At 38.9% G+C, this 56406-nt stretch overlaps 3 protein-coding genes and 1 long non-coding RNA gene across 4 annotated transcripts; all 4 read left to right on the top strand.

Moving 5' to 3' along the window:
* Nucleotides 1-4329: 4329 nt before the first annotated feature.
* On the top strand, nucleotides 4330-20272 carry LOC591208 (NACHT domain- and WD repeat-containing protein 1). Its single transcript, XM_011662515.2, has 14 exons — nucleotides 4330-4455; nucleotides 6265-6396; nucleotides 6853-7055; nucleotides 7700-8060; nucleotides 8554-8701; nucleotides 9105-9422; nucleotides 9865-10099; nucleotides 10539-12732; nucleotides 13202-13464; nucleotides 13802-14198; nucleotides 14664-14837; nucleotides 15318-15528; nucleotides 16259-16528; nucleotides 18289-20272. Exons 2-14 carry the CDS (start codon nucleotides 6267-6269, stop codon nucleotides 18479-18481), a joined length of 5097 nt encoding a protein of 1698 aa, XP_011660817.2. The 5' UTR covers nucleotides 4330-4455; nucleotides 6265-6266; the 3' UTR covers nucleotides 18482-20272.
* A 10499-nt stretch (nucleotides 20273-30771) lies between these two features.
* LOC115919771 (NACHT domain- and WD repeat-containing protein 1-like) lies at nucleotides 30772-51229 on the top strand. Its single transcript, XM_030973939.1, has 5 exons — nucleotides 30772-31666; nucleotides 45447-45594; nucleotides 46207-46524; nucleotides 47932-48166; nucleotides 48998-51229. The coding sequence occupies exons 1-5, from the start codon at nucleotides 31378-31380 to the stop codon at nucleotides 51227-51229; spliced, it is 3222 nt and encodes a 1073-aa protein (XP_030829799.1). The 5' UTR covers nucleotides 30772-31377.
* On the top strand, nucleotides 35982-39225 carry LOC115920039. Its single transcript, XR_004062136.1, has 4 exons — nucleotides 35982-36158; nucleotides 37667-37760; nucleotides 38203-38341; nucleotides 38899-39225. It is a non-coding gene; the product is annotated as an uncharacterized LOC115920039 (long non-coding RNA).
* A 395-nt stretch (nucleotides 51230-51624) lies between the features above and the next one.
* Nucleotides 51625-55629, top strand: LOC580917 (uncharacterized WD repeat-containing protein alr3466-like). The gene is made up of 6 exons (XM_030973796.1): nucleotides 51625-51887; nucleotides 52218-52614; nucleotides 52947-53120; nucleotides 53579-53789; nucleotides 54269-54538; nucleotides 54903-55629. Exons 1-6 carry the CDS (start codon nucleotides 51636-51638, stop codon nucleotides 55138-55140), a joined length of 1542 nt encoding a protein of 513 aa, XP_030829656.1. The 5' UTR covers nucleotides 51625-51635; the 3' UTR covers nucleotides 55141-55629.
* Nucleotides 55630-56406: the final 777 nt, after the last annotated feature.

Genomic DNA, 56406 nt, shown 5'->3' with positions numbered 1-56406 from the left:
TTAACTGAATGTATGCTGATAGATCTTCTGTTATAATGTACATGTTCTGTTAATTTGGCATATATTATATTTTTGATATAATTTGCTTGTATATTGATAGTTTTCTCAATCTTGTGGTGGGCTTCCATTTAAAGTAGTCATCCGAAAAAAATTCATGACAACTGATAATTATGGACAAATTTTATATGGATGGAAAGATTTATAGATATCATGGAAAAGCGTAAAATGCAATATTGCAGCTAGCTATGTCTTGCATGTGACATCACAAATCTTGACGCTCTACAGAAGACCGCTGAGGGCGGGAAATCTGGATCTCAAAATTAACATTTTTGAGGGATGATTACTGCGGGCCCCAAACATATTTTGAAGAGGGATATTTGATCAGTAAGACTTCCCCTTTGCAATGATATGAATTTTGCATCAATTCAAAACACTTTTTATTTTTGGGGTGACTACTTTAAAGTCACCTTGTAAATTGGCTGTTTAACATACCGTCCTTGTTTTCACGAAGTGACGGTAGTGAGGAAAATCGTAACGCAAAGGGAATGCAATTTTTTTTCACTACCGTCACTTCGTGAAAACAGCGACGATACAGCATTCTGGGCGTGTAAGCTGTTCACTGGTAGAATGGGTAAAGACTCCAGGCAAAGTTTGTTGCACTAAACTGCCTGCTACCACATGGGTATAGAGACCGACTTAACAGTAATGAGTCATTATGATAATTATAGTTCTTATCCATAAATAGTTTTGATTTTCCATGCATGGTCATGATGTTGTGAGGACATTTTAAGCTGCAAGTTATCTAGGGACTAAGTGGTATATGGGTAGCTGTAGTGATAGATGGTTTAAAGTGACTTTATGTATGTACATAAACTGACAAACTATAGTTTCAACTGTTAACTGATACCTGGTTGGGATGGGTGTAGTTTAAACAAATATATCTAAAGGGAACATTTTGTTGTAGATTTGTTGTTTTGTGGAAAATTGTGTCTTTCTTACCCTGCCTTTGAAATTGTGAGCTGCTTTTCCACATTTGTGATCGTTCTATTTTTCTTGCATTCCCATATATATCATGTACCAATGCACAGATTTATATCTCACCATGTATTGACAGTTAGAAAGATAAAAGACAAACTGGCAAGACAGTGCTGATTTACATGATGCCTTTTTATTTTTCATACATATATATTTCTATTTGGGATCTTTCATGAACGTAGTGATATAACTTATGGAAATATAAAATATCACTATTTCCCTACAGAGAATATTTGGTTGCTCACAATAAGGTGTGACTAATCATATCGCATGCTTTATCATGACAGAAAAACTGCCAAATTGCAGTATATATTTTTTAAAGAGCTATATTTGTACTAAAAATTAAACATGCATATTTTGTACTTTTGTGATTTTTTAATGACTTTCTGCATTGATATTGAAGTAAATAATGAATAAAGAGAAATAAAAGAATTACTATTCTTTATTGTGATTTAAAATATATAAGAATTTTGGTTGTATTGGCCTGTTTGGTATTTTATTATCAAGTGTACAAGAAATTGATCAAATGATCAGTAGAGTAGAGAAATTGATGAAAGGGTAGGGAGAGAGAGGTGGGGGAGGGGTAGTGAGAGGGCCGGGAGAGAGAGAGAGAGAGAGAGAGAGGGGAGAGATCGAAATCGGGTGAGTTAGGAGGTGAAGATGATGAAGGGGATTTGTGTTTGTGTGCATGTGTGCCGTTCATGTGTAATATGTTTTACTTTTATTCTTTAAAAACTTACAAGACAAGAGCAAGATATATTCATAATGGTGGTAATGGTTTTATTAAAAAAAAAAAAAAATTTGCAGCCAGATGGCTGAATTGCAGAATTTTGTACATTGTAAAAACATAAATATTTATACAAACATAAAACGTATTAAGACACATCACACAGTGAATGAATTTTCTAAATAAATCATAGTACACACATATATATATATATATATACAAATTAATAAACAGCTAACAGTTGCTTTATTATATTCCGCAATCATCATAGGGCTGGAGGGAAATATAGAAGAGAGGTAGGGAGGATAGTAGTGCAGACAGCACAGGAGATTCAGGAAAAGTGTGAGATAGAGAAAGACAGAGGGAGAGAGAAAGAGAGACAAAGCGAGAGATAGAGAGATATATAAAAGATAATGCTGAGGATGAGAGTGTATATCAGACATATCGAAAATAAGGTAAAAAGTACAATTTCGACAGAGAGAATACTGGTTATAAAAATTAATAAATTACATTTTACATTTTCGTTGGTGAGTTATGGATAACATATATTGTAAATTGATAGGTATATGCAATCAGATGAAAGACATGAAATATGATAATTTTGAGATTTTTCTTGTAATAAGCATGTGGTAAGTATGTTTCAATCATTACAAAAGTTAACCATGGTAATCTTAATTTACTTTAATACTTTCATGTGCGTAAAGAGACGGTAGTATATAAAGAACAAATATATGCATAATTATGACTGATATTTGGGCAAGTCCAAGCTATTCAGTCTCATATGTTACCGGCCACGTTTCAGGACAATCACCCCCCGGAAAACTACCACCAAGAACGATTACCACCCCTTGAAAATTACCCCTAGTACAACCGCCCCCCCCCCTCCCCAAGGTCAAGCAAGTCCGAGGACAATCACCCCACCCCCTCCGCCTGTTCATTAAAAGGGATGTCTACCCTAATAAAAGGTTTTACAAAAGCAGATTTTTTTTTTTTTTTTTTTTTTGGGGGGGGGCTAATTTTCCGAGGGATAATTATCCGCGGGAGTAATTGTCCCGACAATTGGCCGGGGTGATTGTCCAGGGGGTAATTATAATTATCCTATAGAGCCACCAAAATATGGCGAGAAAACTGAAATAACTGGTATTCTTCAACTGCATTTTATATATACATGTACAACTTTCCGAACCTCTCTCAATTTGACTTCACTTCCCTCTTTTACAGAAAATAATATAACAATGATTCACCCTCCCACGTGATATTTTCATTACGCATCATGTTTCTATTAATTTTGTCAATAATCCCTCGTCAAGACCTTGACCTTTTCATGTGAACGGAAACAGACAATTTTAGCCCTATCGGCACACAACTGAATATGATACGAAATAATCATTGAAAAAGCCTTTTAGACCTAGGCCTCCGCCATTGTTGAAGTGATCATTTTTCACCGCATACATTACTTTTTTGTACGCTGATTTAAGTTTATCTAGGCAGGATCAGGACACAGCATCAATAAGTTTTAGAGTAAAATTTGACAAAATGTTGTGAAGTTGGGAACTGCTTGGTTATTTAGGAAATGATTTTTTTTTCCTGAGTAATAGCTGAGGCCCGAGCTGAGGTAAGCATGGTCATCATTAAATTATCTCAAAGAATAAAAAAGAGATGAAACTTGTTCGAATTTATATCGAAAGAAGAAGAAGAAGAAGAAAATGACGAAGGGAAAAAAAGAAGAAAGAAGAAGTATAAAGGAAGAAAAAGAAGAAGAAGAAGAAGAAGAAGAAGAAGAAGAAGAAGAAGAAGAAGAAGAAGAAGAAGAAGAAGAAGAAGAAGAAGAAGAAGAAGAAGAAGAAGAAGAAGAAGAAGAAGAAGAAGAAGAAGAAGAAGAAGAAGAAGAAGAAGAAGAAGAAGAAGAAGAAGAAGAAGAAGAAGAAGAAGAAGAAGAAGAAGAAGAAGAAGAAGAAGAAGAAGAAGAAGAAGAAGAAGAAGAAGAAGAAGAAGAAGAAGAAGAAGAAGAAGAAGAAGAAGAAGAAGAAGAAGAAGAAGAAGAAGAAGAAGAAGAAGAAGAAGAAGAAGAAGAAGAAGAAGAAGAAGAAGAAGAAGAAGAAGAAGAAGAAGAAGAAGAAGAAGAAGAAGAAGAAGAAGAAGAAGAAGAAGAAGAAGAAGAAGAAGAAGAAGAGATCAATAAAATAGCATGAGGGGCCGGTGGCGGGGGCCTGACCGTCTCTTGAACACAAATTTGTTTTAAGTTGTAATTAACATTTTACCATAAATTTAGAAATCTATGAAATCAATACACAGGCAGTAATTTATACGAGTATTTTTGACATTATGTTGTTATTATATATTATTGTTTTCATTATTATAATTATTATTGCTAAAGGTCACAATTTAGCTGTTTGAGTGCAACTTTGAAAAGCGCCTATACTCCCGACGAAATACGAATAACTACGTACTCTGCTTTTCGATAAACTGTGTTTATGGATAAACACTGTGTTTACCGGCGATATGCAGTGTTTATCTGAATTATTGGGCAAATGGCGCGCCATAAATGTAGCCCAAAGATGTAGCCGCATCATCCTGCGCTGCGTAATTAATTGCTATGGACACAGACCAAGCCAAATCGGGTCGCAGTTTGTATGACGATGGCGTCTAATTAAGATTAATGCACACATTTGATACTGCGAAAACGAAGAGTTGTAAGTATGATGTGATACTTATGTAAATGATAATTCAATTGATGGGTCTAAATAATACTTCAATTTGCCATGATTAGAGGTCAGAAATATTTGAAATATTTGAAATTGTGCGCAGGGCCAGGGAGCTCCAAATTCCAAGCGAGGTACCGGTACCGTAATACTCATGGACCCCGACGCCTAAGGCTTCGGCGCGGCGTCGGAGCTCCTTTGGCTGCTTTGGCTGCTTTGGCCGTCTCTATGTTTATTAGACCGAAATTTCTGTCTCTTTCGTTTGTTAGTCTCTGATTTGGGTAGGGTCGGCTCCTCTCTTTAGAGACAGCCTAGGCGCTCCTGTACCTGTACCTGTACCACCAAACTTATGCCCAAATATTATATTTTACCGGATGCATATCCAACCTGTATCCGATGCATTTAATTTTGAATATTACTATAGGCCTAGGCCCTAGGCTATTATATATCGGTTCCACTTACCATGCAACTTGACTGATAAATCTGTTTAATGGTCCCTTTTCAGGAAATTATGGGTCAAAATCGACATCCATGTTGAAAAATAGCTTGCAGTAACTCTTGCTGCGCATGACGTCATCTAAATCTCGTCCTTTCTTGTCTACGTGCAAGGCAAAATTATTATGAAGGAAAAACTGTACACGAGTTACGAGTTCGTAATGACGTTATCACAGTTTTTCCTTCATCATTTTGCCTTGCGAAGATATAATTTAATAAACCTTGAATTGTATGGAATATTGAGTTGAATAGTTTCAAGATTTAAGTTTTATTAATTTATTTCCACTGACATGAAAATGATATATTCATGAACAGTAACAACAAGTTCATCGTCAACAAGAATTTATTGTTCAAGAATAAATTCATGAACAATAAAAGTTATAAAGACAATTATGTGGAAAAGAGGTGGTCTGTTAAAAAAGCACAGCTTGTTAAACACAGCTCACCTTTACAGGAACAGCAACAAAAAAGATCAAAAAAGAAGTAGACCTAGAGGTCTACAGTGCAGTGAAAAAAATACACGGGGGCTCGGGGCGAATTAGCCCCCGAAATGCCTAAAAGAGCCCCCGAAAATCAGAAAAGAGCCCCAGTAAATTTGCATAGAGTTCAATGCAAAACAAATTTTAGAATGTTATTTTCATGCAGGCAAGGTTGAAAAGTAGCCCCCGAAAAATAAATATTATTTTTTTCCCTGCTACAGTGTATATTAATAATAAGATTAATAAGAATAAGAATAGAATAGAAATGGAAATGGGGAAGGTGAATAAATATACAATACAGGGGGTGGGGGGACTAACGATACTATATACTGAATATTAATAAACATCAGATCTATCACTAATTTATAGTTTGTTATTTGATGCATGATTTTTTGGTAACTCCAAAGACATACATGTAGGTGACAGGTTTATATTCAAAATGGCTTGTAAGCATGTTCTCAAGAATAGTCTGCCCCCAAATCTGAAAAGTAAGAAAAAATAATTGTCTCTCTTTTTCACTTGTAACGTATCTTTGCCAGGGACTTTACTAAAGGTTTTCACTCCGGAATACAAGGGCAGGTCCAGGAATTGGTGCTGGGAAAAAAATTGGGGGGGGGGGGGGTGGTGGGAAACAATTTAGAATATGACACAATTAATTGGCACTATTCTGTTGTGTACAGCAAGTATGCCAATTTGATTTCTTTAGAAGGGAAGGGGGGCCATGCCATGGGTATAATTGATGCTGAAATACTATACCACTTCCAAGGACTATGACTTTATCTAAAGACACAGCATTTTTTCTTTTCTTGTTCTGTCATTTATTCAGAGATGTCCAGTATGGCAGCTGTGGTGAACAGTGATCCAGATGGGTTCCAGGACCTGGTCTTGGGTGAGACTGAGACCCTTCCTGAGCAAGAGTCCAACACAGTGAGGATCTTTCTCAGCTCTACATTCACAGGTAAAAACATTACAATATTAACCCTTTGTTCGCTTCCTTCGCATCTGTGCACAGTCACTCTTTTGCCACGTGCAATTTTGCACAAAAACTAGGCACCAATCGATGGAAGGATTTATTTTGGCAAAACAATGGCTTTGCAAAAATACCTATTTTGGGTCTTGATTAGTTCCATGACGAAACTTTAGCTGGTAATCTTGCAATAGGAACAGTTAAATATTCTTGAGGTTTTGGTATTCTATTCAGTCATAAATACAATGTGGCAAAGGATGATTTTTTTTGGTGGCTTGTAAAGAAACTCATTCAGACGTGAAGCTTTACGCAGTGGCATATTAAAATGAGATAAGCAGACTGCGCTTCCTGCTTTCTTTTTTTCAATAAGTATGCAAAGGGGACCTGTGGACAGCCATGTTTTTTATCTCCACAACAATAAGAGTTGATTTGTTTTTCTCCTTGTAGACATGAAGGAGGAGCGGAACAAGCTGATCAGGGAGGTGTTTCCAGAGCTCAGTCGCTACTGCCTTGAAAAGAGGCTAGAGTTTGAAGTAGTCGATATGAGGTGGGGTGTAAGGGACAGTGCTACGGCTGATCATCTGACAGCTTTCTTGTGCCTCAATGAAATTGATAAATGTAAACGGATGTCTCAGGGACCTTACTTTGTGGTAAGACTAAGATTTGGAAACAAATAACAAAGTTCAATACTTACATGTATGTCAGAAATACGCATATTTTACTTGGGTTTTGGCTGAGATAAAATACTTAGCAAACTTTGGTATTCAGTTCAGTTGGCTAAGTATTTTAACCTCAGCCAATTATTTGGAGGCCTAGATTACCAGGCATTAGGTTTTCATGCACAGTCCTTATAAGCTGTGCACAATTGTACATGTATTAGCCTGCATTTAATTTGGATCAGCTTAAAGTGACATCACAATGGCCATCATTAAATTTAAGTACATATATGATATTGCCTTAAAATTGGCTTACTAAAGTAAAATACTAAATTTTAAGTGAAATACTAACATGATGAAAGCGTACAATTAATTAGAGGCCCAATTATTTGTTGAGACCACCCTTTTTATTTTCCCTTCCATCATGTGTCCCATTAAAGGGAACATGTTGATAAAGGGCTCCTTCTACAAACATGTAGATCATTTTTCTTGTTTGTATTTTGTGATCTTTATATGCAGTCCTTATTGTTATTTAGCTACACATACATGCATTTTGATGATGATGAATTATGGCTATAGAACTAAAACTTTGCATACTTGCTGCAAAGACATAATGTATATAATCACTTTATTTGTAGGGTTTCCTAGGCGATAAGTATGGCTACCGTCCACTCAATGCCACCATTTCCTCAGACATTTTTGAAAAACTCATGGATACCGTCTCAAGAGATGAAACCGCGAGCAAGGAGGATGAGGATCTCATCAGGAAGTGGTATGTGGAGGACACCAATGCCATCCCGCCAGTCTACGTTCTCCAGCCAATCACTGTCCACCTTCCTAACTACTATGACTCCAGTGATTCCCAGAAGCAGAATGCGACGAGGCAGAAGTGGTGGGAGGTCTTTGAAAGGATGAGGAAGGCGTTTGATTCGGCTGCTAAACTGGCAAGACAGGAGGGTGTTTTCACTGCAGACGAAATGCATGAACTTATAATGTCTGGTAAGTCATATTTCACTTCTGCATAATAGTCATATGTATCAATTGAATTGTTTTGGAGGAGATGTGAGAGGGAAACCCAAACATTGATAGCACGTTACTGTGAAGGAGATGTCCAGTAAATCAGAAAAACAATCAAAGAAATGGATCGTGACATTTTGAACCACATCAAATGATTGATGAAAAAGTTGTATATTGTTTAATTTTGAAAGGACAACTTTGCCATTTGCTCCCACACACACATTACAGAATGTTATTTGTGAATAGATTTTAATGGAGGTGCACTCAGCACTGAAAAAACTTTAACTTTTTTTTTATTGAGGTAAGAAGTATTTACAACAGAAATGGAGGAACATTTTTAGTATAGAAAATATTGAGAGTTGTCCCAAGTAACATCAGACAAATTCATTGACTATTTTGCCAATGTTGGAGTCACATAGACGTGTAGGCCTTGTTATAGTGTGAATGAAACTATTTCCTTATATGATTTCTACAGTGACCGAAGAGGAGATTCGTCATGGTTTGAAAGACAACGCCAACATTGGTGATACTTGTATATTCTTTACAAGGGACTTTACGGGTATGGAGCCATCTTTTAAGCAGAAAGCAACTTTGTCCAAGTTCACTGACATTCAGACTGATGAGTAAGTACTTCTTCTTGTAATGAGGTTAAATATCATCTAACCCATGGTCTAGATTATGGTTTATATTTCCAAATAAATATAAATATATAAATGTATTATAGCCCTCTTGTTGGACGTGAGGACAAAAAATGTTCTAACTTTAAATCATGAGTTAAGATGAAAGCTTTTTATTACTATCATGATTTTCATTTTCTCCTTGATTCTGACATTTGCTCATGTCATAAATTTAGTGGACCCTAAGATTTGTGGTTCTTAACATGCTGGACGGACTGAACATTTTTTCTATTTTTTGGAGGGGGTGGGAGGAGCAAATTGAACAGAGTGAGTTTGCCCCCCCCCTCCTGTATCAGCCAGAAGACATTTCTCTCATATGTTATGGTATACTTCCCCTTTCACTTTGCAGTGACAATGAAACCCTTGAGTTTGTGGAGCATTCCCAGACCTTGCTCACAAGACTGAAGAAGGAATACATACCCAGTCTGGTGCCAGCCCAAGCACTCAATACCTTCACTGTACCTTGGTGCGATAAGGGCATTGACCCCATCGGTTGCCCGGAGCACGCAGAATACCTGGGACAGATGTGTGAGATATTTGAGCGTAGGATGAAGGCCATGATAGATAAGAAGCTGGAAGGTCAAAGGTCAAAGGTTGTAGATCCAGTGAAAATTTGCTTGCAGAGAGAGCTCCTTCATCATGCATCCTTTTGTAAAACAAAATGCAGGTATGTGATCTGATAATATATTTACAAAAATTAGAATTTCGTAATGTACTTACATATTAGGCAGAGGTAAGGTAGATATAAAAGTATTTATGATACAATCTTCTGTATGCACGATTAGATGTGAGAATGCCAAATTTAGTAAACGTAGTTTTTAACATTCTCATGTCTTGAAAATGATTGAGATGTTTATATAGTGTATTTGGCTTCACAATGGAAAGGAAAACATCCCCAAAAGTTGTGTGCAAGATGGTCAATTTGGTGAGAGAAAACTTGATGTTCATTTCTTTGAAAAATAAAATAATTCTGTTCATCATATGGTATATATAACGGTAACATTATAGATTCTCATAACCACAGTGTAACATATGGTCATCTTTATAGATGACATCCAATCTTTTCCTTTATCTTACCCCATTTGCTCTTTACTTATCATATTATACAGTGCCTTTCAAGGAAGAGATGATATCCTAACGTCCATTAGGTCTTACCTATCTTCAGACCTGTCCAAGCCCCTGGTCGTCCATGGTATATCAGGATCCGGCAAGACGTCTGTCATGGCCATGGTTGCAAGGCACTCAAGAAAGTGGATAGAAGGATGTGTCACTGTCCTAAGATTCCTTGGGACATCAGGCAACAGTTCAACCATCCATGCCACATTGAAAAGCATGTGTCAACAGGTACGGACAGGTTGTGTTACATCCACTATCAAGATGTGTACTATCTAGAAGTGTCGTAGTCGAGTGGTTTAAGCACTTGATTTGAAATTCAAAAGTTGTGGGTTCGATCCCCGACAGGGTACCAATGTCCTTTGGCAAGGCATTAATCTACATTTGCCACTCAATACCCAAGAAAGAAACAGGGACCCGGTAGGATGACAAAAGCACTTGTGTTAGTAATTGCCTATGCCCTTACTGTGACCATATGGTAGGAATACTCCCCAGAAAATATTTGTACAATATTTTCATGCATCTTATAAAGTTTCAGAGTAGGTGTGTAGCGGGTTTGAAGTGTCTGGAAAAATATATTGTATGTTATCAATCAGAGAAAGAAGTTATTAGTAAAGATTGTGTTGCCTCACAGTGACCTTCTTATGCTCATACTTGTTGTTTCCAACAGATTTGCTTTGCTTACGGTGCCCCGCAACCCTCATCCGATCATTCAGGAGACTTTTCAGAACTGGTGCAGCTTTTCAATAGCTTGATCGAAACACTTCCAACCAAAGATAAACCTCTCCTGCTGATTTTCGACAGTATTGACCAGCTCAGTTCTAACAACAATGCACACAAGATGAACTGGCTTTCAAAGTCTTTACCAGAAAATGTCCATGTTGTGGTGTCCATGCTGCCTCAGGAACACAACATTCTAGACAACATCAAGAAGACCCTGACAGACCCCAGATGCTACATTGGAATGGAAGTTGTTGGTGAAGAGAATGGTATTGCTATCATGGATGGCTGGTTGAAGGAAAGAAAACGAAGTCTGAACGAGGAACAAGTGAAAGTGGTGAGGGAGGCTTTCAGTAAGTGTCCTCAGCCACTCTTTCTGAAGCTACTCTTTGAGGAATTTGTAACATGGCCATCGTACAAGACAGTAGCAGATGTAAAGCTCCCTAGCACTGTGGTGGATGCTATCAACAACCTGTTTCAAGAACTAGAAGAGCATCATGGGCTTATCTTTGTAGCACATGCGCTCGGTTACCTGACTGCAGGAAAGAGTGGTCTTACAGAAGCAGAGATAGAGGATGTCCTTTCTTGTGATGACAAAGTCCTCAATGATGTCTATCAGTACTGGGATCCTCCAGTGGAAGGGGTTGTTCGCATTCCACCATCAGTCTGGAAGAGGTTGCATCAAGACATCGGGGAGTTCATCACGGAAAGGCAGGCTGGTGGCAAAACAGTGATTGCTTGGTACCATAGGCAGTTCATTGAAACAGCTGAAAGGCGTTACCTTGGTGATCCAGAGACCAAAATGGCCAGACACAAAGTTCTTGCAGATATGTTCCTTGGAGAATACAGCAGAGGTAAAATCAGGCCAATTCGACTTGAGAGACGCAATAAGGATTTCCCTAATGCAGACCGTCTTGTTTCACCTCAACCCCTCATGTTTGGAGAGAGTGTCTTCAATCTCAGAAAGCTGCATGAGCTTCCTTTCCACTTGATGCGATGTGAGATGATGGATGGAGTCCCTGAGGGTATGGTGCAGCATATCATGTACAACTTTGAGTGGATTCTGACCAAGTTAAGAGCCTTCAACTTTCTGGAACTTGTCAATGACTTTTCAAAATTTGATGAAGAAAGTGGCATCCTTCTTGAGGCCTTGTACTTGTCTGGAAGTAATCTGAAAGAAGACCCTTTCTGCTTAGCAGGCCAACTTCTTGGGAGGATGTATGATCTGATGGACAATTACTCTAACATTAGACAATTGCTTGGAGAAGCCAAGGCATGGGTGAGGACTACCCATCAATCTTTGATCATTCCTAGAGGAGCATGTCTGATCCCTCCAGGAGGACAGTTGAAGACATCGTTGGCCGGTCACCCATCCAGAGTAGAGGCTATTGCTTGCACTGGCAAAGGAGATGTCATTGTAACAGTCTGCAAAGACTCCAATGGCTACCCCATGGCTAATGTTTGGGATGAAGAAAATACAGAGCTCATACACACTCTACAAGTCAAAGCAGGAAGCAAAGCATCTGGGGCACTATCCCTTGCCATCAGTCATGATGATACGTTTGTCATCTTCGGCTGTCAGGTGTTGGGAATGTTTGAACTCACCAGTGGTGAGTGCATCTGGAAACTTGAGACTGGTGAAAACCATGCTATCAGCTCTCTTCAGATCCATGAAAATGGAGCCTTGGCCATTGGTGGATCAGGGAAAGGGTCAAATGTCTGTATCTGGGACCTCAATCTTGGACAGCTTCTCGCCAAGCTAGATCATCCCAAAATTGCTAACTTTGCATTCTTTGAAGGTGATGCTGAGGTATTAACTGGTTGCCAGGATGGTTTCTTCAGGCAATGGTCCATTACATCCAAAGAATGCCTTCTTTCATTCCAAGCTCACAAGGAAAATGACATGAAAGTAGTTGCCCATGCCAGGTCCATCCAAACCCTTGTATCAGGTGACAGCAATGGATCCATCAGGATCTCAAGGTATGCAGACAAACCAAGTGCCCCGAGCAAGGTCCTCGAAGGTCACAGGAAGGCTGTCACTTGTCTTCTAGTCTTATCTGATCATTTACTTGCATCTGGGTCAGCAGATTTTACTGTTCGTGTCTGGAACATGACAGAGGGCACAGCTGTCTTGAACTGTAAAGGTATGTCTAAAATGTGTATTGATCAAATGATTATATGATAGGATGATTGTATGAAATATGCTCAAGCAACATTTGCTCCATGGAAAATTTCTCATACTGATAAAAAAAAACTATGACCCCAAACCTTTCTGAAAACCTTAACCAAACCTATAACCCCTATCCATCAAATGCTTAAGAAATGAAGCTTTTAGAAGATGTGGAATGTGGAATTGCTAATATACATACAGAACCAAAACAATTATGAAAGATACACACATGTGCATTTTCTGTGTGTTTTAAGAAACAATGAATGAACTTTAAATAACTCCTGTTTGATATTTGATATTTGATATTTGTCGAGGTCAAAAGCCAATGAACACTTTGAGAAAAAAAGAGATGACACCGAATTGAAAAATACCTATCAGTGCCATCATCCCCATAAAATGGAAATATCTGCAGCAGTTATTGATGGCATGTTTGTAATTTACAGGGCATGATGGCATGGTCACTTGCCTTTGGCATTGCCCGGCAGACCCCAACGAAAGCGATTCCAAGTCCATCCTGGTATCAGGTTCTAAAGATGACTTCCTGAAGGTTTGGGACCTGGACCCTAAGGATGTTCGGTGTCCTCTCATCACAACCCTGGAAGGACATTCTTCATGGATCTCAGATGTAACAGGAACAAAGAAGAGAGTGATTTACTCTGCGTCAAACGACAAGAGCGCCAAGATGTGGGTCTATACTATGGAAACAGTAAGTGTCTTTACTATAGAAACTTTACCGAAACTAATACAAGCTAAATGTAGTACAAACAATGAATTGAACTGTTTCTACAGAGATGTAGAGACTGGGGATGAGCAAAGAAGGTGTAGTTAGATGGTGGAAGAATAAAAACATTATCATTCTTGAGATGGTGTCGCAGCTAGAAACAGGTCAGTCTTTTTATGAAAAACAAAGATAATCTTGAGAGTTGTTTTTTGATAATCCCATATTCAATCATAAGCCCTCTTCAATATCATGGAAATTTAGCAAAGCTATTTTAACAGATCTGATTTATTGTGTGAATCATTACCACTCTATTTCATTCCAGATGATTAAGAGGGAGAGACACAACGGCCATGCAGTCGTTCTCAGGTTTACTCCTGATGGGTCCACAGTTATCACCAGTGGACAAGAGGGATCCGTCAAGTTTTCTTGTTTCTATGACTGCCATGTGACCCGCCGTGAAGAGGGATTCACCTCCAAGCTGGTGTTCAGCAGAGACAGCAAGAAGATGATTGGTGCATTCAAAGAGGAGGGGCGGCTTCGTGTCTGGGATATGAACCAATCAACAGAAGGAGGCAGAGATGTCTTTGATCTTGAAGGTCATGAGAAGGGCATCCTATGGTTGGTGGTGGGGAAGGATAATGAGGTTGTCTCTGCTTCACAGGATAAGATGATTAAGGTGTGGAACGTGGACACCAAGACATGCAGGCTCACTCTTACAGGTAAGACCCTGGATGAATTATTCTGTCACAAATGAAACTTGTATAGAAAGGCATCCTGTCTATAAACCCTTCCAAATTTTGGTTACTTTAAATGATTTTCTTGTTGAAGACTGCATTTCTCATCTCCCTTTAGTGTTCTTAATATACATTTACAGGTTATACTACATTTATTTTAAAATGTGTCATAAAATCGTATCATATAGAAGAATTAGTGGAAAATGGTACAAGAGATTATTTAGTGTTTGCTAGTACTATGAAAATAAATATCAACAGCTTCTGAAGAGCGTTTTCTCATGGCATAGCTGGTTTTATAACCCTAAAAACTTTTGTGCAAATATTCATAGGAATCAAATAATGATATCTCGCTTTGAAAGTCCTTCGTTTTTCATTTATAATATAACCAATATTATATGATAGAATTGATTCTGAAATACATTTTCATACATTCTGTTTTTGCCTGATCAGAACATGAGGCTCCCGTAGGACTAGTGGAGACAGTGACACACAAGGCAGACACCTTCATTCTATCAGCAGACAGCAAAGGAGTGCTCAAGTTCTGGAAATATGACACTGGAGAATGTCTGCTCTCTACCAAAGAGCACAGTGCATCCATACGATGTCTCAGCATCTCCGGAGATGGTAAGTTGAACATTTTTAAAAAACCATCCCAAATAGCAATGATAGCCTTGATATTGTCCGTCCTATAAGATCTGTATGGTATACCATATTGGCATTTTGGTTATGGTGGTGGTGGTTATTTAACCTGACTGCTAAGAAAGCATAAATGCTTGTAATTAAGCAACCAGACGGCCGACGGCTTTAGGTCCTCTCCGAGGGACCTTGTAATGAGGATTAATACCTTGCCAAAGGGCACTAGCGCATCGACTTGGTTTCGAACCCGGATCACCGGATTACAAGACCACTGCTCTACCAACTAAGCTATCGCATTCCAAGATTGTATGTTTCTTGAAATGTGTTTAAGCTTTTGTTCGGGACTGCGTTCCACCTTGCCTTTGGTTCCACAGGATCTGTAGAATCCATCAAAATAACAAGAAGAACATTCAAATTCCTTTTTTCCCTTTACAACTTCTTTTTGTTTTATTTATTTCCCGCGTGCAGGTCAGTATGCAGTGACAGGTGCCAACGACAAGCAGATGATCCTATGGTCACTTGCTCCCAAAACTTTTGGTCAGGTGGTCAAGCGTATGCCGGTTCATGTGTCAGAGGTCATCTGTTGTGCATTCAAGCATGACAGCACCAGGATTGTCTGGGGAACCCACGCCGGTGTGGAGCAGCTTCATGTCTGGGACTTCATGGCCGATGATGACCAGTGAGTAACGGACTATGCCTTATTGAAGAAAAAAAAAAGTTTTCTGGGCCCTGTTTCATAAGACTTGTTATCAATAACAAGATACAATAATTGTTTTAAGCTACTGAAACCTCACATTTGATTGGCTATGCTATGAGCAGATTGTCATAAACCTGTGGCACTTGTCGTAGATAAGTTTTATGAAACATGGCTCAAGTCATGATATAGCGATTCCAAAAGCAAACATTATTCTATAGTCATATCAAGTAGTTTTTAATTTCTAGGTGAAGTAAATAGAAATGTTTGCATGTGTAGTTCAGGACACGGCTCAAAATTTTTTGTAAACAAATGATAATTTTTTTTTCTTTTATATGACCTATGACATCCTATTGATATGAAATTTTGATAGTACTTTATCATTTCTCCTGACATCACTTTCATAGATTAATGATACGATATACAGGCTTAAAAATGTAGTCAAAATTTCTGTTGGAGTATGACTTGGAGAAAAAACAAATAGGACAACCATGATTGTTTTTGCCCGACGTTCTATTAGTGTACAAAATTAACTGCAACCTAGTCATAGAGAAGGAGATCAAGACTAGAAAAAGCCAAAGACAGCTTCTGACAACTCTTCTGTACAGGCAATGTTTCACAGAAAGGAAAATTACCCCCAGACTACTTTATATCCTAGTGGGTCGCATATAGAGAGTATACTTCTATCACACTTTGGAATTGTTTCACCTTTCAGACTGCTTGTAGGTCACAACCATGCCATCATGGCTCTATGCATCTCATCAGATGACCAGTACTTGGTCACTGCGTCCCGTGACTGCACCCTGAAGGCGTGGCATCTCCCTACCCTGCGGATGCTGGCATCCTTCGATTGCCAGTCTCAGATCAAGAACATAGACCTGGTCTACAATAGTGAGGACCGCTATCGCCTAGCAGCAGAGAACAAATCTGGAACTATTTTGATTCTTGATTTGCTACTTGAGAAAGCAGATAGATCTGATATCAGGTTTGTTGACTAGGTTTATAAGGTTGAGTTGTAGATAGTACAGTGGAACCTCAGTATAAAGATTCCTGATATAACAAGGTAATTTTTATTATCCCAAGGACCTCGTTATAACGAGGTTCCACTGTATTGTTTATACTTTAAGGAATAATAAAGCATTCGCAGTAATACTAATAGTTAGGCATGTCAATTTATTTCGCTATTTCACTATCACCTGGACCAACTACGATACCACCCTTATCCTCAAAGTAAGCTAAAACCCTAACCTTACATCTTTGATGAAATAAGGCTCAGAGCATATGTCACGGTGAAGTGAATGTGGAATCACCTATCCTTGACTTGCCCATGAGAAGTGTGACTTCTGAGTAAAATGAGACTTTCAAGACTCTCAGGAAGTCAGTGCTGGAATGAGTCTTGAGTATATTGAGGGGTCAGTGACACAAAGACGTAACTCCATTCGGCCATTTTGAGAAAAAGTGGTTTACTGTGTCACTGACCACTAGGGCCTTAAGGAGTTAACATACATGCCAACTGTTCAGATTAAAGAGGAACATTCCTCTTTTTGGGAGAAGATAATTATCATTTTAATGCAGGTGTTCCTCTTCCTGTACAAATTTGTCTGTAGTATTGAATAGGAGAGTTAGGATTGTTCCTCTTTTTTTGAAAATAGCATAATTTGTACAGATTTCTGATTTTCAAATGTTGGCATGTATGAGTTAAGTATATGTTTCACTAGCCATTGACTTCAATGGGGTGTTGGGTGGAGTTAATTCTTTGTCTTTCCTGGAAAGCCCATATTTTTCTGAACATTTTGATATCAAATACTCAATTTGGCAAAATATTGAGTTACGTCTTTCAGTGTGTTTCCACAGAAAAAAAAGTGGAACACGGATTATCTTTTCCAGATTGAAATGCCGTGTCGCGGCGACACGGTATTAAACCAATCTGCTTCCACAGAGCGCAGCATTTCGATTCGCCCCGATTCCGTGTTTCAAGTCAGGCAAATGCCGTGTCAATCGGAAGTCAAGATTCAACCTTTGACCTCGATCGACACAGGATTCCACGCTATTCTATTGTGACGTACATTTTTCATTGTTACGTACAGCGCGTATATAAACATATTATTGTATACGCGTATTTCAGAGTATTTTTCAACAAATCACGCTGCAGTGGTGATTGGGGCTTCGCGCGCTCTGATGCTCCGCCAGACACGGTTTGTCGCCGTGTGTTTCCACAGAGATTTTACAGGGAGTTCGTTGGAATCGACACGTCAAGATCCACCTCCCAGAGGTGGATCTGATAATCCGCATCTCGGTCGACTCGACTCGACCCGACATGCTTGTGTTTCCACAGGAAAACTGAAATGGTACGACTCGGATAATACCGTGTCGATGTTTTCTGTGGAAACATGCTGTTTGTGTCACTGAACCTTAATCCTAAATATCCCCTCCCATTCATGGCAGGGGGTTACATTCCATCTCTCAAGTTCAATCATAAAACAGTGATGCTCTTCTCTTCTTTATAAAGTCAAACAGTCAAACCTGCTTTAGTGACCACCTGTCTACAAAGGCCACGTTTGCTGTTTCTCTTGAAAACGGTTTCTCATTGAATCATGTACTAAAGGAACCTGTCTACAAAGGCCACTTTTTGTGTTTCCCTTGGGCGGTTGCTATAGACAGGTTTGACTGTATTTAGAAACTTACTATGGTTCTTATTCAGCTAATAAGAAAGAGATAATATTATCTTCCTGTCTTTTTAACTAGCACTGAACCTGTCGCCCAGCTCACCGAGACAAACCAATCACGAACCTCAGAAGACCAGAATGGTGGAAAGCATGTAAACGAATCAATGGGTGGTATCCATCGAGGCATTGGGTCTAACAGCGCATCTTCAAAGAAGTCCAGCAGTAGCTCAGAAACGAAGAAGAGTAAATCAGCACTCTGCATGATCTACTGAGAACCACCATGATGCTCCTTCCATTTAGGTGACTTGTCAGAACCTGACGCTTAAAGTTAAACTGTACTTATGGCAGCAGATAGAACTTGGAATGGAAGCTGTTGCTTATGTCCTCATAATGTCCCACTTGTATCAAGAGATAAAAGTGCCATATATTTGTATATGTCCGTCCACAAAATATTTGAGACTTTTAATGTAATATCTAAAAAAAATGCCAAAACAATGCTTATGTTATTAATGTCTGCACATATAGATGTCCATATGAATTCTCTCCCTTTCATTAAATTTGAATGGAGACCTGCACATGTATTTATATGGGCATGTAATATGGAGTATGCACCAGTTATGTCAGAAAATATTTCATGACCTTTACAGTTACATCATTGTGGCGGACAGCCAGAAGGGCATTGTCTCATTAAAACTGAACCATAGGTAGAATGCTGTTCAAGCTCTCAGCAGATTATGTGTAATGTGCACCAACTCCAGTTCAAGAGTTTGCACATTGACCACTTGTTTTCCCTGCATTTAATTGCTGCATCCTACCTCAGCAATTTTATCTCATTTTTACAATGTTTGTATTTTTTATTCATGACTTTGAGATGTGCCAAAGCAAGGCTGAATTTTGATACCATTAATAAGTATGTCAAATTAATCATGGTATAGTATTTGATTAATGACTTTCTATAGATCCCCACATTCCATTTGTGTATGATCTTACACAAGAAGTTTCTATGTTTGAACATGTACTGTATGTAGGGAATCTTTTCTGCCTATAGTATCTATTAGATTAAGTAGCATGTAGAGTATTTAATTAAGAACCCATTTGTGCTTTTGGGAGAAATAGCATATAAAAATAAACGATTGTTAAAGCATTATCATTTTTTTAAAATGTAATGGAATAGAGAGAGAAAGGTAAGAACCTGTTATAAATACGTGTTCATAATATGAGTACTCCATGTCTTTCAAATACAATGTGTGTACAGTCCTATAGTTTCATACAATATATGCATGTATCTTTATTATCTCTTTTATTTATCATATCAGATGTACAGATGACAGTTTCTGCCGAGTGCAGTGGATTATGACAAGTATATTTCATAATGTATTCATGAAATTCAATGCAAATTAGAATCGTAGAGAAAGTTATTCATTGATAAATTGTATTCATGTATGTACAATCATAAAGAAGCTGAAACAAACAGGTAAATGGTGCAATATCATGGATCATTGGTTTTATATGACATACTTGTGGGATAGAATTTTTTTTTTCGTTTTGTAGAATTTTTGAACTATTTATATATTAAAGGTAATTCAACCATCCACAGTTGTTTAATAACCAATTCCCATTTTTCATAAATTCTGTTGTTAACAGATGACAGTAGTAAAATAATAGTAAAATCTGTTGTTCAACATCAATTTTTGAAATAGAAACCATAAATGAAATATTGCATAGTCATCATAAAATTATAGTACATCGTGATAACAAAATCACAATACAACTCGTTGCACATTGGACTTTGATAACAGTTTACCGTTACACGTGAGTGTGTAAGTGTTCACAGTTCACTGCATATGTTTGTAATGATCATGAGTACTTAGTTAAGGCTCGTTAAACATTTATGCAGGGGTTAAAATCACTGTGGTGTGTTTTTTGGGGGTACTAAAAGAATGGCAAATGGGGATGGAAAAAAAGTAGCGGTGTGTAAGAACCCCTGTAGTAAACTGCCGCCATTTAAAATGATGAATAATATACATTTATAAAGCGCAGAAACTATGCAATGTAATTTACTGTGCTGTCCCAAGACGAAAATCCAATTGAATCCCCATTGAATGTCCCCATTGAATCCAATTTGGAGTAAATGGAAAGTGAAACAATGGGTACCCATTGAAACCAATGGGGACCAATTGCCAATTGGTTCCAATGGGGACCAATTGCCAATTGGTTTCAATGGGTACCCATTGTTTCACTTTCCATTTACTCCAAATTGGGGACCAATTGCTTATTGGTTCCAATGGGGACCAATCGCCAATTGGTTTCAATGGGTACCCATTGTTTCACTTTCCATTTACTCCAAATTGCCAATTGGTATTCAATGGGGGCATTCAATGGGGATTCAATTGGTAAATCGATCCAGTTAGAAGAACCAGTGATAAATTATTGATACTTCATAATCGATATTGGCAACTGTCCACCAATTAGGTATATTCCAATCTCATTTGCATTAACTTCATCACAAAGATCATTTGAAGTGAATTCAAGAGTTTCATATACAGTGACATAGGCTTGTACAAAGATATATACTAAATATGTATATTGTTGTTTGGTTAGTAATCATATAATCAATATATAAATCAATATATCTATTGCTAAAACGTAAATGTAATTGTAACATGATCAGACAAAATAATCTATTGGTTAATAATTGCTGAAGGAATAAAGAAATCACAAAATTGATGTGCATTGTCATAATTTGCTTAACAAATCATGATAAATTTATTTTTCTGTGACACGTGTAAAGTGATAATGAATATTCATGAGATGCCTAGATTTGTTGGTTTCAATTGGCCAATTGGTTTCAATGGGACCAATTGAAGTCCAAATTAAGGCCAATTGGTCCAATTGAAACCAATTGGGGACCCATTAAAGTCTAATGGGGCCTAGGCCAATGGGTCCAATTTGTCCAATGGGGCCAATCCGGACCAATTGAAAGCAATTGGGGACCCATTAAAGTCTAATGGGGCCTAGGCCAATGGGGCCAATGGGGCCAATGGGGCCAATCCGGACCAATTGAAACCAATTGGGGACCCATTAAAGTCTAATGGGGCCTAGGCCAATGGGGCCAATGGGGCCAATTTGTCCAATGGGGCCAATCTGGACCAATTGAAAACATCTGAGGTCCCATTGAAATCTGTTAAAACCTATTGAGACCTATTGAGACCAATTGAAACCAATTGAAACCAATTGAAATTTCAATTGGTGTTCAATTGGTTTCAATTGGATTTTCGTCTTGGGGTAAGAGCTCCTGATGTGCCTAAATCTACAATATGAAGTCAAATGAAAAGATGTGCTTTTATCTTTGATTTAAAAGTACTTAACGATGGTGATTTTCTAATTTCTAACAGTAAGTTATTTCACAATTTTGGGCCTGTGCAAATAATGACTTTTACCATTATGTGAACAGGGCTGAAGAGATTGAATAGAAATACCAACAAGATTTTAGAATAGTAATAATACAATGATAATAATACAGTGGAAACTCGTCATCAAAAATGACCTCTGAAATTGCTAGATAAATGTACATGATATAACAAGGTAGTTTTCATGGTCCCAATGTTCATGTTATAATGAGTGTCCACTATATGTTGAAATAGCTTTATGGAAAATTGCACAAAATACATAGTTTGATACTGATACATTGGTAATCTAATGATCATACATGATGACTTTTATTAAATACATTGTATTGGATATTATGATATGAAACAACAGTGTATCAAACATTCATTCTCTACCTTGCTTTTGATACCTCTACCTTGCTTTGAATAGTTCTATTTTTCTTATTATATTCATGTTGTTGCTAGTATTATTAGAATTTAGTTCAGTCAGATATATTCTGGATAGTTTTGTTCATTAAATGTATTATATATTTTCTTCAGTGCAATAGTATAGATAGAAATATATTCATATTTTAACACTAGAATGCATATTTTCTTGTAGATTCATACAAATAGTTGCCTAATCTACAATCACCAATAATGCAGTACAAAGTTTAAATTGGCAGTCTAACTTTGAATAAAATGTGATTATTAGTATTGCACATCATGTTCACCTGTATGTGATATTCTGCTTGACTACTACATCATTTTCCGTAACAAAGCTCGTAGAGAGTTTATAAGTCAGCATGCATGTTCAGGTATTGTAAATATGATATATCAAGACACATAGATAAAGAATTGATTTGTACAAAATTCATCAAACGATTTGTGATACCTATATATTGTAAGAATTTTTTCTGAACAAATAGCAAAGCAATGACGATAACATAATTTTTTGTTGAATGTACATGAAATATGTTTGATAAGAAACCAAATACATCATGGTATTTTGTTTAATAAATCAAATTTAAAAACACAGATTTGATATCTATTGTCTTTTGTGTGTTTCTATGTTATACAGTATTGGATTTGAACATGTGTTAAGACAATAATGGTAAAGTACATTATATAGAAGAGAATAGCTAAGCTAAATATATACTGTGATGATAAAGATCACTTGTATGTGTCATATAATGACAACTATTGTGATTTTAGTTTCAGTTTTAAAGGACTGACAAAGTTCAAGCAGCAATTTCCAGATTTCAAAATTTCCTTTTCAGTAGTTACAGTAACTTTAATGTATCTGCGGTCTAAACTGAATATGTAGACTATGGAAAAGTATTATGAAAGTAAAATTGTGAAAATATATACTGTGATGATATAGATCACTTGTCGTAATGACAACCATTGTGATTTTATCTTCTGATTTAAAGGATAAAAAGTTCAAGCAACAAATTCCCAATTTTAAACTTCCATAGTAGGGAGTTGCAGAAAGTTTGATGAATCTGTGGTATTAACTAAACGAGTATTGCTTCATATAATTGCTATCGGGTAAATAAAGTAAAAGATATGTTGAAATATATGTAATTCCTGTGATTGAAAGATAGTGCTATCTGCTATGTAACTAATGTTATCATCATGCGATTACTGTGGGAAAACGCAGGAGATAACTTTCATTGATCACAGTTAATATTTTTAAACAGACATTGTAGGCTGTAAATAAAATGATTGGGCCTGCAAATAAGCTTGCATTTGAAGTAATCATCCACATGTTAATATATTCTCTACGATTCATGATGATGAATGACATCTGTCCTTGACTTCAGACCTGTCTGCTTTTGAAAGAAACAGCACAAGGAGCCGGAGTATAGTGCCGGACTTATTCTCTCCAGCAATACGGTAGCGATCTTCACTGACGTAAACCATATCGATGTGTTTAATCTGTGATTAGCAGTCAAAGGACGCCATCAACTGTCGGGACGGAATATGCCAAGCCTTGATGGTGCAGTCACGTGATGCTGTCATCAGGTAACGGTTGTCTGCTTGTCTACAGAGATCGATAGTAAAATAATGATACAATTCTGCCATTAATAAGAGAACTACAATAAATTCAATTGATTAATGTCAAATGAAAGCGGAACCATCAATAGTTATAATTAGGCCTATCTATAAGTGGCTATATTCAGCTCTCATTGTGTTTTACAATCCCTCAAAAAACAAACAAAAAAACAAAAAAAAAACAAGCAAACAGACCAACAACAACAAAAAAACCCTTAAAAATCCCCTTCTACCATCATCTGAAATAGAAAGATATCGAATTGATGTCCGGTGCTCTTTGGCTGATAGCAGACATTCTCCTGTCCCGTATTTCCATACATTTAGCATGCCCTTGCTGTCTGCTGACAAGATGACAGTGTCTGCCTGCTGCTTTGCCACTTTCACAATCTCTACAGAACCTTTATGCCCTTAAACAGGTGACGAAGCATAAACATTTATCGCATTAAACTACAATAACTGTACTTTCCTTTTAACGTAACAGGAAATTATAGGTATCGTTAAACGTGGAAATCAGTTAATTATCTTCGGTTTCGACAGCTCGTATTGATACAGGGTATAACAGGAAATTCAAATATCATATGGAAAGATGTAATTTAATTTCCAAATTAACTCGATTCTAATTATCTTTTACTCACGTAAACATATGATATTAACACAATAAAGCTCATTAGTCTTGTTCAGTTGTTCAGTAGTGGAAGAATTGTTCATAAAAGAATAGAGGTAACTTCAATGGGGTCTATCGGTTTGAACATATATCTCCTTCGATCTTGACTTTGAACAGTTAAAAGCAGAACGAAGCAAAGACTCTCATTAGCTTGTAAGAAAGTTACCTTCTGAAGTTGTCCTTTTTCTGTTGTCATAAGTGCCTTTCTTCGTCTCTGGTGAGTGCTCCTACTCAGGTGCGAGAAGTGCCCCATTTTCACCTCTGATATTATTCTTATACTGCGAGATGTGCTCTTTTTCTTTTTCTAATAAGTGCCCTTTTCCCTTTGAATATTTGCCCTCTTTTCCTTTCACCATAAAATGTGTTTCTAATTTTAAGCGACTAAAAGAAACCTTTTTTTTAAATTTCACCCAAAGGTCATTTATATACATTGAAATTGATATAATTATGTTTCTAATCACAGATCTTGTTTAGTCTTTCATGAATAGACTGTTATCAATAAATTACACGTGCCAAATGATGTAACAATTTTTTTCACAGTCAATTGACATATGCAAGAGTTTCAGTAGCTTACTATTATCCGGCTTTTATCAGATATTCTACTTTGTCACTGATAAGACCCCTTTTTTTTATAGAACAGGGAATGAATGGAAACCTGCTGTTATTCACATTCATAGAATTGTATTTACATAGTGCAACGGTGCCTATCAATAATATTGTCATATTCTTTTCTACTTTTTTTGCACTGTATGCCCGCATAATGTGAATTGTATTTAAAACTCTGCATGCATATCACTGCCAAATGCGCAGTAGTTTGAAGTTGGACTAAATGTAACTCGGCGCCTCTTTGATTGCGTCTGAAGCACAAACTGATATTGATGAATTAATCTTCTTCCGTCATAATTTTCATTATCGAAGAAGTCTCTACGTTGTCAACGTTCTTTTGGAATTTATATTACGAAGGTTTAATTAGCGGCTGACGTCTAGCTTGGGTGAGATGGTATGTGTCGCTTTGATGAAAAATGTGGGATTTTATACACGGAAGTGAGATAAAAATGTAAAGGAGAAGAAATGTAAACTATGTGGGTATACTTATGTATTTTGGGGTGTATTTATACGTTTTCGAGAAGAAGTGTTAGAGGCAAACAGGAGGAGAAAAGAAGGTGATATAGTTATAAATAGTTTCGCGGGGTCTCATCAGAGTTGGCGCGCTGGTATTCCCAGCATTTGATTTAATTAGCCCCTACATAATTTTTTATATTTTTATCTCCAATGGGAAAATATTATGTGGAATATGATTATTGACTTCAATGACTGGTCAGTCATTAATGTTGGATGCATGTTTGGTGCTACGGTATTCATGGTTTTCATTCCGTTTCGTAACTTTCGTTGATGATCAGCCATGCACACAGAAGACGAAAGACCTGATGCATGGCCGATCTTCAACGAAACGGAGTTAAGTCTTTTGTCAACTCTGTATGTTGCTATACGGCAGGTAGCCAGTGAAAACGAACTCGTTTGATCCAATTATGGAAATGCAAGCATTACTTTAAACAAACAGAACTTTGTTATTCCTGACTCATATTTCCTGATTGAGGTGGCATATGAAAGGACAGAAATTGAACTTTCTAGAAATGTGATTTTCTTTTTAAAATTCAGATACCGCCCGCCAAATGACTTTTTGGTTTCATCTCTTCAAATTGCTTTTAATCACTCATGCGTGAGATATGAATCATATGAGTTGCATCAAATGAAAGAGGAGGATCTTAGCTTTCCAAATATGTGTCATTTGTTAACTATAATTGTGATTAAGTTATGATAAAACATCGATAATTCTCGGTTTCGTTTTCTCTGGGACGCACTGTATAATACACGTGTATGATGATCTGAACGGGTAACTCTTTGAGAGTGTTATACCGTGCTCATAAATTGTAAAAATTCATATCTAAAAAAATTGTTAACATTATGAAATTAATAAAATCAGGTGGACATTTCCGGGATGATGGACCACATAGGGCGTTACCTATCTACGATCCGATGTACCATGATACCATCCGTAAATATATTCTTATGTCGTGTTTATTTCCACATAATTACGTAGACATGTCTAATTTCTTCATCTTGATAAGTTGTACTTGAAGAAAAAGAAATGAAATTCACTCCAGTTTGATAACATACTTGTAAGTAAAATCAAAACAGGAGCAAATGCACAATAAAACATATAAACAAATTACTATAGGCACTCATAACACAGAAATAGGGGGAAATACAATATTTTATTAATTCATTTCATTTAATTTATTGGTTCAACCATTTTTTAAAAACAACATTCAGAAATTCAAACAATGTTCGAAGGACACATACAAAACATGTTGGACATACAAAATAAAAATGGTTAGGGAACCCAAGAGAAGCTTAAGCTTGTAAGTGGGGTTCCCTGTACAATAAACAGGTAAAATTGTATAACACAAACCAGATTCAGTCTTCCTATATTATAATTCTACAAACGATTTGAAACCTGTATTGCCTATCCTACAAATTAATTGTTCACATGGAAGTTACAGTAACACGCAATATTACACAGATGCAATGAGTTACCAGTATGTCCATAGTGAAAGATTGGGAATATGCTTATACATAGTATTACAACAGATCAGTATAGATATAAAAATAACTAACTTATAAAAGACCGATTATGCTATAATAGAAAACAAGTACAATCTCTCTTATAAATGTAATGCTTCCTGGGAGAAATTTCAATTGTTTAAACAAAGTTTTTGGCGTTACTGCCCAGTAAATAAAGATGGCGTTCTCGGTCTGTAATTGAAAACATTCAGCAAAAAAATCTAGGAACCAGCGGGATTTACATCGAGCACGCGATCTTTTATTTACTTAGTAAGCCAAATATTTAATATCATTATTTCCTTTTTATCCTGCCCGCTCTCTCTCTCTCTTTCTTTCTTTCTCTCTCTCTTCCTCCATATATTTATATTAGTCTTATGACTTTGCTTGAGGGGAAGTCCATCCAGATATTAAGTTGATTTTAATAAAAGCAGAACATGAGAAGAACATTTTAGTAAAAGCTTGGTGGAAGTCGGACGGCTCCAGAGTGAAATATGCTCCGACCGCAGGCCCGTTGGTTTGCGTACGATAAGGGGTTGGGTGTCCGTGTACAAACATAAAGCCCTCTCTTTTGCCTTCAGATTTATCGAAAAGTATTCATAACATAGCACTAACTACTAAATATTTGTCCTTTACGATGAATGTTGAAGATTCATGAAATATTGCCTGTAAACTTCTTAACATTGCAGTTTTAAATCAAATGTCAGGATGCAGTATATTCTGACAAAGCGAACAATGGGTATGAGGACCAGAATAAGAGTAGGCGTACTGAATTGTTGTCATCTACCCAGTACTTGTGTATGGTAGTGAAACATGGACTTTAGCCTCTGATACTAAAAAGCGTTTGGAGTGTTGCGAAATGTGGTTTTTAAGAAGAATGATGAAAATCCCCTGGACTGACAAATTTAGTAATGAGGAAGTTCTTACACGAACTGGAGTGCAAAGGAAAATGATACGTGAGATGTTGATTAGGCAGTTGAAGTTCATGGGTCACATTACACGTAAAGAAGGCCTAGAGAATCTTGCTTTGACAGGGAAAATTGTGGGAAGAAGGAGGATACTTTGGATGGACAGTGCAGAAATTGTAGGAAAAGAGAGCAGTGAAAGAACTGGGAGTGGCACTAATACAGAAGGCTAGGAGCCGAGGGTTGTGGAACAGCATGATCGCCAAAGTCAAACGATATGGCACTTAGAAAGAGAGAGTCCGGATCTTAGTACACAACAATTCCAAAGTTCTTTCTTAATGCACAGCTAGCTAATACTATATATAAGTGTTATGTGACATTACTTAGTGGCATCGGTAAGTATTAAGTAAATTGAAAAGTCTTGAAGGTGGGAATATATGATTGATTTGCGTGACCCACAAGTTGCTGTCGGTCATGTTGGTTGCGTGTCCGGACAGATTGGTTATCCGGATTGTTGATTTCAAAAAGCAATTCAAACAGGTTTATAAGGAATATTTCACAACTTTTTAAAGACATCCGTGCCAGTGTCAGGGTAAGTATCTATGAGAGTAAGTTATTTGACGCATCTTTTCAAGAATATAGATTTTAAGTTACATCGAATCTGCCCCCAAATCTAAATAGTTAGAACAAAAAATAATTCTCTCTTTTCATTACATTCAACTTGCAAATTTGAAAGGAAGAAACGTGGCCCAAACAATAACACTTGTAATGTATCCCTGAATAAAACAGCTTGCCAAGGACTTTACGAAAGGTTTTCACTCCAGAATACTTCCAAGCAGGGGCTTATCCATAAATTTGTCCAAAAAAAAAAAGGGAGAATATGATACAATTAAGAGGTACTATTTTGACATGTACTGTACAGCAGGTATGTCAATAGGATTTCTTCTGAGGGGAGGAGGGGGGGGGGGGGGGGGGGGGAGGGGGGTATAGGTGATTTATGCTGAAATAAGGACTTTGCTTATCTATTCTATTATGTTACGGTATATCAAATGTATTTGTAATTGTATTTGATGTAAATTTGTAATGATTTCAAAAAAACAAATAATTGAATTGAAAACTTTTATTCAAAGACACATAACTGTTCTTCTTGTTCTGTCATTTATTCAAAGATGTCCAGTATGGCAGCTGAGGTAAACAGTGATCCAGTTGGGTTCCAGGACCTTGTCTTGGGTGAGACCGAGGCAATTCCTGAGCAAGAGTCCAACACAGTGAGAATCTTCCTCAGCTCTACATTCACAGGTAAAAACATTACATTACTAACATTTACGTTGCTTTCTTCGCCTAACTGCACAGTAGCTCATTTGTCACACGTACATCGATCTCATCCCAAAAGAAAATAGGCACCATTTTCTGGAAGGTTGCTTTTTGCAAATTTTGCAAAACAATGGCTTTGTAAAATTGCCCATTTCAGGTCTTGACTAGTTTCATGACAAAACTTTTGACAGTGGCACCCTTGCACAGGAAACGATTACATAATCTTGAAGTTTCGGTTTATCTATTTCATTATAGATGCAATGTGTCATAGGTTGAATATTTGTGAGGCATATAAAGTTACTGACTGGCAAAATAAAATGAAAAGGGTAACTATGGGCAGACATTTAAAACAAAAATCTCTACAAACAAATGTTGCCCTCTTCCTGTCAATTACATGTGATATTTTCCTTTCATTTTGGGGGTGGAAGTTTACTGCAACATGTTTGAAGGGGAGTGGCGGTACAATGGTCAATTTTTTAACAGCTTCATATTTTGACGGACTATTATTGACATTTTAATGTCAATAAACAGCTTATCAGCTTTCATCCTAATATTAACAAGCTTTTTTATTAGGCCAAAATGTTTAATTGATATTCCATCTAACACATTGTGAAAACAATTATTTTCCATACTTGTGAACGTGACTCTTGTTAAATGGCAGCCAGGGTCGAATAAACTATAATCAGTTATGTATCTTACTGTCTCGATTATTGGTAATAGGTCACATTTGCTCTACGGGCTAGGATACGGCGGCCGTATAATACGCCCCTGAAAGCAAGAGATACTTGCGGTGGCCTCAGGGTCACCCTAGGACATATCCCTATCTTTACAGGCCGTATGGGTCGATGTGGGATTAAAACGCGGAGTTATAACTATTTTCATTTCTAGGATCGCCGTAGCAATTAGACACGCCGTAGGCCCGTAGCCATGCCGTAGAGCGCTTCCACGGCGACCGTACGTCGGGCGTACGGTAGCCTTGCGTTTTACATACTCCAGGGGTGAAGCGGTAGCATCAGTCTGGCCGCACGGTCGCCTTGCGTCTGCCTTAGTATTTGTCAAAAAGCTACGGCCGCCGCAGGGACGTCCCAAGGCGACCGTGCGTTAACACTTCAAAGGCCGTACTGGCAGTCGCAGATTTTCTGTCTCCACAAATTCAGTACACGCCGTGCGGCTACCCTAACATATGTCACCGCTACCGTATGTGACCGTGGGAATGCTGCTGCGGTCTATTAATTGTTATTGGCCGTATATATTTTAGACCGCACGGCCGCCACGGGAAATGTGACCAAGGCGTTAGTAACCAAGAGTTGTTGTGTGATGAGACGATTTGTTTTTCTCCTTGTAGACATGAAGGAGGAGCGGAACAAGTTGACCAGGGAGGTTTTTCCAGAGCTCAGTCGCTACTGCCATGAAAAGAGGCTAGAGTTTGAAGTGGTCGATATGAGGTGGGGTGTAAGAGACAGTGCTACGGCTGTTCATCTGACGTCATTCTTGTGCCTCAATGAAATTGATAGATGTAAACGGATGTCTCAGGGACCATATTTCGTGGTAAGAGTTGGAAACAGATAAGAAAGTTTAATACTAACATGTGTGTCAAAAATATGCATATTTCATTTGGGTTTCGGCCGAGGTAAAATCCTTGGCCAACTCTGCGCGGCATCGTTTGTATCTTCGGATACCAACGTCCTTAGCAACGTAGAGAACGTTGAATGATGGTGTCGCTCGAGTGTTATGTAGCCTGTACAGTTGGTTGAGCGAGTACTTGATCCTGGGTAACGAACGGTTGTTCTATTCACGTCACAGTCATGCAAGCACGTAAATACTCGCTCTTGTGTTAAGTGACCTTGTCACAGGTGAAAGTGGAACCAGAAAATGGTCGTAATTACGCATCAGAGTTTGTGTTTGATATATGACTGCACGTAGGTATAGACATATACAGAGCGTGTGTAGAAAAACAATAAATTGACGAATATCAATGACTTAATTGTTCAAATAATTCACACAACCATGATTACTACCACCAAAGGTATTCACATTGCAAAGTCATGTGAAATCAAGACTCACGAAATCATGCTAACTACGGTGAAAATCAGAGCTCAACTTTGTCTGGCGGCCGAACAACATCCTCACATTGTTCTTATGAATGTAATCTACTTTATTTGTAGGGTTTCCTAGGCGATAAGTATGGTTTCCGGCCACTCAACGCCACCATTTCCTCAGACATTTTCGCAAAGCTCATGGATACCGTCTCGAAAGATGAAAGCACGAGCAAGGAGGATGTAGATCTCATCAGGAAATGGTATGTGGAGGACACCAATGCCATCCCGCCAGTCTACGTTCTCCAGCCAATCACTGTTCACCTTCCTAACTACTGCGACTCCAGTGATGTCCAGAAGCAGAATGCGGCAAGGCAGATGTGGTGGGAGGTCTTTGAACGGATGAGGAAAGTGTTTGATTCAGCTGCCAAATTGGCAAGACAGGAGGGTGTCTTTAGTGCAGATGAAATGCATGAACTTATAATGTCCGGTAAGTCATATTTTACTTCGGCGTAATAGTCAAATATATCCCATTATCAATTGAATAGTTTAGAGGGGGATGTACGAGGAAAACCCAAACAGTGATAGTATGTTGCTATGAATGAGATCAGAAAAAAATACCCAATACCCAGATTTGGAATCCAGTTTGGAAAAGAAACGTACATCACTGAACTCTGGGTTCAACTCCTCTAAGGTAGGTATCTTGTGAGGGTACCGTTTGAGTGCATTGTTTAGCCGTTTTGGGTCCAAGTACAGTCTTAGGCTCCCATCCTTCTTGACACTGGTTGTCAGAGAGCTGCACCATTGCGTGTAACGGGCGACTTGCAGTATTGCACCCTGCTGTTCCATTTTGTCAAGTTCACCCTTCAGCTTGTCACGGATGTGAACACTGTACTTCCTTCGCGGGTGACGGTCTATTGAAGGCACGTATAACACCATCATTGAGATAGAGAGTGGCCTCTCCTTTGAAGTTTCCCAAGGTATCAAACTGCTTCGGGTATGCTGCTTTGAGGTCATCAATTGACTGGATCGATGGGAGGTAGGCTTGTGTAGCCTGCACTGGCTGCCGCTTCACCTCATGGAGGGTTACCACCTCCAGCCTCTTGGATGAAGTGAGCCCAACAATGACTGGTCCCTTGACACTATCAACATACCACAAATGATCTGTCACGGTGATTCGCCATATGCAGAGTAGGACGAAGGACGAACGTCTTTCCATTGATCATCATACATATCTTGAAGTCTGCGTAGTGGGAGAACATTCCCACCTGCTCCGGTGTCGACATTGGCATGAAGATGGTGCTGTCCCTGAAGACGAGGACATCGGATGTCTAGCTTAGCATAAGCCTCATTCTACTCCTGCTCAACCGAATCGATGGTGATCACTACCATGTGGAAATCTGCTCCATCCATCACTATCTTCTTCTTCAGGTGCTTCGGTTTCGGCTTCGTCCTCATGTACACGGTGTCGGCCTCTGTGCCACGACTTTGAACTTCCTCTCCCTGAATGGGACTGCCGCTGTCTCTTGTCACTCTGCTAATTCTCCATCTGATAAATCGCACTCCTTGGCTTTGCTCCTGCACCGGTTCACAAAGTCATCAATAGTCTCGCCAGACTTTTGCCCGCATCTCATTAGTCTTTTGACAAGGCCTCGTGACTCTGGCTTTTTTCCACCCTAATCAGCGGCTGAGATGAATCTAGAGACCCGGTGTGAACGCGCGATCGAGTGGCGGTAGCTGCGCTACTCGCTCTGTCGTTCACTCGGGTATTCGCGATTCGTCTCTTTTTAGTCGCTCGGCGTCTATCAGACATGTGGCCTTGTTTAAAGGCTAGTATCTCATCAACTCCAACCTGTGGATCCTGAGATTTACTGAGACTCTCAACTGACCCCCAAACAGCCCCCACATTTTGTCAGGCTTCTCCTGGTCTTCTTCAGACAGACCATCCGTTTATTTTCCTCAAACCTTCATTTCCTAAGGCTAGTTTAATCTTAATTGCTTGCTTCACTGAATCTGTGACTTATCCAAAAGATAGAGTTCCATCTGTTGCTTAAAAAGCTTGAACTCCTCAGGACATTAGGGTCAATCCAATTCATTTCTGGATAACGTAACGGACCATGTTGTACAATTAACAATCTCTTCTTTCGTTGCAAACTAGTAAGGCAACATATAATAAATTAAACGCAATGCATGTAGGCTATGATGTTGCTAAATGTAACTGTTATGCCTCAGTCACACCTTTGCGTATTGGGCTTGCGTATTGCTGCGTATTGCCTGAACGCAGACATAGGCAGTCATACCCAATAAAGCGCAACGAAACGTGCTCACTGCGTACTCAATACGCAGACTAGCGCAAAGGCCTGCGTTTGCCACTCGCTAGTTTTAAAATTTTCTAAACTATCGCAAGCAAACGCAAGGTCAAATCACCTACGAGCGAATACGAGTGGCAACCAGTGAATGCGAGCAACAGCGAGTGGCTTAGCGCAAGTATACGCAACCATACACACCTCTTTTTTTGGAGCGCGTGTCACTGCCTATAGCTGCGTTCCCTGCACGATTTACCTCGACAGAGCTCGTTGTCATTCGCATGAATGCGCGTATTGTTGGGCTGTTGCTCGCCTACCACTCGCAGCAGCAAGAACTGTTGCAATTGCCGCTCGCTACGCTGCGAGTCTAGCTCGTACGCCGTTCGCTTTAGCTCTCTCTCTCACTGCGATTAGTTGCCTAGCACCAACCACCGTCGCTGCGCTTCATAACCTTAATAAATAAACATCATTCGCCTCTGCTTCTTCCAGCTGAACCAAAAGCTTAAGCTTTTGCAAGGCAGAGCTCTGCTGCTGGGCCATTTTTTTTTTCATTAGATTGATTTTTCTTGTAGATGTATACTCGTCAGAAGCCCGCAAAATGACTTTTATTTACACGCCGTCGCAGCCCAAACGAGCTGGTACGCTGTAAAGCGAGCTGGCACGCAGCAGTACGAACAACAGACGAGCTAAATCGAGCGAACATGCAGTGAGACGCAACGAGACGGTACTGATGCGAGCGGCCAGCGAGCAGCAAACGAGCAAAGAACCAGTTACATACGCACCGTGGCGAGCAAACTGCGTATTGAATCGTACTGCTATGAGCAGCAGCGAGCTATAGCGTGGTCATAGGCAACCGTAGACAGTCTTAGTACGAGCGGCATACGAGCTACCTACGAGCTAGATACGCAATAGTGTGACTGCTATCTTCAAATTTGCCGCGTATTGCTGGGAACGGCTGCGTATTGAATGATATACCTCGTACAGCGCAGCAATACACAGCATCATACGCAAAGGTGTGACTGAGGCATTAGTGTTACATAAATGACAAAAATATTATTTGTCCAAATTAAACTGAGTCCCAGATGGTCTAGCCCAATCCCCCTCCCCCCCCCCCCACTCCGAGAACGGACGGACCCCATGCGTGTTACCAAAATGTCCGGTAAAGGGGTACTTTTCGTGCGACAAAGTCCGGCCCGAGAATTGTAAAAAAAAAGGGGTGTATTAACTTTTCACCCGGACATTTCTTTAAAAAGGGGGTTTTTCTCCTTTTTTTTCTTCTCATCTCTTTGGACTCCTGAGAAATTATTCCGAATTTAGGGGGGTACATTGAGCATTTTTCATGATTTAGGGGGGTCTCTAAGGCAGGAAAAGCCCGCGGAAATGTTGGCAGTCCTCAGATAGGGGGTGCTTTCAAAAAGAGGTAACAAGCATAATATGCGTACCCTAAATAACACTGAGGGGGGGGGGGGGGGGGGGGCCCAATCTCTGATTTAGCACACGCCTCTTTACAATTTGTAACCAATCAAGAGCCTTTCCTAACTAGGCCTAGTCTTGTTTGTGGCAGTCAGTCCATCCAGTTTTATAAGCATCGGTTTCATCTACTAAAGTACTACTACTACTACTACTAGTCTGTACTCAGTTCCAGTCTATTCGCAGGTCTAGATCCTGGACTACGTTACCTCTACTATGCTGTCACAGTCATACACTCACTGGGCTAACGCTGACTGCACAGCTGCCTGGCCCACTGTAGTAGCAGTAGCGACGTACGTCAGCTCTGCACCATCCGGTCAAGTCGCAGGTCCCAAAACAGTCCTCTGTTATAGACTCCAACCAGGGCTAGCTAGATCTAGGCTTGGTCCTAAACTAATCTAGCTAGACTTGTGTCATACGTTTCAAAACTCAATGTCCAGCGTTGTATTTTAAAAACCGTCCATGTTGTGTAACTGACTGTAATTGTAGGTCTAATGTAGATCTCTATGCCCGAGAGCGTCTAAATAACTAACACATTAACCTGACCTAGTTCCCAGCGTAGTGATCGATAACTGTAATGTGGGCCCGAGAAACTCACACATCACACAGATAACGACATGACATATCATAATTTTCCATAAATGCAGCAGCAAAGCGTTCATAAACATGCACTATTGAGTCCATGTCAAGCCGCGTAACGGAGGCTCAAATCATCATACCATTCGATACCTGGTCCAGGCGCCAGAGGTCCTGCTATGCACAGTCCATGATCCAGAACAGTAACGTTGTATAGCTCATCGTCGATCCGCGCAGACGATCAAGCGCGTAGCCAGGACTTCATTTTAGGGGGGGGCGGTAGTGAGCACGCGAAGCGTGCGAATCACTTACAGAGCGCGCGTAGCGCGCTCCCTAGGGGGGAGGATCAAAGACGTTTAAATATAATTACTAGACGGAAAGCAGCACGCGCGGAAACCATGCAGACGAATGGGATTAGGCTCCGCCTCTTTTGGATCATTTGAAGACAAATAAGCTACCGAGGCGGCTTTTTGATTGGATATGAGCCTCATGAATATGTATTTTATCGATAGTATCGTTTAAGAAACCGGATAATATATTTGACCTCATTGCGTCACTTTAATTATGCAGATTTATGCACGACGCTACTACACTCGCACAAACTGAGAAGAGTTAGTTCATTGAGAATGGGTGAGTAATTGATTGAAATATGAGTAGATTAAGTGAATTTAGTCATCAATTTTGAAAAAGCTGCAATAGTCTTCGTGATGTACGGTAATTTCGTTACATTTGGAGACAGTTCTCAACAGATTTTTGGGGAAAAGACTAGTAAACTATTGCTCTTGAAATTGCACTTTGATTTTCATCGTCATGAAGTAGTTTGACTGCGGCTTGCTGTCATTTCACCCTAGTACTCCAGTTAGGGCCCCGAGGGTTCCGGCAGGCCCATCCCGGGGAATTTCGGTGCTCATTTGCATCAAGATCAAACTTTCTAATCAAGTTTTATTTGAGATTTGATCGTCATCATGAATCTATAATTCACCAATCACCGATTTAATTTAAATCTAGATTTAACGTTATACCTTAAAGTAATCTACGAAGCATGATTTTTTTGATAATCCAAGTGGATTAATTCTTGTTAAAATCTTTAGTAGGGTCTAGGCCTAGCCCTAGATCTAACAGTTAGGTCTAACAAAGTTAGATGTGGACTTGTGGCTTTACTTATCAATATCGGTGCCATCCGTTCGCTCAGTTGCATACGCGGTGCGTGTCAACTTTATTTAGACCAAAATTATCTGTGACCATTGATAATCAAACAACTCCAAATCCTATTCATTTAGATGTAGCCTAAACCTGAAACTATAAAATATAGATCTAGACCTAGAATCTAGATCTAGACCTATTTAAAAAACATCAACACTAGGATTTGTTTATTTAATATTTAGATTTTGTGTGGGTCCAGCGTGCTTGTCAAGTTGTCTAGAGCCTAGATCTAGACCCTAGCTATCAGTGGCGTACGCAGGATTTTTTCAAGGGGGGGGGGGGGGGTTAACATTTTGAAATCGGGCCAAAAACTTTGCAACAACTCAGCCAGCCGCTGAATAAGCGGGGGGTGGGGGGGGGGGAGTCATCTTATTTAGGTCATCCATTAGGATTTTTTTTTTTTGTTATTTAAAAAAAAAAAATCAACACTAAAAAAGGGGGGGGGGGTTCCAGAAAAAACATACATATAAAAAAAGCTCAAGGGGGGGGGGGGGGGTTAACCCCAACCCCCCCCCCCCTGCATACGCGCCTGACCCCTATTAATTCTTTTAATATATTAGAGATTTTTTTTCTTCTCCAAATTGTGCAGTTCATGTTGATAAATCTATTTGTGTAAGAGAAGACCCCTACTAGTCCACAATTATGTTTACTTATGTAGTCCAATTCTTCTTGTCTTAATAAACCAATTTTACTTAAGACTACTTTATATGTATAGGCCATATAAAGCACTTTTTGAAGCACAAGTTTAATCTTCCATTTAATTTTAATTTGTACTGTGGTCCATTAAATTGGAATGTTGATTTCCACACCATATTAAAATTAAGGCCAACCATGACATGAAAAATAGTTAATATGCTAGATCTATTTTATTTTGTTATGGAGAAAGGGACGCCTTGATTGTCATATCGATTTTTTTTTAATTTTTGTTCCAACAGAATGAAACTGATGAAGATCTGGAAGGAGTTAACTGATGAGTGGACATTAAAACATTTCTTATATTTGCAAGATGAAGCAGAAAGTCCCATGCAGGTAAAATGTTCAGGCTATTTAGCACACAAATATTAAATGACCACCTATTAATTCACTAAAAAGGAAATGGAACTAAGTTTTTGTTGACAGCGTATATTGTGGAGGTATATTTTATTCTGGTTCTGCACTTAGCACACAAATATTGATATCTTTCCTTTCTTTGTTTACAAAGGAAATTTGTCCTTATTTACAAGAGGTCCTGTGTGTAAAAGAACCATATCTAATGCACATTCAAAGCACTACATGATCATACATGTAGGGTATACACAGAACCCCTCATCACTTTTTTTGTAAGTGGTCCTTTCACTTCTTGAGCAATTAAGATGACGAAGAACACAAAATAAAATTAAAGAAAGCCTGTTAATAGGATGTATTATGGTTGATGTATATCCATTATTATCGCTTTTAAATTGAAGTACCTACATTGTTTTCTCTCATGTAGGATGATGCTTCTCTACAGTGGACGATGAAGGCATGCTGGTTTACAAACTCAGGAGAGGAACAAAGAACAGATATTGACGGATCATATCTAGAAATGCGGGCCTACTACACTTCATACAAGCAAGTGTGCTAATATACATGTAGGTACCCCAAATAAACTATTTTGGAACACATATCATGCAGAAAGTTATAGATCTGACAAAATATTTTTTCATTGTCCGTTGACTTGTAAAAGAATACTTGACTGAATATCACAATTGTGATTTAGATTAAAAATAAAATGTCAATATAGATGAAATAAAAGTCTACATAATGTATGTTGCAGTTGCATTATTTCCAGTACATTCTCTGTTCCAAGTTGTTTGGTCATTTTATGTCCCATACTTAACTGAGTATTATTCAATTATGAGCACAAGTTTACATTACAAGTACATTGTACATGTATTACTTATTTCATACCTTGTCTGATCCAAGCTCTAGCAGGCCTATCGTCTTAATGGAATCATCAGAAATAATCTAACATGAGCAGTAACTAGTCTTGTAGGAAAAATAGTTTAGGTTTGCCCACTAGAACTCCAAGTGAATTTTAGTCCTTCCTCTTTTTTGTCAGGGCAGGTATCAGGGTGTATGTTATTATTTATTAATCGTTGTTGATTTTCTTATACACTGTATCTTATTTTATTTTTCCATTCAACAGACTTGGGTTATCATTACAGCCCTTTCTTCTGAAAACTAGGCTACAACTTTATTGATGAATGCAGAAGACATCTACATGGGACTACCTCTTAAAGATGCCACCCTTATATAATGAAAGAGGACAGTAGATTTAAACTTGGGTTTAAACTTGAACATTTACATACTATTTATTTGTTACTTGTATTATATGTTTGTAGAATACCACATACAAAACTAATGAATTTATCACCTTGTCAACATTCAAATAATTAAAGATAAACTAATCATCAGTGAATAAACATTAACATTTTAACAATGTCAACTACCATCTTATAGGATGAAACTGAGGACTGGGCAGAAAGAAATTCCTTGAAAATTGAGTGATAAAGATCAGTCTAAATCAAAGATTGAATTAGTCAATGATATTTTAATTGTAATTATACATGTTTAAATTCATTTACCTCTATGGACTTCTGTATTAGAAGTTTTTTAGATTATTATATTATTGCTGCTTCAAGTATTGTATGTAAGAAGGTTTGAAAGACAACCCTCTAAATGCACTAAATATGAAAACTGCTAATCATCCATGCCTTTCGTATCCAAACTGCTAATTTTAATAGAATCATGTTTTTATACTTCCTAGCTAAAGAAAACATGGGGGGGGGGGGCTTGCTATCATCTTGTTGTTTCTACATGGACCATGAAACAGGTTGCAAAAGTGTAAACATATTATGTTGTTATATGTTTATATTAGAAGGATTTAGAAAATGAAAAGTTTTGAATTATAGAATTACTGTTGCTAGAAGTAATGGCAGTATTGATTTTAAGGGAAGGGGGTAGTTTTTCCCAGAGAAATTAACGGTATACCAATGTAAAATTAATACAAAAGAGAAAACTGTTCTTAAAAATAAAATTAGAAAGGACATGGGCCTCCTAACTAAAACCCTGGAAACACTTCTGGGTCTTTTTTTTTTCTTCAAATTCGAAATTTCCAGTGTTAAATTCCATTGTCTTACAAAAAATTATGTCAAGATGTTGAAATCAAACAATGTTTCACTTTCCAAGTTAACAAAATTGAATAAAATAATTAACATACTTTCCGGTCTCTCTGGTCTCTAAATTAAAAATGTTCAAAGCTCCTGCAAAGGTTGCAAAAAGGAAAAGTGAAGAGAATCCAATTGAAATGTGGACAGTAATGGAGTGAATATGGAATGGTTGATCATAGTTGATAACGAGTGCATGTAAATGAGTGGTAATAACAAGTACGACTAAAAGTGAGACGGAAAAGAACTGCAACAGGTTATTTAGTCAAGACAACAAACCTTCAGTTGCAGAAGATAATTTACGAAAGATAGAGAAAGAGAGAGAAAGGGAATCATTAAGGTACTACGATGAGAGTGGGTGGGGAAAAAACATCCACTGTGCCACATAATTTGTTTGTCTAAAATAAGGAAACTTTATACATCAGCATATTAAAAATGTAAAATCATAGCCAGAGAATGTGTTGTTATATGGCTTATAGCATCAGGGGCGTACGCAGGGGGGGGGGGGGGGGGGTGTGTTATGGGGGTTCAAACACCCCCCTTGGTATTTTAATGTATGTAAACCCCCCTAAAAAAACCTAAAAACCCCCCCCCCCCCTTTGTTTTTTTTTTTGTTTTTTTTTTTTATTAAAAAAAATATTAAAAAAAAAAAAAAAAAAATTATACCCACGGCTAACCTAAATAAGGTGACCTTACCCCCCCCCATACGTAAAAAAATGTCAAATTTTGAAATTTTGAGACCAAAAAAAAAAAAAAAAGTGTCCGCTTACCCCCCCCCCCCCCCCCCCCCCCCCCCCCCCCCCCCCCCCCCCCCCCCCCCCCCCCCCCCCCCCACAACGGGGCGACTTTTCTGCCCGCTGAGTCGTTGTGATTTTTTTTGGCCTCCAAAAAAAAAAAAAAAAAAAGTGTCCGCTTACCCCCCCCCCCCCCCCCCCCCCCCCCCCCCCCCCCCCCACTGAGCGACTTTTCGGTCGGCGCGATTTTCAAATTTTCGGGAGCAAAATATTTTAAAACCCCCCCCTTGAAAAAATCCTGCGTACGCCCCTGTATAGCATGTTTGATTTAATAAACAAAAACAGACCCAGTTATTGATAGACTAAAAAGGGAATAGATCGACACAGTATTTCTTATTCAATGAAGTTAAGGCCACTCCCCCATATCGCGATGCATCCTGGGTATGAGGGGTGGAGCTTAGCAAGCCTGAGATCTGTGAAACTGGATGGTTATTATTATTTTTTGGACAATAAAGAGATTTTCAGAAAAATTTATGCTGGAATAATAATAAGTAGAGGTGTAATGATGTTTTCAAAGGCTACTTAGTTGGCGTAAATATTCAGAAATGAATTATACACGCCATTAAAACCTTAAAAAAAAATAAAAAAAACACAACAACGAGTGGAACTTTAAGGTCCACTTCCCGATGCATCCTGGGTACATCAGCTGTTATACTGGTGATCGATAATACAAGTTCGAGCGCGTATTTCACCTAACGGTGATCGCATCAGAATATTCCACGCTGATTCGCTGAATCACTTGCGTTGCTAGCGCGCAGCGTGATGAATAAATTACCCATAATTCCGTACAGTAGATTATTTGACCTCTCTTATTACGCTGATACGCGCATTGTCTTTTACCATGTAGTGAACATCATTCCAGTACACTTTTCGCGGGGAGCATCCTACAGAATGCATAATTCATAAGGCTCATGAATTATGCAAGGTAGCTTATTTTGGCTTCTAATGGATCCGGACAAAATGGCGGAGCTTGGGGGGCCTGGGGAGGATGCAGGGAGGGGGGAGTTTCCCCCTCCCGCGCGAAGCGCGAAAGGTTTGAGGTTTCATCAAATTATAAGAGAAAGAAGACGATTCGTTGGACCGTTCTCGACTCTTAATCCTAGTAAATTCAGTTTCTGTTGACGTTTAATTAGGGAAAGAAGACGATTCGCTGTACCGTCCTTGACTCTTAATCTTTGTTTGAATCAAGTTCCCCTGCCTCCGCGCGTAGCGCGGAAGCTCTGAAGTTTTATTAGATTATTAAAGAAAGAAGACGATTCGTTGTACCATTCTCGACTCTTAGTCCTTCAGTTTCTTTTGACGTTTCATTAGAGAAAGAAGACGATTCGCTGTACCGTCCTCGACTCTTAATCCTTTTTTTTGTATCAAGTTCCCCTTCCTCCGCGGAAGCTCTGAAGTTTTATTAGATTATTAAAGAAAGAAGAAGATTCGTTGTACCATTCGCGATCGACTCTTAATCCTTGTCTGAATTCAGTACCCCCCTCCCCTCCCGCGGCCAGCTTTGACGTTTCATAAATTATTAGACAAAGAAGACGATTTGTTGTACCGTTCTGGACTCTTAATCCTTATCTGAATTCAGTTCCTCCCCCCCCCCTCCCCTCTCGCGCGAAGCGCGGAAGCTTAGAGTTTCATTAAATTATTAGACAAAGAAGACGATTCGATCGTTGTACCGTTCTCGACTATAAATCCTTTTTCTTCCTACGTCCTCTTCCTTTCTTCTTTTTTTCTCTCTTTTTTTTTTTAGGCCGGCGTTTTATTTTTTTTGGGGGGGGGGGCGACCGCCCCCACCGCCCCCCTGACTACGCGCCTGCAGATGATCCAATCAATATTTCGGCACCCGGCCGCAAATCCATTCAGAAGAAATATAAAACGTCTCAAAATCACATCTCCCGGACGTCTGGTCCGAGTAAACCAACAACCGTTGCCACCATGTTGTGTTATGGGGCATGGCCTAGGCTAATAAGCAAATAACTATCGTTGGTGAAGGTGATTGGAGAAACTAGTATCAGTACACTTCCGAGGCGATCTGGATGTAGCCATCCTTCCGAAGCGAAGCTGAGGAAAGTTAGCGTATACATTCAGATCGCCGAGGAAGTGATAATTTGCCATCACCTGAAACCAAAAGGTGATTAGATCTAGACCTATTTGCTTTATATTCCACATCGGAAACATTTCACAGGTAGGGTCTTATTAAATGTTTAGGCCTTGTTCTAGACTTCTAAGTTCTACTGCTAGTAGTAGACTAGGCCTACTAAAAAGATAGCAAGCATGATGGAGTGGGGGGGGGGGGGGGGGAGGGTGATCTACTTACCAACAATGCTTTTCCAAACAGGCTAACTCCATGAAAATTCCATAGGGCCTACTAAAGTACTAGCACTTAGCACAGCAGGTCTAAAATGAAACTGGACTCCAACTCCGAGTAAAAACTTGTCCAAGTCAGAAAACCACAAAAGTCCAACTGAAACTTTGTCAACTCCAAGAAAACTGTAATTAATGATGATGAAACACTAAAGGAATCGGTGTAAAAGTCGACGTTCTAAACGCGCAAAAGAGTCCAACGTCAGTCAAATATGTACACGAACAAAGGACTAGATTCAAGATCTAGCCTAGTCTAGTTGTAAATGTTTACAGTGTGTTTTGTTGAACTGGAATGTTAAGTTCCGGTTCTGATTTTGAATTTGCACATTTTTGTTTTTAACAGGATTAGAAACAATCGTTGACTTTTCCGTTTCAGCTAGCAAACGATCCATTTGACTGTTGGAAATATCCAAGAAATCATCAATATCATCATCATGTGTTGGCCTGTTGGGGTTTGAGTAGGACTAGTCTTAGGCCTACTTTGCCGGTCTGGCTGTCCGTGATCAGCCGCTCCTTCCTGAACTTGAAGACCAAGGGCTGAAGATATTGTGTCACTCATATTGATTTTTTGTTGGTCGCTCGTTTGGGCATAATGTTTGATGCTGGTTTCAGATGTATGTCCTGAAACAGTCATTGTGTCCCTTGAAGGAAATCCGGCACGATCAAGTGTGGTGATCGACATTGCTTACTAATACTCGTTTATTTAGTCAAGCACCCTGCTTCATTGCTGATGTCTTCATAACAGTTCCAAGAGTGTGAATTCCAATTCGAGCATGCATTGTCCTACCATTTGCCATCCTTTCGTGCAGATTCTCTCGGGTTTTGCCACGGATATGGCAGTTTCAGATTTAGTTTAGATTTGTATATATTTCAGAAGTGTTGCAACAGGGCACCTATTACTCCCAGGAATTTCGAACATACACAGTGGCGAATCCAGGGAGGGGGGGGGGGGGGAAGGCACAGGGGGCACGTCCCCCCCCCCGGCCAAAAAATTGTGTTAAAATCAGCCCTAAATTCGCCCAAAATGTACTGAAATACAGGGACGTGCCCCCCCCCCCCCGGCCCAAAATATAATTTATTTGTTTTTATTTTATTTAAAAAAAAAAAAGCCAATGGCTGACCTAAAAAGGTGACCTTACCCCCCCCCCCCCCAACGGAGCAAAATGTCAAATTAAAAATTTCGTGACCAAAAAAAGAAAAGAAAAGTGTCCTCTTATGTCGATGAAAACTTTACGTTGAAGCCCACATGGAGAGTCCTGGTCTAGACTGTCTTGAATCTTGTTCATGTCGGTTTCACTGACAGGAATATGATGTTTTACGCCGGCTTTCCCTCCTCCAATAGATTACACTCGACCAGACTTCGCAAAGTTGGTTTTCAACTTAATGATGTCTATGTCTCGCAAATTCAAAAAATGTCGCTGCAGACCATACCTCAAAGCCTGTAGAGATTTCTTACTGTATGACTCTCCATTTCGCGAATTCACACCAGCATAACATCTCCCCAACAGTTGGTCTAGTGCTTTCAAGTCCAGGTCGGACAGTTCGTCAACATTTATGTTTCTTGCAGCATCACAATAATCCTGGAATACTTTCAGGCTGGATTTAAGTTGTCGCTTTGTATTATTGCTTTTGCTGTCCACAAGAAAACTGTCTTATTGAGCCTCACTTAGGAGCTCAAATCTTACTTGTTCCGCCATTTTAGAGCAACAATTATTAACACTAACACTGTAGATCTAGGCCTTAACAACAGTAACGAACAGCTAGCAAACGAAATGTAGGCCTGCGCCTAGCTCTAGTCTATAGACTATAATTTATAAAATCAAATTTGTAATTCGCGCCTCATCACCGCGGTGGCCGCGCCGTGATCGCCTGCTGCGTTGAACTTCAGTAGAAGTGCGTTGCCCTGTGTAGATAGAACTTTTATCTTCAATGAAAGTGCGTTGCCCTGTGTACATAGGAGCCTATCTACACAGTGTAACGAACTTTTTGCTTCTCCCAGCAATGATGGGCGAACTATCTTTCATCACGTGATTTACTTTTGACCAGTCGTAGAGCAAGATTCTTTGTATGTGGAATATATTTCCGTTTACAATACGTGGTTAAACCATTTGGTTAAACCATCATAATACAACAGAGGACACTCGGCACTGAAGAAATCTTTTGCCGGACCTTGAGGGAAGAGAAATTTACGGGGTAATTTACAAGAGAAATGGAAAAATATCTTTTAGAGTAGAAGATATAAAGACTTGTCCCAAATAAGATCAGACAAATTCATTCACTATTTTGCCAATGTTGGAGTCACATGGAAGTCCGGGATGGAAGGACAGGACATGTTATGGTGTGAATGAAACAATTTCCCTGTATGATTTTTACAGTAACTGAAGATGAGATTCGTCATGGTTTGAAGGACAACACCAACATTGGTGATACCTGTATCTTCTTCACAAGGGACTTCAAGGGTATGGAGCCGGCTTTTAAGCAGAAAGCAACTTTGTCCATGTTCACTGACATTCAGACTGATGAGTAAGTACTTTTCCTTGTAAGGCTATTATTCACATATGAGGTTAAATATTATTTAACCAATGGTCAATTATGTCTATATCTCTACTTTGGACCCCCCCCCCCAAAAAAAAAGAAAAGAATATATATGTATTAATGCCATCCAGTTGGACATGAGGATACAAAGAGGATACATGAGTTAGAGATATTAGCTTGATTTTTAGTAATGTTTGAAAATTCTTTCTCACAGAATTCAACAAAACTTACACTGAATGTTAAATGGGAGGGAGCAACGACAGTCCTCTACTTCATCGGTATTATTTCATTGTATATTGATGACGGGGTACCTGACTCCCGGGCTACTCAAGGAAAGTGCATTTAAATCTTTAATTCCTATTATTACGCATTTCACATTCATGATTTTCCTTTTCTCTTTGATTCTGACATTTGTTCATGTCATAAATGTAGTGGACCATAAGACTAAACAGGCTGAAGACACTGAACTTTTTTTCTTTTTTCGGGGGGGGGGGGGGGGGGAGGGGGAGAGCAATTTGAATAGAGTGAGTTTGCCCCCCTGTAAAAGTCAGAAGACATTCCTCTTACATGTTATGGTATACTTCCCCTTTCACTCTGCAGTGACAATGAAACCCTTGAGTTTGTGGATCATTCCAAGACCTTGCTCACAAGACTGAAGAAGGAATACATCCCCAGTGTGGTCCCAGCAGAAGCACTCAATAGCTTCACTCTACCTTGGTGTGAAAAGGGCATTGACCCCATCGGTTGCCCGGAGCATGCAGAGTACCTGGGACAGATGTGTGAGATCTTTGAAAGTAGGATGAAGGCTATGATAGATACGAAGCTGGAAGATCAACGGTCAAAGTTTGTAGATCCAGTGAAAAGTGAATTACAGAGAGAGCTTCTTCATCATGCATCCTTTTGTAAAACAAAATGCAGGTTTGTGATTTGACAATATATTTGCAAACAAATAGAAGTTTGTAATGTACTTACATATATATTAGGCAGAGGTAAGGTAGAAATAAAAGTATTTGTGATGCAATCTTCTGTATGCAAGATATGGCAATGCAAAATTGAGTAAAGGTAGTTTTTTAACATTTTCATGTCGTGAAAATGGTTAAGATGTTTATATAGTGTATTTGGCTTTACAGTGGAAAGAAATACATCCCCAAAAGTTGTGTTCAAAATGGGCAATTTGGTGAGAGAAAACTTGATGTACATTATTTTTTTTAAGAATGATAGGATTTTAGCAAAGATTCTAGCAACCGGGCTTAGAAAAGTTCTCCCTTTCATTATTCACGAGGATCAGACTGGATTGTTAAAACGTAGATAATAATGTAGGTGCAAATATTCGTTTTGTTTATAAACTCAATTGATTTGGGCCAAAAATACTCAATAGGAGTTATAGTTTTTTCGATTGATTCTGAACAAAACCCGTTGATTCGATAGAATGGCATTTTTCAAATATAGTATAATTCAGGTGTTATTGTGTTATTTGGTATTTGTGAAAGAAATGGGAGGATGGGTTGAATTTAAATCCAGAGAATTAACTTCAAAGGGAAGAACGTTTTGTTACAGCGTTCAAGACCGCTTTAGATACACAAATTCGAACATTTTAATTTAAATTCGTTCACCGGAGAATTGCTACCAACGAATTTCTCTTTCGTATTGGCGTAAAGACCTCACCAAAATGTATTTTTTTGCTAGAAAGATAACAAAAATTTAATGCAAATGTTTTTCTCCTGCCTAATTGTAAATAGATTTTGGACCGATGTTTACAAGTGGTTATATAAGCTAAAAGCAATTATTTTACCTCTTTCTAAAGTAGATATCTGTTTTGGCGTAAAACCTGGAAACATTTTGATAAATACAGTTATATTTTATGGTAAATACTTTAATCATAACGAAACAATGTTTTGATAAAATGTTGGTTTTCAGTCAGTGTCAGACAGATATACTACCTTGAACAAAATTGAAAGAATTATTGCTTTACGTAAAGAGAAACTTCATGTTCATCTTAAAAAATGGAAGCCCATAGTGTACTTTAAAGGACATTACTTATTTAAATTAGCCTTCATCCATTTTCGTTAACATTAATGATTCTGACTTATATACTATATGCAAGTTATTAATTTGTAAAATGCATGATGAAATGAAGAAGCAATACAAGTAATTAAAAAAAAAAGAAAAAAAAAAAGGATATGACCTCTGTTCAACAAATGGTATTAACATTACAGATACATGAACACTCATTACTACAGTAATACATATGGTCATATTTATAGATCACATAAAATCTTTTAATTTCCCTTACCCCATTCACTCTTTACATGTCATTTGATACAGTGCCTTCCAAGGTAGAGAAGTTATATTAGCATCCATCAGGTCTTACCTATCTTCAAACCTGTCCAAGCCCCTGGTCGTCCATGGTATATCAGGATTCGGCAAGACGTCTGTCATGGCCATGGTTGCAAGGCACTCAAGAGAGTGGATAGAAGGATGTATCACTGTCCTAAGATTCCTTGGGACATCAGGCAACAGTTCAACCATCCATGCCACATTGAAAAGCATGTGTAAACAGGTACGGACAGGTCTTGTATTGCTTCCTGGATTCCTGGATTGTGTTAGAGCCAGGCGCGGATCCAGGATTTCTAAGGGGGGGGGGGCCATTTTTTTTTTTTTGCTCCCGAAAATTTGAAAATTTGCACCCCCCCCTTGAGCGCCAGGGGGGGGGGGGGGACCCATCCCCCAAAAAGCTAAAAATCACGTGTTTTGACACGTTTTTTTTTCTAGGCGCCCCCCCCCCCCCTGGATCCGCCACTGGTTATAGCCACTATCAAGATGCGAATTTCAAATCTCTGGAAAATACTGTCGTAACTATTTGAATTTATTAACAATAAGTTTCACATGTTGGTGATTTAGCATGTTATGATTTGTATACATTTATCGTGTGTATGGGTTGTGTGATATAAGACAAGCTACTCGAGTTTTACTTTCATTACCCCGGCATTAGTCGAGAGGCCCTGTTGAGGCGCTCTGGCATTCGAGGAATTTCCCATTGATTCACCTGGGTGGAGAGTGGCAGAGGAAATGATTTTCTTGCCAAAGGACATTTCATTCGAAACAACTGTGTATGGAAAAATTATTAGAATATTTCAGGTACAGAAAGATTGTGTTTTTATGTATATCATGCTTATAAGAAGAAGATCTGAGTTTTTATTTGGTTTCATGAAAAAAAATCTTTATTTGTTTATAATTAAGTATTGAACAAAATTGTCATGCATCTTATACAGTTTTAGGGTTAAATCATGATTACAATGGCAAATGTAATCAGTCAGAGAAAGTAGTTATTAGTAAAGATTGTGTCCCCTCACAGTCACCTTCTTATGCTCATACTTGTTGTTTCCAACAGATTTGCTTTGCTTACGGTGCCCCGCAACCCTCATCCGATCATTCAGAAGACTTTTCAGAACTGGTGCAGCTTTTCAATAACTTGATCGAAACACTTCCAAGCAAAGATAAACCTCTATTGCTGCTTTTCGACGGTATTGACCAGCTCAGTTCAAACAACAATGCCCACAAGATGAACTGGCTTTTAAAGTCTTTACCAAAAAATGTCCATGTTGTGGTGTCCATGCTGCCCCAGGAACACAACATTCTAGACAACATCAAGAAGACCCTGACAGACCCCAGTTGCTACATTGGCATGGAAGTTGTAGGTGAAGAGAATGGCATTGCTATCATGGCTGGCTGGTTGAAGGAAAGAAAACGAAGGCTGAATGAGGAACAAGTGAGAGTGGTGAGGGAGGCTTTCAGGAAGTGTCCTCAGCCACTCTATCTGAAGCTTCTCTTTGAGGAATTTGTAAAATGGCCATCGTACAAGACAGTAGCAGATATCAAGCTTCCTATCACTGTAGTGGATGCTATCAACAACCTGTTTCAAGAACTAGAAGAGCATCATGGGCTTATCTTTGTAGCACATGCGCTCGGTTACCTGACTGCAGGAAAGAGTGGTCTTACAGAAGCAGAGATAGAGGATGTCCTTTCTTGTGATGACAAAGTCCTCAATGACGTCTATCAGTACTGGGATCCTCCAGTAGAAGGGGCTGTTCGCATTCCACCATCAGTCTGGAAGAGGTTGTATCAAGACATTGAGGAGTTCATCACGGAAAAGCAGGCTGGTGGCAAGACGGTGATTGCTTGGTACCATAGGCAGTTCATTGAAACAGCTGAAAAGCGTTTCCATGGTGATCCAGAGACCAAAATGGCCAGACACAAAGTTCTTGCAGATATGTTCCTTGGAGAATACAGCAGAGGTAAAATCAGGCCAATTCGACTCGAGAAACGCAATAAGGATTTCCACAATGCAGACCGTCTTGTCTCACCGCAACCCCTCATGTTTGGAGAGAGTGCCTTCAATCTCAGAAAGCTGCATGAGCTTCCTTTCCATTTGATGCGATGTGAGATAATGAATGGAGTCCCTGAAGGTATGGTGCAGCATATCATGTACAACTTTGAGTGGATTCTGACCAAGTTAAGAGCCTTCAACTTTCTGGAACTTGTCAATGACTTTTCAAAATTTGATGAAGAAAGTGGCATCCTTCTTGAGGCCTTGTACTTGTCTGGAAGTAATCTGAAAGAAGACCCTTTCTGCTTAGCAGGCCAACTTCTTGGGAGGATGTATGATCTGATGGACAATTACTCCAACATTAGAAAATTGCTTGGAGAAGCCAAGGCATGGGTGAGGACTACCCATCATTCTTTGATCATTCCTAGAGGAGCATGTCTGATCCCCCCAAGAGGACAGTTGAAGACATCATTGGCCGGTCACCCATCCAGAGTAGAGGCTATTGCTTGCACTGGCAAAGGAGATGTCATTGTAACAGTCTGCAAAGACTCCAATGGCTACCCTATGGCTAATGTTTGGGATGAAGAAAATACAGAGCTCATACACACTCTACGAGTCAAAGCAGGAAGCAAAGCATCTGGGGCACTGTCCCTCGCCATCAGTCATGATGATACGTTTGTCATCTTCGGCTGTCAGGTGTTGGGAATGTTTGAACTCACCAGTGGGGAGTGCATCTGGAAACTTGAGACTGGTGAAAACCACGCTATCAGCTCCCTTCAGATCCACGAAGATGGAGCATTAGCCATTGGTGGATCAGAAAAAGGGTCAAATGTCTGTATCTGGGACCTCCATCGTGGACAGCTTCTCGCTAAGCTAGAACATCCCAAAATTGCTAACTTTGCATTCTTTGAAGGTGATGCTGAGGTGTTAACTGGTTGCCAGGATGGTTTCTTCAGGCAATGGTCCATTACATCCAAAGAATGCCTTCATTCATTCCAAGCTCACAAGGAAAATGACATGAAAGTAGTTGCCCATGCCAGGTCCATCCAAACCATTGTATCAGGTGACAGCAATGGATCCATCAGGATATCAAGGTATGCAGACAAACCAAGTGCCCAGAGCAAGGTCCTGGCAGGTCACAGGAAGGCTGTCACTTGTCTTCTAGTGTTATCTGATCATTTACTTGCATCTGGGTCAGCAGATTTTACTGTTCGTGTCTGGAACATGACAGAGGGCACAGCTGCCTTGAACTGTAAAGGTATGTCTAAAGCGTGTATTGATCAAATGATAGGATGATTGTATGAAATATGCTCAAACAACATTTGCTCCATTGATATTTCTAATACTGCATCATCAAATGTCTAATGTCTAATGTGACCTTTACAAACCATAACCTCTAACAATTAATTGCATAAGAAATGAAGCTTTTAGAAGATGAGGAATGTGAAATCACTAATATACATATAGGACAACACAAATTATGAAAGATACACACATTTACATTTTCTGTGTTTTTTAAAGAAACAATAAATGAACTTTAAATAACTCCTATTTGTCAGAGTCAAAAGCCAAAGAACACTTTGAGAAAAAAAGAGATGACACCGAATTGAAAAATACCAACACTCAGTGCCATCACCCCCATAAAATAAAATATTTGCTGAAGTTATTGATGGCATTTTTGTAATTAACAGGGCATGATGGCATGGTCACTTGCCTTTGGCATTGCCCGGCAGACCCCAACGAAAGCGATTCCAAGTCCATCCTGGTATCAGGTTCTAAAGATGACTCCCTGAAGGTTTGGGACCTGGACCCTAAGGATGGTCGGAGTCCTCTCATCACAACCCTGAAAGGACATTCTTCATGGATCTCAGATGTAACAGGAACAAAGAAGAGAGTGATTTACTCTGCGTCAAACGACAAGAGCGCCAAGATGTGGGTTTATACTATGCAAACCGTAAGTATCTTCACTGAACTTTACCAAACTAAAAGAAGTTTGTACAAACACTGAATTGAACTGTTTCTACAGAGATGTAGAGAATGGGGATGAGCAAAGAAGGTGAAGTTAGATGTTGGAGGAATAAAAATCTTATCATTATTGAGATGATGCCGCAATGAACTAGAAGCAGGTAAGTCTTGTGAAAATACATTAGGAAAAACAAAGATAATCAGGAGAGTTGATAATCCCATATTAATCTTAAGCCCTCTTCTATCATGTAGATTTAGCAAATCTTTTCTAACAGATCTGGCTTATTGTGTGATCAACTACCACTCTATTTCATTCTAGGTGATTAAGAGGGAGAGACACAACGACCATGCATTCGTTGTCAGGTTTACTCCTGATGGGTCCACAATTATCACCAGTGGACCAGAGGGATCCGTCAAGTTTTCTAGTTTCTATGACTGCCATGTGTCCCGCCGTGAAGAGGGATACATCTCCAAGCTGGTGTTCAGCAGAGACGGCAAGAAGATGATTGGTGCATTCAAAGAAGAGGGGCGGCTTCGTGTCTGGGATATGAACAAATCAATGGATGGAGGTGGAGATGTCTTTGATCTTGAAGGTCATGAGAAGGGCATCCTATGGTTGGTGGTGGGGAAAGATAGTGAGGTTGTTTCTGCTTCACAGGATAAGATGATTAAGGTGTGGAACGTGGACACCAAGACGTGCAGGCTCACTCTTACAGGTAAGACCCCATGAATGATTCTGTTGAAAACAAAACCTGTGCGAGATTATTGTTTCCCTTGAAAGGCCTCATGTCTATAAAACCTTCTACATGTCCTGTCACTTTGAATGATTTTCTCATTGAAACATGTAATAAAGAAATCCAACTGCTTAAATGTTTGAACACTGCATTTCTTGTCTCCCTTCAAGTTCTTATTTACATTTACAGGTTATAGTACATTTATTTAAAAATGTGTTAATTTTTTTTTCTGAAGAGCGCTTTCTCATTGCGTATCTTGTTTAATTACTTAACTAAAAAACACATTTTTGTAAATTCTGTCTTCGCCTGAACAGAACATGAAGCTCCCGTAGGACTAGTGAAGACACTGACACAAAAGGCAAACACCTTCATCCTATCAGCAGACAGCGAAGGAGTGCTCAAGTCTTGGAAATATGACACAGGAGAATGTCTGCTTTCTGCCAAAGAGCACAGAGCAACAATACGATGTCTCGCTATCTCCCCAAATGGTAAGTTTAGGTGTCATGGAAGCACTTCCTTTTCGATCATCACCCTTTCAAAATCATCCAAAATACCAATGAAAGCATGGAGCTTGTTCATCATTGGTGATGATCAAGATCAAGATCAGATAGTTGGGCCGGATCTAGTCAAGTGTTGTTCTTAGTTATTGTAGGGGTTGAGCATATAATTTCATAGATTCTTTTACTGCCAGAGTTCTTATGTCTTAACTGTCTTTTAAGCATATATAGTTTTGTCCTTAGATCTACATGGAATATGCTACATGTATGTTGGATTTTGCATTCCAAGATTGTATTTTTGTTGAAAAGTTTGTTACCTTTTGTTTGGGACTTTATTCAGCCTTGCTGATAGTTCCACAGGATTACCTAGAATCCATCAAAATAAGAATAAGACCATTCTTTTCCTTTTCTCCCTGTATAAGTTCTTTCATTTTTTATTCTACGTGTAGGTCAGTTTGCAGTGACAGGTGCCAACGACAAGCAGATGATCCTATGGTCACTTGCTCCAAACACTTTTGGTCAGGTGGTCAAGCGTATGCCGGTTCATACGTCAGAGGTCATCTGCTGTGCATTTACGCATGACAGCACCAGGGTCGTCGGGGGAACCCACGCCGGTGTGGAGCAGCTTCATGTCTGGGACTTCATGGCCAATAATGACCAGTGAGTAATGGAATATTCAGTATTGAAAGAAAAAAGCTTACCCACAAATTAAAAAGAACAATAACTCTTGGTATAGAGTCCATCAATTGATTGACATTCTGTAAGTAATACGTACTTGCTGCAGACAAAACTTTTATGTATCGTTTATATAAGAATTAACCTTGAACATCTTGTCAAATTATCTATTTGGGAAAGAAATGGAAATAATAACAAAGTGAACTGCTAACTATTCATAGAGAAAGAAAAAAGCCAAAGGAGACTTGGCTGAATATCAACATGCAGGCCCACGACAGTTGTCCTGTACTAGGCAATCAGACACCAATCTTTGTCAAATTCCCATTAGGAAAATATGCAACCAGGACGAGTTCCCTAGATTGCCTTTCCATCTAGTAGTGAAGTATTCGAAGGAGATACTTTTAATCTCTATTATTTATTTATTTGACAAAGAAAGTGTGTGACGAAAACAACTTTCCTTTCAGACTCCTTGTAGGTCACAACCACGCCATCATGGATATTTGTATATCATCAGATGACCAGTACTTGGTGACTGCATCCCGTGACTGCACCCTCAAGGCGTGGCATCTTCCTACCCTGCGGATGCTGGCATCCTTCGATTGCAAGTCCCAGATCAAGTATATAGACCTGGTCTACAAAAGTGAGGATCGCTATCGGCTAGCAGCAGAGAACAAATCTGGAACTATTTTGATTCTTGATTTGCTACTTGAGAAAGCGGATAGATCTGATATCAGGTTTGTTGCTTACGCTTATAAGGTTAATTTAAAGATAGCATTATTCATATCCCATACTTTGATGGAATGATAAACCATTGGCATTAAATTGTGTGTAATATTTTGGCATGTCAATTTGATACACTATTAAACCTCCTACCTTCTATCCTGCTTCTACCCTCACAGAAAGCTAAAACATAATCATAACGTAGGCCTAACCTTATATCTTTGATGAAATAAGGCCCAGAGCATATGTCACCGAAACGAATGTGGAATGACCCATCCAGGACTTGCCCATCTTATTCATAAATTTATATTGAGAAACTTCAATATAGTTCTTGTGCATCTATTAAGAATGAGATCATGTTTTCACTTCTTTTGATAGCCCTGAACCTGTCACCCAGTTCACCAAGACAAACCAATTAAGAACCTCTAAAGACCATCAAGGCAATGGATCTCACAGTACATCTTCAAAGAAGTCCAACAGTAGCTCAAAGAAGAAGAAGAGCAAAGCAGCGTACCTTTTATTCCTTTTTGTAATGTTTGTTGTACTTAGTGTGTTCGTTTATATTCTGTTAGATTTGACCTTGTTGGGTTTGTTAAGTTATATTCTGTGCTTGTAGTACATATTGTCTAATGTATATATATGGAAGGGTTCTGCCTCGAAAGGCCAATGGCCTAAGCGGTTCCCTTCCCTATTCTTGTTCTACAATAATGTATTGCTAATATATACATATTATTTATGTTCTTAATGGTACGTGGAAAATAAAATTTGAACTTGAACTTGTTTGCTCTACTGCAAACTTTTCTGAAGACCCTTCCACTAAGATGGCTTCTCAGAACCTGACGTTGTTTATCAGAATGTGTTCTTCTTGATGCTGGTAATGGTCAATGATGTCAGGAGATAAAGTGTACCATTGGCTCTCTGAGCCTTAAGAGGTAAGTCATTCATTGTCGTCCTCGTGCCCTGCATCCTTAAACGTAAGGGCGACTTTCTCCAAAGCGATCTTCCTCAAGACATGATAAAAGAAGCGGATGGCCTCTTAGTTATAGGATATTTGATGACATTTTGATCGTATTTGTTTCATTATAATAGTAATAATATTCTGGATTTATACAGCACTTAAAGGTACTATGTCCCATTTGCAGGCCCCAAAAATGAAAAGGTTAAATTCTAACGGCATTTGACAGATAATACTAATTTAGAACTTCCCTAAAAAAGGTGGGGCTTGAAAATGTCTTCAAGTGGGAAAATAACCACTATTAGTTGTCAAATCGACTAAGGAGCTATAGAGCCAATAAGTAATATTCTTGATTTTCAGACCATTGTACCGAATGGTCACACGTTTTATGCTGCGCAAGGTTCAATCAGTTTAATTTTGGCCATCACAAGAAGTGGATTATTGATGTAGACAAATGCTAATGTACCCTTTACAGCTCATTTTATGTATGTTATTACCGAAGAAGAAAAAAGCCAGTCAGTCACTCAATAGTGTCTGACAGTGGAGTCTAGCAAGTAAACGGGTTTCCTTGCATATTTTGAATATTAGGACACTGCTAACGTTTAAATTTCACAGATAGGGCATACATGACATATTCATAATTCCTGCAAAGTTCTACAGAATTTGAGGTTGGCTGCAAAAGGGACATAGTACCTTTTATGCACCGAAAATGGTTCATTTGAACCTTGTCAGGGGTAATCACATAACGATAAACCGTACTTATGGTAGCAAATAGGAGATACGAATATAAGTTATTGCTTATGTCCTCATATTGTCCCACTTGCATCAAAAGATAAATGTGCCATATATTCTTTTATGTCCATCCACAAATTCTCGAAGAATTTTAGTGTAAATATCTATAAAAAAAGAATACCCAAACAATGCTTT

This window comes from Strongylocentrotus purpuratus, unplaced genomic scaffold, assembly GCF_000002235.5.
Source record: "Strongylocentrotus purpuratus isolate Spur 01 unplaced genomic scaffold, Spur_5.0 spur5_scaffold_7, whole genome shotgun sequence".
NCBI classification, from domain to species: domain Eukaryota; kingdom Metazoa; phylum Echinodermata; class Echinoidea; order Camarodonta; family Strongylocentrotidae; genus Strongylocentrotus; species Strongylocentrotus purpuratus.
This window is presented reverse-complemented; position numbering and strand designations above follow the sequence as displayed.

Excerpts from the sequence above, each read along its gene's own strand:
- LOC591208 (XM_011662515.2), top strand. The coding sequence starts at position 6,267 with ATGTCCAGTATGGCAGCTGTGGTGAACAGTGATCCAGATGGGTTCCAG. Across the intron at positions 13,465-13,801 it reads GGGTCTATACTATGGAAACA|ATGATTAAGAGGGAGAGACA; the intron begins GTAAGTGTCTTT and ends ATTTCATTCCAG. Across the intron at positions 14,199-14,663 it reads ATGCAGGCTCACTCTTACAG|AACATGAGGCTCCCGTAGGA; the intron begins GTAAGACCCTGG and ends TTGCCTGATCAG.
- LOC115919771 (XM_030973939.1), top strand. The coding sequence starts at position 31,378 with ATGGATACCGTCTCGAAAGATGAAAGCACGAGCAAGGAGGATGTAGAT. Across the intron at positions 31,667-45,446 it reads GCATGAACTTATAATGTCCG|TAACTGAAGATGAGATTCGT; the intron begins GTAAGTCATATT and ends TGATTTTTACAG. Across the intron at positions 46,525-47,931 it reads TTTTGTAAAACAAAATGCAG|TGCCTTCCAAGGTAGAGAAG; the intron begins GTTTGTGATTTG and ends CATTTGATACAG.
- LOC580917 (XM_030973796.1), top strand. The coding sequence starts at position 51,636 with ATGGTCACTTGCCTTTGGCATTGCCCGGCAGACCCCAACGAAAGCGAT. Across the intron at positions 52,615-52,946 it reads GTGCAGGCTCACTCTTACAG|AACATGAAGCTCCCGTAGGA; the intron begins GTAAGACCCCAT and ends TCGCCTGAACAG. Across the intron at positions 54,539-54,902 it reads GCGGATAGATCTGATATCAG|CCCTGAACCTGTCACCCAGT; the intron begins GTTTGTTGCTTA and ends TTCTTTTGATAG.